General features: G+C 45.1%; 1 non-coding gene and 1 pseudogene across 1 annotated transcript; one reads left to right on the top strand and one right to left on the bottom strand.

The window, feature by feature from the left end:
* Positions 1–12938: 12938 nt before the first annotated feature.
* On the bottom strand, positions 12939–17567 carry LOC120676853 (annotated as a pseudogene).
* A 48256-nt stretch (positions 17568–65823) lies between these two features.
* Positions 65824–65932, top strand: LOC120677149. The gene has a single exon (XR_005676210.1). It is a non-coding gene; the product is annotated as a small nucleolar RNA R71 (small nucleolar RNA).
* The last annotated feature ends 1606 nt before the right edge of the window (positions 65933–67538 follow it).

The raw sequence follows: 67538 nt of genomic DNA, 5'->3' as shown, positions 1-67538 counted from the left end.
AAGTTCTTTTCCTTTTTACATTGATACTGATCAGTACATGCTTATTTGTCGGCTTTTTGCAGAAGTCGGATGATCAGCATGAGAAAAGTTGTGGTATGGCATTAAAGTAGTATGTAACATTCATTCTTGGCTTCATACAGATATAACATGTTTCTAATATATATCTTATCCCTTAACTAATCTAAACGAGAATTGTTCTTCTCCTACAGTGAGCATGGATGGAGCCCAATGAGTGCTATAACGTTTTATAGCTTTAGTTTTTCTCTTGTATATACATTTTTGATAATGGGATCAACAAAGTCCTTCCAGGATAAAAAACACAAAACTGAAAAGTAATGTATATATATATGAACAGATGAAAGGAGTTCTGACACAAAATTCCATGCTTAATATGTTCAGATGGGCAAGATGATAATGCCACTTTCAGAAAATATATGTATACTTAGATGATCTGAAATTTCATGTCATTATTATGTTAGAAAAATAATTTAAGTTACTATACTTCAAAAACATTTGAAGGTGCAAATCAGTCAGCCGAAGGAAATAGTGATGCAAGTGCTGGTCAATCTGCTGAACGAAAAGATGCTGCAGGTGGGTGCTGCTTTCAGTTTAATCAATTTTTTTCCTAGAGGAATGTCATTTACTAGTTAAATAAACGTGCAGGTATGAATCAATCCGCTGAAGGAAAGAGTGCTGTAGGTGCTAGTTATTCAGCCAAAGGAAAGAGTGCTACCTACTAGAATTTTCAAAATCATGTTTCCGCATGATTCGAGGGAAAGAGCCTTGCTAGACTGGTAAAAAATTCACAATCAAGTTGCACAGATTGTGATCTGGAGTAGTATTTGTTGCGACATATGTCAAATAAGTTTCCTTTCAGAGGATGGGAGCGTCAATAATTAAACTCTGTTACAACTGTTATGTGCTCTCTGCCGAGGTAGCTTTAAGAATAAGTATGATTTATTATGCTCTGTGTATGGTATATAAATATACCAGTATCAATGTTGTTGTTCATAATGCACAATGGCAACTTTTTGAATGGTGATATCAAAGAAAAGGTTTCTTATATCTCGATTAATTACTGAACTTATTTGTGCTTCGTGCTTTTGTGTAAACTTATTTGTGTTTTGCTTTTGCGGTGCACTTGACAGTTACTGCAGCGGTCTGAATATGCACACTTTGGATGAAAGAAAACTATTTATATAGTATGGCTGCCATTTCCTTCTGATATACTGGAAGTCAAATTGTTTTCTTTTTTATATCTCTTGTACTCCTCAATTTTTTCGAAAAGGGAATTTTTTTTCTTAAACTCAATTATAGTTACATCCAAATTATATGGCACTACTTGAAAAAATATCGAAGCCTCTACAAAAAAGACACACAATCTTAAAATGGGAGAAAGCAAGTACACTAATGACTATCAATCCGTAGACTACACCCTCCACCCATATGCCTGGGTAAAAAAAATCCTCAACCATTTGTGTTAATCGCTTAGATAACGCTGCAACTGAACCATGCGTAGTAGCCTTTTGGAGGATAGCCCATATGCGAAGCCAATGCGAAATTGTGAAAGATAACCTGCAAAAAAGATGTTTGTTTATACTAAAAAGTTAGACTATTTTTCCTCCACAGAGACCAACATGTCGCTGTTGATTCATGTAACACTAGATATTTAAAAATGGCGCTAATCCCCCTCTGCCAAATCCCAAGCATGTGTGGCATACTTTGTGGCTGTGGAAGCCCAAAAGTAGCATGCATACTTGCCCATACCATAGGAGCTAGACGCCACTCATAAATGTTGAATAGTCTCATATCCTTATAGCAAAATCAATACTGTTCACTACCATGTTAGTTCCGCTTAATTACATTGTCTTTCACTAAGATTACCCCTCTCCGAAGGTACCAAATAAATATTTTTACTTTTAGTGGGGCCTTTATTATCCAAAGTTGTTTGTTAATCTTTGGTTCACATTATGGATTAGAGCTAGGTCGTTCTATTTCACCGAGAATCCATTCACGAGTTCCAAGTATTTTATATAGGATTCACTAGTAGAAAACAAGCCAAAGGTCCACTCTAAAAGTACCGGTATGAAAATGAACCGGTACCTATGCTAGCATAGGTACCGGTTCATCTTCATACCAGTACTTTTGGGGTTGATGGAATCTATGAATGAGCCTTAGGTACCGGTTGGTAACACCAACCGGTACCTAAGGCTCACCACAGGTACCGGGTGGTAACTTTTACATTAGTACCGGGTGGTACCATCAACCAGTACCTATGGATGAGCCTTAGGTACCGGTTGGTAACACCAACCGGTACCTTAAGAGCCTTAGGTAGCGGTTGGTGTTACCAACCGGTACCTAAGGCTCATCAAAGGGTTACTTCAAAAGGAAAATATCTCTCTTCTCATCACAAGTGATGTGTAGGTGAGATGGTAAGAAATGTGCACGTGATGCAAGAAGTCACAAGTTCGAATCCTAGCCACCACCGCATGCATATTTTTGACAAAAATGAATGCCATTGGTACCGGTTGTGTTACCCGGTGCTAAAGCCAAGAGCCTTTGGTCTCGGTTGCGGGGTACCGGTTGGAAAAACCGGTACCTAAGGCCCTATTCAACCGGTGCCTAAGGGCCTTTTTCCAGTAGTGATTCTTGTGTCCCAAATGATGTTCAGGAATTTTCATTTTGGATTTTTTAGATATATTCATCATGGTCTAAAAGATGCGTCTAGACTTTTCTAGATTTATTTTAAAGCCTGAAAATATATTCTGGATGAATGAAATCCTTTCTTTATTAATCCGGGACTGGTTTCAACTCATTTTGCCCCCATCAAATTCCCTGTTATCTAACCTTTCCCCCCGACCAAGTCATGCCTGAAACAGAGTTATAGCATGTAGCACGCCGCGCTGATTAACCCGGTTATGCGCTTGTATCACCAGAAATATGGCATCGGCTTCACTTTATGACCTTCTTCGTTGTTATATATACGCGCAACTCTAAGATCCCTTTCATGTTTAATCAGTAGTCCAGCCTACTTTGGCATGACAAACTGACGTGTATCATTGAAACTGCTATGCGTGCGTGCCGGCCGGTGAACTTGTGCAAGGCCCTAAATTAAACTAAGAAATAAAGTCAACCACAGTGACGTATGTGCAAGGCCCTAAACTAAGAACTTGTGCAAAAATGATGCGGCAGCATGCGGGCTGCCGCGTCACCCCGCAAAAGCAATTGCGGCTTGTGCGGACACGGGGTGGGCAGCCGCTACCCGCCCCGCTTGCAACCCTAGTTATGCGGGCTTTTTAGTTTTGTCTTTTGTTTCCCATACTCCGGCCTGATGAGATACACGATGCTGGCTGCTGAGCAATCGTCACAGGGTTTACAAGAGACAAGCCTTTTAATTTCCATCCGAGAGCCTAGTGCCTGAAAATCAACCATATGTAAGAATTCTTGACACTGAACAAATACCGGTTTCCCTCTGGTGTTAAATTAGTCCAATCAAAGCTTATTGACGTGCTGAACAAAATAAAAACTGCTCGGAATGGAGTATGACAATTCGCACGTGTCCTGTTTTCGTCTTGAGGCGATTGTTTCTTTTTCTCTAGGCTAATCAATTAGACCACGTTAGTTTCATCTCCCCAGTGGCAACCAGGAGCATTCCTAGGCCAGGCGGTTGCCATCAAAATTGAATGCCAACCTTGGCTGGCAAGTAGTTGGTGCCTGGTCTAGTATTGACTGCCAAAGCATCTTCCGATCCTTCCCTTGTGCTGAGCCCGTGTCCTAAACCTGCTGGCGACGCATGTACCTAGCGAGTAAAAATATCTGTGCATAATGTACAGATCATGATCGCTGACCAGGCTTTCTGTAGTCTAAAGACAGTGACCTCCAGGCTCGACACACTAACTTCATTTTTGTGGTTTCTACCTTGGTCAGCAAGGAAGCTGTGACAGTGTGCAATCCACGGTTACAGTTGCTATATAAAGTCTGGAAACGGAACAGCCAGAACAACTTACTCAATCATAAGCACAAAGAACTCAGAGCAACGCAGACGAACTCCTTATTAGTCGACTACGATATAGCAGGGTTGCTGATCATAAGCTGATGGGGAAGAAGAAGAAGACCAAGTCCACTTCTGGTATATGGTAGGCCGTGGCGTCGTGGTTCGTCTGCTTCGGCTCGGCTAATAAGGCGGCCGACTCTGGGAGCCCTGGGTATGACCCGGCGGCCGAAATGGTAGCAGCTGCTAAGCATTTCTCCAGTGTGCACAATGTGAAATTTGGTTGACCAGTGTGGCTCGGTGAAAATTTGTACATAGTATGGTTATAGATTGGTTCTAGCGGTGTCAATTGGTGACCTTTAGGTACATCTCTAACTTTTTTTAGTTTAAAATTTTGTACTACTATAAAGGTAAAGGGTTTGATCAAAAAATTATAAAGAATGTAGATCACTAGGTCTATCGGCCTTCAGGATCCTGCAAGAAAGTATTATTAGACAATAGCCAATAGGTTGTTAATCAACGTTTGATGGACTCTTTTTGACGTCAACAGTATCAAAGGTAAAATAGAAAATATTTATTGGTTTGATGGACTCTTTTTCTGAAAGAAATGAACACCAACCCAAAAAAAACTTTCTCAAGTTTATGATAAATTTCTTTATGCGAGGTTCAGCTGGGAATCATACAAGAGCAGGTAACTACGGGCTGATCACAAAATTTTATTTTCATGATAGTGCATAATGCATCTTGGAAGATATTTAAGACCTGGCTACTTGATATTATTAAGGTAATTATTATACAAATAACTTTTACACGGTGGTCTCTAGGCCGCGTGGTGTAATCACATTGGTGGTATGTATCCTGGGAAGTTAGAGTAAACTTTTGGGAAAGTGACTAATGGAGTTATAGGATGAAAAGGTTTGGTTGGCCGCCACGAAACACTACTACTTCAGTTCAAAATTTTACCGCCCCTATTTATTTAGTCAAACATCTCTTTTTTATATTCTCTCATTTTCCTCGCAACTTTTTTCTCTCTATCTTCTCTAGGGCGCCCTTTAGTACTGGGCATTGCCATCAGTACTAAATGTACCTAGCGGGAAACCGGTACTAATCTGCGGTTCCCGTCCAGTACTAATATTCAATTCTCTAGCTGTGGGCTCTCTTTGCTCCCCTTAGATCCGAGCTGGCCTCAGGTCACTCTCTTTCTCCTTCCCATCAGATCCAAACTGAGCTTAGAGGGGAGCAAGGGTGCTATTTCATGGTGAATAACGCGATATCAACAGTCGACAGCTGTTGCGGCTCCACTACAAGAAATCTGTTGATCCATGACGACTAAATTTCGTCACAGATCACTAAAAGAACGTCATAAAACAGTATCTATGACAATCTCAAATTTTGTCATGTATTGAACATCACAGATTACACCACGTGACGTTTTGAAACCGTCATAAAATGTCCCCGGGCCCCCGAAGCCCAACCCAAACCAATTTTTTATGACGATAATAAACGTCACGGATTCAATTGCCAGATCACACATTATCCACACAGGCGATGACATGGCTACTTAGTGGCACTGATGTGGCAGATAAAGTGACGCTGACATGGCCGATGACATGACGCTGCTGATGTGGTCAATGACATCAGATGACATCACGTAGCTCATTTGTGGATGTGCCAATTCAGACTAGACTACTAAAATGGACCAAACATTTCTCAGCCCACCATTTATTACTAGTTATACACAGCCCATATAAAGTTCAGCCCACCACTTGACCATAAATGAAAACAACAATTCCAGCCCAGAAATCATAGTATATATTTAGAGCCAATATCTCAAGTTACATCATGTCAAAAATATATATCTCAGGTTAAAAATTAAGAAGCACATTGAATAGCTAGGTATCACACTCAATGTTTTCATCTTTGCATCCAATAGACCTTCTCATGCATAATCTGCAACCAAAATAAAAATATGCATCAGCACAGATATATTCTCGTTCGTAATCTGCAACCAAACTAACAATATACACCAGCACAAATATATATAGTACTCTAGGCAGTCCTGTCTCTAACGAAAATAAGAGCATGAAAATGTTGTTACCAACCACCAAGAATTACTAACCAGACACCTAAAGCCTGCTTTGGTAATAAGAATCAGCTGCTGATCATGAGGCAAATAAACCTGACCCTGAAATTCACAAGTCCAAGGGTGAGAAGAGAACTGGACACAGCCAAATGAGTTTTGATATAAGAATGCAAAGTTCATGATGCAACAAAACATGGTCAAGGCCACGTAACAGACATGGTAACATCTATGTAGCAATGCAATTAATATATCATTAGTAGCTCATTCTGCATATAGCAATATAGACCTGCAGGTGAACAGTGGTACCACAACTTGCACATTTAAGATTGCACTCTATTAACCTAGTATCATTCTTACCCGCAAAAAAAAAACTAGTATCATTCTTAAACAGTAACAATCAGGGAACAAATTTGAGATGAACTTTACCTGACCCTAGGTCTTAACGACCAAATGCCCTTGCCACACCAGAAAATTAATTTGGACAAGATACATGAGACAATACAAGATACAAGATACTTGTGGATAAATAAAGTAACACCAGTGATCGCAACAAATCAAGGTGACAAGGTGTAGCTTAAGGGGTAAGGTCTGCGGGTCTTAGGTTGGAGATCAGGGTTCAATACTTCGATCTCCTTTCACCTCATATTTCTTTTTATTTTTCCAAATTAAGGCAAAAATATTACTATATAAACCACTATACCAAAGACGCTGGTTCGAATGCGTAATGGTATGGTGCGGCAGTTTGGTCTTAGAGACCATAGTTTGAATGCTCCATACCCTCTTTTTTCCAATTTTTTTATCCTTTTTTTTGTGAGGGGCTATTTGGTTTTTATCTTTTTTTGTCAAGGGCTATTTGTTTTTTTTATCGCCAATTTTTCTCCCAATCAGAGATTCACATGCATACTATGGGGAGGCTGCAGGAGGATTTTTTTCTTCCATCACACGCACACAATACAAATACAATTTATTTTTTTCTTATTTCCTACCTTGCACAACACCCATGTTTTTTAAGAAAAAGAAGTAATACATCTTATTTTCTTTAAAGTAAGGGATGTATTTTGTCAAATTTGTGGTTGAGTATAGCATCAAATTCGTGACGATTTTAATATTCAAACCATGACGGTTATCATTGGTTCGTCATAGAATCCAGCCCCCAATTGGAGCCCAAATGGGCCATTTGCAAATCTGTGACAAATATTCTTGAATCGTCATAGATGTTGACAGTCTATGAAGTTTTATATATAAATGTCACGCAAAATTTGTCATGGATTAAGAGATTTCTTGTAGTGCTCCAGCAAGCTAACGTTGTCGTTCTAGGTAGCGGAGCAGTGGGTTCAAGTGCATGGTCGGCTTAGAGCCCATGCGGCGGAGGTGACCGCCGGGGGCTCACGGGGGGTGGGGGGGGTGGGGAGGGGGAGCGACATCTAATATGTACAGGTTGGCCTGCTGCCAGCAGAAGACTAGACCTGAACAAATGTATTGTCTATTGTGCTTGCACTTTCCGGTCCCTTTCTGAATTTGTATAGCACGTGAATATCGCCCATTGTTGTCCATTTTCTCGAGATTTAATCGCCAAGATCTGTAGAGTCTGCAGTGCTGCATGACCTGTAGTGACTTTGGCGATCATTGCTTTGTTCGCAAGTGCTCAAGGGAAATTTGCAGTTGAACATAGCACATTATCATTTGAAGCAAAAAAAATCAAACATTTTAATTGGAGCTGGAGCAAGTTAAAGAAACGTACTTGTATTCTGAGTAAAGAACAAACATTTTAAAGTAATGTGGAGTGTCAAAATCCGAGAGAAATTTAGTAAGATGAGTAATAGCCAGCTATTACTAGCACATCTAAAAAATAATTCAGTTTATTGTTTCTTACAGCACCTCCTGCAGCAGATCCTCATTTCGACATTCTTTTGGAAATAGAATAGAGTAATTTAATTTGTTGCTTCGCAGAGCCAAAGCCCACCCGTACCAGCCCGCGGGATTGAACCAGGCCCAATCCGATCTTGGTCCTTCTGGATTGGGCCGAAATGCTGAGGTGCAATGGAAAAGAAGAGTAGCATATATAAATCATTAAGCACCCCCTAAGAAAAAGAACAAGTAGCATAAGCTGCAGGTTTTCCAGCATTTTCAGCAACAATTGTGTCTCCAGCACGCTAAGTATCAATTATTATCTTGCTTTATGTACGTGTCTACTTCCTCTTTTCTCCTTTCCTATGTTTGAGATGGCACTTTTGGGCAGAAGTGGATGCAAAAAGCTATATATGCTCCACATCTTGGAGATGGCACTTTGTGCAGCCAGTAGGGACTAGGGATGATACGCGACATTGAGGATTAGCGTACGCGCAAAAGATGCCAAAAGAACCACACCGGTATCTTACGAACATGACAGCAACACGGCTCGAGCACGTGGTGATCTGGCTGTGAGCGAGTGCTGTGGCAGCTCTGTTAGCTAGTCTCTTTCTTCTTCCAAGAAACCCCCAGGAAAGGCCACCTTCTCGGGTTAACGCAATAACGCCTGCAAAGGTGCGCCTGAGCTGTGCAATCTGCATACAGCAGGTAACCAACGGGACAAAGATTATTGTTCATGGTGACGGTGCCGTGGAAGCTATGTTCTCTCATGCTTTGCCAGCGCTGGCCTTTTCTTGCTGTCATTATTTTCTTTCCCAAAAACTGTGACAGTTTCTGTTTTGGTACTCTGATTCCTTTGGAATTAAGGGAATGGACAAACATCGCTCGCTCCATCCGTTATGAAGACTTTCCAATTGTGCGTAGGGTTTCAATTGCATGTCTACTCCAATAATTTTGTTCTTTCTTATTCATTTATTTTGTGAATGTCATGTTCCAAAGGGATCCTGAATGCAATGGTGATTTGGGTTTTGGGGGCTTACTGCCAAGTTGTAGAGCAAGCTTAGGAAAGGCTTGCTGGCCAGCAGTGGAGGTGGTGGGATCTGCGTTATAGGATGGTTGGTGGCTGTGGGCCTGGTTTGGCCGAACCCTTGGACCCACTGACTTGACTCCTGCAAAGTGGGAATTGCCTCCTAAGGTCGGTAGAAGTCTGTCCAAGACGGTTGCTGGCTGTGGAGGTCAAGTTGGGTTCGGCCGAACTTGACCCAGCCCATTGGAGTCATCTGATGCGCCACTTTTGCTGGCTTGTGAGTGATACTTCCTCAGTTGTGTATGGAGGTCAACTTGGTCATTTTGGTTAATTACTTGGTTGATCCATGGATCCAAGGCTTGTTCATGGGAGCTCACGGATGAAACCGCCGTCAAAGAAACATATAGAATTTGTTTCAAGTGTATTACAACGTTAGAGCGGAGGCTATGTGAGGCCACGAGTGGTGTGGGTGGGGGGGGGGGGCGGTGGGGAAGCGTCCAATTGGATGTTGTGTGGCCCGGCGTCCGTGTTATGAACCGTCTAGGTGCAGCGATGAATGCAAAGATTTGACGACGCATGGCAGAGAGAGGGGGAGAGAGTAGTGATGAGTGCAGAAGCCTAGAGAGAGTAAAGTGCTTCATGGTCTATTATGCACAGAAAACAATACAAGTACAGGACGTCTTGGGACGTGTAAAAGTTGAGAAGAGCTATTATGAGCATTGCTTTAGTCACTGTAGACTACACTAAAGATATGTTTTGTTCCCAACCCATCGGTGTGTGCTCACTGGCAAGCATGTGTGAGCAACTGTATTTATTTAAAATATGTAGATATTTTTTTGAACTTAAAAATATGTAGATCGACACACCTTATTTCTAAACAACAAAGTCGATTTCAAAAATGCTGAATAAATACATGTGCATATCAAAGTTAATTCAAAAAACGCTGAATAAATGCATGTACATATTTTTGTATACATTACAAAGTAATGTATGTTAGATGCACTAATTTTGGGTGTGATCAAAAGAATGTGAGAATGTTCTTCACGGCATCATGATGCACCTATTTTCATGCAAAGAACAAATCAAATACTGCTGCATGGTGTTGGTGTAGAGGAAAAGTAACATATCCCGATGCGCATTTTATAAGCACATGAAAATGTAAAACATATGTGAATGATAATTGATAGATGCATTTATTTTTTTGCACAGAAATCATAAAAAATACCATAACAAATGCACACTCTTTTTTGCGCATATAAATTATTCTATTGATTTGCATTTCTTATGCATAATAAACACAAAAATATTTGCATGATAGATGCATATATTTGTTTTGCTTAACCAAATTGAAATATTGACAAAATATATGCACTTCTTTTGTTAACTGATAAATTAAAGCAATACCCATATTGTTTTTGCATGGATGAACAGTTAAAACTGCTTAAAGTATGACAGATGCACTCATCGATTGTGTGATATTTATATCCCTGTGCATGTAGTATTGTGCATGATGTTGCAATTCTTTTACACATATTTTTTTACACACATCAATTGTTGAAATAATATTTCATCAAACTTCTCGCTGCTCAAGAGAAAAAGACTAAAATGTAATACGTTTATTTAAAAGGACAAATAATTAATATTACAAAATAAACACTAACACTGATGTGTTACACATGTCACAGATATTTAATGTCGACCAAAATAAAAATTATCTTATGATGCACATACTTTTGTGCATGCACATATACATCTGTTTATGCTTAATTTTTTTAGTGGAACAAATACACATCAAAATGATATATCATCAAACTTCTTGTTGCTCAAGAGGAAAAGACTAAAATTCATATGCTTATTTAAAAGAATAAATCATTAATATTACCAAATAAACACTAACCCTGCCGTGTTATTCATGTCACAGATATTTAGCATGAATAATGATCAAAATACAAATTATGTTATGATGCACATACTTTTGTGCATGGCAGAAAAATCGTATTAATTATTTGCATGTGAGGATGCGCACATAATGTTATTATCCATGTGAAAAGTTCTTATTCATGTTGCAGCAGCACACATCATTTACGAATGATTTTATAAATATACGGGTGCGCACATATGTGTATCTTTATTTATGAATGATTTTTATAAATATATAAAAGTGGAGAGTGGAGGATGATAGAAGACAGTCAATGGAAGATGAAGAGACGCTTGTAGAAATAAATTCACTCTTCTCATCCGGTCATCCCATCATCCCTCTCCCTTTTGACACGCATCGCACATCCCACCATTCCTCTCCCTTCTGACACCTGCATGCATGTTGTAGGCTTGTCAGCTTATTTTTGTCTGATCCGTTCGGCAGCCATCCAATGGCGGCTGAGACCGGCGCCAGGGCACACAAGCTCCACGATAAGACTGACTCCAACAAGAGAAAGCCTTTTGACACGCATCGCACATCCCACCATTCCTCTCCCTTTTGACACCTGCATGCATGTTGTAGGCTTGTCAGCTTATTTTTGTCTGATCCATTCGGCAGCCATCCAACAGCGGCTGAGACCAGTGCCGGGGCACACCAGCTCCACAATAAGACTGACTCCAACAAGAGAAAGCAAAATAAGAGAGGCATTCGGGAGTTTGCGTAGCCCATAGTGTTTGCCTCGCGCACGCAAAAAAATCGAGTCACCAACAACGCGGACGCAAAAAATCAACCCCCTCCCACAGCTATCGCCGGCGGCGCCCCCTCCCCTCCCTCCCGCCTGTGGTCGCGGGCCGCGGCCGCACGGCCGACGCGGAGGCAGCGGCGCCACCCCCTCCCCTCCTCCCGGCGCCAGTGCACCTCCCCTCCACTCAGCTCTCGCCGCAAGTGCACCACCCCTTCCCTCCCCTCCAGCTACCGCCGGCGACGCCACCTCCCCTCTAGCTAGGCCAGCGGCGCCCCCTCCCCTCCCTCCCACCAGTGGCCGCGGGCCGTGGCCGCACGGCCGACGCGGAGGTGGCAGCAGCGCCCCCTCCCCTCCTCCCGCTGGTGGCCGCGGCTGGGATCGAAGCTCACGTCCTCGTGCGGGCTGCCATAAGGAGCTCCGCGACGGTCGATTCAAGCTCCGCTGGCGCCGATTTGAGCTTCGCAGGAAGCGCCGCCGCCATTCCGCCCCGCCGCGCATGCGCCGTCGTGGCTCCGGCCCGCCGCCGGCTACGTCCCGCCGCCACTGCCCCGCCGCGCGGGGAGGAGGTCACCCGCGCTCGCTTGCGCTGCTAGCCCCACCGCTCGCCTCCGGATTTGTGTATGAGGAGAGAGGGAATCCATTTTTAGCTCACATCTCTCCTCACGATGCAAACTGCATGCTGCGATGCCTCATCTGTTGGAGATGGATTTCGTGCGGCACAGTGTCCGCCGAGATGCAAAAATGGCTTTGCATTCCTTTGTTAGAGTCAGTCTAAATTAGGGGGGTGGGGGCATCTTGCCCTCATGAGGTTTTAAAATAACGTTAGGTTCTATAGGATGACAATGGGGTTGCTGGAATTTGGGGTTTCTATTTTTTTTTTGCTGTAGTGTTTCAACCGGTGATATGCGATGTTGTAGGTACTTGTTCACTGTAAATATTGTAGAAGACCAATCAATCGTTTTAGTAGTACTGTATATATATATCTTTAACTAAAATGTTGCACCAAACATCCATCTATGTCGAGAAGCTAATTCTACAATCGCGCGCTACAAACCCTCCTAATGCGCGCGCTCTGATTAGCTGGTCCCCATCTATGTTGCGGTGGGTTTTTTTCCATGTGCTAGAAGAGCATTTTGTTCTTTGAATGTTGCATGTAACATGGACATATGTGCCGGTAGAAATTTTGATAGTCAATAGTCATCAACAGTCCAACGCTAGTACCCGGAATCAGACGTCCGGACCCTAGCATCTATGATTTTTCAACCAATATCAACAGCATAGTAACTCAGCATAAAATTAATTATGGTAACATCCAGTTTTGTCCAGATCAACGAAGTGGAAATAAACTAATAAACTAAAAGAGAAAATAGATAGAGACCTGTATCTACAATTTGACGTATCGGCCCAAATTAAACCACATACATACAAGGAAGAGAATGGAAACTGATGATTAGACTGAGATACCAGTGCTCTCTGGCCGCTTAACAATGCCGGCGTGACCAAGCAATGCCCAAAGCACGGTTATGAACTCGCCACCGCTGCGGAGCGACTTGGCGTGTGCCATCGCGTTCTCTGACGGCGCAAGGTAGAGGATGAGCTCCGCCCAGAATTCGGCAAGCACCTTCCACATCAGCTCCTCGTCGGCGAGCTCCTCCACAAGCTACCGCCCGAGCTTGGACGCCGTCTTGAGCGTCGCGTTCATGCTCCCGGCGAGGCACATCGCCACGCGCTCGTACAGCACCACCAGCCCGGCGCAGCGCGCGAGCACCCGCGTCACCTCCTCCACCACGCCCTCGTAGAGCTCCTCCGTCCATACGCGGTGGTCCGGCAGGAGACCCGGCTTCAGCGCCACCAGGTAGGCGCAGTAACGTGACAGCCGCGTCGCAACGACCACCCGTTCGCTCTCCTCATCACCATCATTGTCACCGTCGACTCTGCCATGCGCACCCTGGGAGCGCTTCAGCACGGCAAGCTTGGTAGCGACATGGCACACGAGGATCTGCTCGGATAGGCTGCCCAGTGTTGACAGCCAAATTTGGCACCTGCCGAGGCTGATCGGTCTGACCGGTCGGGTTTAACATTAGAAGACCGATGCAAATGATAGCCGAGTTGCAGTTTCTGGACAAACTGGTCAAACCGGTTGACGCGAACGGTCTAACCGCCCCGACCGGTCTGCCCGGTCCGGAGACTGGTCTAACCGATCAGACAGCAGAAAACACTGATTCGGCTATGAAAAAACCGAAGATCAGGATTGGAGAGTTACTATAATTCTCCTATCTTAAAGATCCTGGTCGTGGTGCAGAGAGAAATATTCGGCGTGCGGCGTTCAAGTATATTTTAATTGATGATGAGCTTTATCGTCGAACCGCCGAAGATTTGCTTCTCAAATGTTTGGATTTGGATCAGGCCAAGGTTGCTATGGGAGAAGTTCATGAAGGCATCTGTGGTACTCATCAATCAGCTCCTAAAATGAAGTGGTTGGTTAGGAGAGCCGGTTTTTATTGGCCTTCCATGATTTTGGATTGTTTCAAGTATTATAAGGGATGTGAAGAATGTCAACGGTTTGGGGATTTGCAATTGGTACCTGCTGCATCGTTACATCCTATCATTGAACCATGGCTATTCCGAGGTTGGGGGTTGGATTTTATTGGACAAATTAATCCTCCATCTTCAAAGGGGCATCGCTTCGTGTTGGTTGCTACGGATTATTTTACTAAGTGGACCGAAGCGGTTCCTTTGAAGAATATGATACATAGAGAGGTGATTGAGTTTATAATTGAGCATATTATTCATAGATTTGATATTCCTCAAACTTTGACTACGGATCAAGGCTCTTCATTTATATCAAAGGAGGTACGCGCATTTATCGAGTCTTACAAGATCAAGTTGCTCAATTCACCTCCATATTATGCTCAGGTCAATGGACAGGACGAGTCAAGTGACAAGATTTTGATCAAGCTTATTAAGAAGAAAATAGAAGAAAATCCTAAGAGGTGGCATGAAGTGTTATCCGAAGCATTGTGGGCTCATTGTATATCTCGTCATGGTGCTACCAAGGTTACTCCTTTTGAGCTTGTGTATGGTCAAGAGGCTGTTTTACCCATTGAGGTAAATCTGGATGCTTATAGATTGGCTAAGCAAAATGATCTTTCTGCTGTTGATTATTATAATTCAATGATGGATAATATTGATGAGGTGACCGACAAGCGTATGAAAGCTTTAAAGGAGATTGAAAAGGACAAACTTCGGGTTGCTAGAGCTTACAATAAAAAAGTAAAAGATAAATCTTTTCAGGTTGGGGATTTAGTTTGGAAGACAATATTACCTCTTGGGATGAAAAGTAATAAGTTTGGTAATGGTCGCCAAGTTGGGAGGGTCCATATAGAGTTGTTAAAGTTATCTTCGGGAATTCCTACATGATGGAGACGCTGCAAGGAGATCGACTACCTAGAGCTATCAATGGGAAGTACTTGAAGAAATTCTACCCAAGCGTGTGGCAAGATGCAAGAAGAAAGATGGACAGTTTATGAGAATCGTCCTTAGCAGTATTTTTTAGGCCCTAGTATTGTATAGAATACTTTTTTTTGCTTTTTAGTTTGCAAACTCACTAAAAAGCAAGGGGCATACGTTGACAGCCAAATTTGGCACCTGCCGAGACCGACCGGTCTGACCGGTCGGGTCGACCGGTTAGACCGTTCTGGTCTGTACAGTCTGAGTAGAATTAGGTTTTTTTTTGTAAAGAGTCCTCATGTAATCCTACTCGTGAAGGGATACATCTTCCCCGGCCTATAAATATAAAGGCTAAGGCCGATTGATGTGATTCCCAATCGAATAAATACAAAAATCGCATTACTTTTTATCTCTCAAACCCTAGTCTTTTCCAACCCTAGTTTGTTCTTCCTTCATCTCGACGGCGTTTGAAGACGTTCTGAGTGGCCTGCCGACCTCAGAGCAACCCTACGTTCACGAGCTCCGATGGGGCCCCTCCCAAGCTCGCTGTTCTAGGTCTTCGCGAGCTCCCTGCTTGCACCGGTCAGACCGGTCGGCGAAACCGGTCAGACCGGTCCGCTCAAGGTTTTTGCTGTGTTGATCATTTTGACGATTGTTGCGCATTCTAGCGCATTCGAGTGTGTTGGCGCGATTCTGTGTCAACACTCAGCACCAGCTCCACATTGTCGTCGCCGGTGGCGCTAATGCGGCAAGCCCAGATGAGCTTGTCGGCGACGCCGTTGCGTTGCAAGGACAACTCGCCATTCACGAGCCTACCCTGGTTTGTTCTTAGCGTCTCCACGATGGCAGACTTCACCGCCGCCGGCACGACGACAGTTTCCTTGGCGATCCAGTCGACCTGTCGGGAGACGCAGCCGCAGTAGCAGAACAGGAGCTGCAGGATGGACATTTGGCAGAAGCGGTCATCCCATTGTTGCATGGCCCGGAGGCGGAGCACGCGGCCGAGCTTCCGACGTGCCCACGGCGACTTGCGCCATGACGGGCGTCGAGCGTACTGACAGATGGTGGACACCTTGATCCAGTCGGAGCAGAAGTAGCTGGCGATCTCCCACCCCTCGGTGAACACGATGACAGTGATGAAGGGGACAGAGACGAGGACGTCGAGGCCGACGATGATGTGGAACACGGTGTCATGGTCTTGCAGGTAGCTCCTAAGTTGCAAGTAGTCCATGGCGAGCGTCATGCCGCGGTTCGTCATGTCGTGCACGATGGCGCCACCGGCGGCGAGGCAGCTGATCCACGTGGCCAGCACGAGGATCACATTTAGTGCCGGGAAGCACCAGCCGCTCGCGTAGAAGACGGAGAGCTTGGAGTAGACGAAGTTGGCAAGGACGGACAGCTCGGTCTGGACCACCTGAAACACCCGCTCGGGGCTCCCGCTAAGGAGCCCGTCCTGCACGAACGCCATGGCACGGTGACAGCCGGCCTCTGCGAGTGGGCACCCGATGAACCGCCGGAGCTGCAGCTTGAATAGGGCGAAAGAGAGGCAGAGATCCTTGAGGTGCGAGAAAGAGGCGAGGAGCGGGTCGCCGGATGAGGAAAGCCGCCATATCCTATCCATGGTGACGAGATGTCCATGTCCATACCCGCCGTCAATGGACAAGGATGGCGAAGATGCCCGGTCAATGCGGTACCCTTGCGGTCTCGCCTCAATGTGGAGTTGGTTCTCACCCATCACAAAGTAAGGAGGCCCCTTAACCTCGTCGTGGCCGCCTTCGCCTGCTTGAGCTGGCCCGTGGATTTGCTTCATATAGTCGACGACGAGGTATGCGTTGAGGCCGACGGCGATGGAGTTCTTGGCGAGCTCGGCAGCGACGAGCCTGTAGATGAGCTTGAGGAGGCTGAGCACCCACAGCCAAAGGAGGACGCCGGTGAGCTGCGGGCTCCCGGCGGTGCCGCCGCTGCTGATGATAAGGAACGCCACCCACCCCATCCTTGCAAGCTGCTCGACCGAGGGCCGAACCTTGCTCCCGGTGGAGCCACCGTTGCCGATGGCCGAGGTGGAGGAGCGGGCGGTGTCAATGGTGTTGCACAGGATCCGGAGGAAGACGGTCCATGAGAGAAGGAGCGGCACCCGCGCGGCGTCCCACTTTGCCGCAGCAGAGACGGCGTAGCACACGAGCGGGAAGAAGAGGGTGGAGGCGGCCCAGACGAAGAGGCAGAGTGCCAGGTGGCCGGAGCGGCGGTGGTAGGAGCTGAGCACGACGAGGATGGCGAGGAGGACAATGCTCACGATGGCCGCCACCTCCATGAGGAGCAGATTGACGAGGCTGGAAGCCATGGCTATGCTTCCGGTCCACCGTGCAGTGGTAGCAAATAGCAATCAATGAGCAAATGGAGAGAGTAGAGGTCCTCAATCTGCAAATTAAGCTATTGGCGCGCAAGATGATGGCTTTGTTTCCTCCATGTGACATGTGATCTGTGTTTAAGTTGCATGACGGTCAGGTGGATCACTGGATGTCTGGATCATGTCAGGTGAAGGTTGGAGTACAAGTCAAGTTAAAGACACGATTCTCTGTACTGGCGGCTTCCATAGTCTAATTAAGTCCGTTCGGAAGGAACGCCATCACTTTTGTAAATGAAACGGGGAATACATCCAGGTTGCATTGCATAGGCTGTTTATAACCATACGTACTACAAGGTAATGGACGCCTTAATTAGAAGGGAAAATTCGATTCATGCCACCACAACTCCGTGAAATTGGGTGTCACGTTCAAAATCATGCCACCCTCTGGCCACGTCATGATATTTACAAGCTTTACAATCAAAAGATTGATTACATCTCGAACATGATACTATTCAATCATTCGATCGATCTCTAATCTGTTATTATATCTATAGCATGTATTCCAATTTCAAGCAGCCCCCTCAATCACCGTATGACAAGTTTGTTAGTTGTGTCACTACTAGAAAAGAGGCATTCATCCACTTCCAATTAGTACCGGTTGCTTTAAAACCAGTGCTGATGTCAATTTAGTACCGGTTATATAACACAGTGCTCCCAGAAGCCATTTAGTATCGGGTTATAACACCGTCTGGTACTAAATGCCACTATTTAGTACCGGTTGGTGTTATAACTCGGTACTAAATGGCTCCCAGGGCCCCTAGTACCGGACCATAACACCACCCGGTACTAAATGCCATGATTTAGTACCGGGTGGTGTTAAAAACCGGTACTAAATGGTCATGGCCCAGTACTAAATGGTCTACTCGGGTTACTTCAAAAGGATAGCATCTTCTATATACTCACATGTGTTGTGTGAGTGAGATGGTAGAGGAGACTACACACGAGGTCATAGGTCACAAGATTGAACCACGGCGCAAGCGCATTTATTCGAACTCATTTTTCCTAAGTGGTAGTGCATTTAGTACCGGGCGCTGCGACCGGTACTAATTAGAGGTTCATTTAGTACCGGCTAGCCGGTACTGGCTACGGCAGCTGATACTAACGGCTCCAGCTGCCCGGTACAAATGCTACTTTTTGTAGCACTGTCTGTCGAAAGGACTGATTCCTCTGCCTCCTCACATGCCCTGATAGGAGGCATGTCCGCCGTTCATTGGTTTTGTAGGCTCCCTCTTGTGTAGCGCTATATAAAGACAAAGAGAGCCGTCAGGACACACGGTCCAAAGATCATTGTCCCACAATGCCCCACAAAACCCTACACTCGAGCCGATCTTAGAGAGGCGCTGAAGCGAGAGGATTTGCTCACAGCACCGTCGTCGTCGACTCCACCACAGCCACTGCAACATCTTCCCTGTCATACTCTGACCTCCATGGCGGTGCCATGGCAGGCGGCAACAGCTACTAGCATGGTATTTCTCCACGGTTAAGAACCACAGCCACTCGACCTACGTTGATATCAATTAGCCGATCTAGCAAAGTAGATCGAGTTGGGGGAAGAAAAGAAGAAGACAGAAAGAAAGGATTCCGATCTCACCCTAACCCTAACAGCCAAGAAACTCGCCTCTGTACCCACCGATCCGCCATGACGGCACCCCGGTGAAGCTCCTTGATGGTGCCGCACGCAACTCGGTGGCACACGTTGCCGGCAAGAAGGCCCGCAAGGGCGCCGGTATCACCGGTCCGGTGCAGCATCAACTCGAGTTAGGGCAAGCAGAGAGAAAGAAGAAAGGAAAGAGACTAGGAATCAAGGCTCGGGGGTCATGCGGCCATGGTGCAGCCATGGCGTGGTGACCGGATGGTGTGGCACAACGATGTGAGGCCGGCGGCGGTTCCCACCCGAGCCCGCACGAGAGAGAGAGAGAGAGAGAGAGAGAGAGAGAGAGAGGCTCATGCGCAGTGGCGCTCTGTGTTGCCGGGTGGTTGGACCTGGTGGCGCGCCGGCGAGAGATCTGAGAGGAGGATGAAATGGTTGGGGTTTTGATCGGAGGACTAGGGATGGAAATTCCACACGCGGGTGCGGGTCCAAAATCCCGCCCGCGGGTGCACCCGCACCGAACCCACATTTTGTGGGTGTGGATGCAGGTCCAGAATCCCACCCGCGGGTGCACCCGCACCCGCCCGAAAATATGAAAACTCAGCCCAACCGAGATGGCCCAGCCCAATATCAAACCCTAACCTAACCTCACTCGCTCATGCCACGCCTCACCCATCCCCCACTCGGCCACTCCCACCAGCCGGCCGCCGCCGCCCTGCCCGACTCCCGGCCTCGACGCCGCGCCTCACCCCAGACCTCCCTGCGGCGCACCGTCTCCGCGCGCCTGCGCCCCGAGGCCCCACCCTGAGCCCCCTACCTCCCTACGACGACCGACGTCCCGGTGCCGCGATGTGCCCCGCCCGGCCTCCTGGCGCCGCGACGCGCTCTGCCCTGACCTCACGGAGCTGCACCGCGCCCAGCTCCGGCTCCCGGCCTCCAGCGACCCACCCCCCGACCTCCCGGCCTCCCGGCACTGCGCCGCGCCCCACCCCGGCTTCCCTTTTCCATCGGTAATCAATTTTCTTTGAGTTGCGGTACTAGTTGATTGATTGTGATTATGTGGATTGTTGTTAGCTTATTGCATCTCGCCAATGGATGACGGCCGACTCGCTGTTTCGTTTGGGCGAGAATTACGCCGGACCGTCGGATCTGGATCGATTGCCAGGAGCAGCGGGCCAGCGCTAGGCCACCTTTCGACCCAGGCGGGGCACCAAGCCGAGTTAAGTGAGCCAAAGTGGGCTGAGCTAATGGGCTGTTGAGCCACCACGCAAGCATAGTGCGTAGCCGATGTTTTTCTTTGGCCGATGTCGTGCTGCTGGCCCGTTCACAAGCAAAGGGACATTTTGAATTAAGTTTCAATCTTTTCAAAAGCAGTATTTTGAGTTTTTTTAGTCTAGATTTCATCTCTATTCATTTTGAACCAACTGGATAAATGTTCTAGAGAGTAGACAAGCAAAGTAGTTAGTAAATGGAATTATTTTCCGCTATGATGTTTTGTCTGTCAATTAAATTGGATCCAATGGGATATTTGATTGGAAGAGTATTCTTTTTTCTTGTAGCTATCTATGTTATTGCTATTTTTCTAACTAACACTGATGATAGCAATATTATAAGTTTTATTGATGAGTTTTCCATGAATTAGTTCTATTTCTGCTCAATGGTAATGTAGAATTAATGTAGATGAGGATGTTGTATGCTTTATTTTTTGGCTAATGTCAAATTAAGGCATATGACTTTGCCCAAGAGGAAAAGAAAGACAACTGTTGATTTCCATCAACACATGAGATTACTCGGCTGCAGCAAACAGGTTGCTTTTACTAGGGAAAGAGCCTTGGGCCAAAATAAGTTTAGTACTTTAGTGATTCTCTTACTAAAAGCTTCTGCTATTGTTAGTATTCTAATTTTTTAATTAAATTAGAACCAACGGGGAGATTTAATCATAGAACGAAGTAAAGTGAGTGGTTTTGGTCATTATGACTAAATTTTGTTGCAAGAAGTCAGCTGCATGTTTAATTTGATCAACGTTGAATTAAACATGTGTGTTACAGAGCATTCAGAATTGTTTTCTGAAACTAATGTAAACACTTTCTGTTCATGAGAGCAGTTCCAGTATTTATGTCACTCATAGGGAATTGTTCCGCATGGCAGGGGAAGTTTGGCATAGTACTTATGCTACCCATATCCTGCATGGCAGGAGAATTTTGTGATGACTCATGTGTTGTTTGTGTATCCCCCACATCGAAACTAGTTCGGGGAAGCCCTTATGCTATCCTAGAATCGATCATGCGATTTTATAGTGTCACGGTCATTAAGCACACAATGAGTTGTGGCCATAAGGGGAGCAATCCCATATACCACCATTGTTAAATCTTGAGAAAGGTGGAGAGTTAGTTAACTGACTCTTCACATACATATGCTCACACTCAAATTCAGTAGCTTGCTGCCGAGTAATCTAATGATGGAATGCACATTTTTTAATGTGCAATATGGCAACTAAAATGGAGTCATCCGACAGGGATTGAAAGGAAAGGGGAATAATTAAGGCTGTACAGGTCGAACCTATCAACCGAGCTGAGCACATCAATAAGAAAATGAATTTTTGAATAATAATTCAAACCATTCCTCGTAGTATCATGTTGACCTGAAGTGAGTTTCAGGATAGAAGGAAGTGTTATACAAAACAAAAGATAAGAAAATATGCAAGCATGACTTGCAGAAGTATCACTAATAAAGGACTTTGTTAAGTTCTTGAAGTGGAACAAGGAAAGTGTACCCCCGTATTAGCTATGAAACAACTTCATGTGAATGAAGTAATAGATGTCTTCTGGTTCACTAGAATTCAGAATAGTTTCGAAATTATTGTAGAAAGGTTATGCCATATTTCGATGGGGGGATTGTGAAATCAGTTAAAGAAAGATACTCTCCAATCAAATGCAATGCATAGTATGCATTGAGGGCTAGAATGATCTAGTAACTATTACCATGACCGTTAGGGGAGTACAGCGGTCATGATATCGATAACTCTATATAAAGAAATAGTTATATTCATGGATGAGCCTCAGCAAATGGAGTAGCTGAAAGACGCAATCGTACTCTAATTGGTATGGTGAAAAGTATGATAATTTACTCCATTTTAACGATAAGTTTGTAGACGAAGGCATTACAAACCCTTGTTCTTAATCGTAGTTTAACCCAAACATTGGGTCAGTTGCCATTTTATTGGCTATTCACATAAGTCGAAAGGGTATCATTTCTATTGTCCACAGACAGATGAAGTTCGTAGAAACAAGACATGATGTCTTATTTGAGGAAAAGATGGTCAGGGGGAGCATGGTACCCCGAGAAATTGGCTTTGAGGAGAAGAATGTATAAGTTCCCACTCCGAATGATTCAGGAGCCCTTTTATCTCGATACCTGTTGCTGCCGCACCGACAGTGCAGGATGTTGACAGCTCTTAAGTACAAATTTTAGGCCGTCAAATCCTGCATAAATACATAAAAGGTGAGCACCAACCTAGTGGTAGGGATTTATTACTAATCATTTCCACAAGTGTTGGTAAATATTTGCATGCAGGTGAAATAAGACAGAAAACACACCTCATGAGCAAGGAAAAAAACACTCCTCAATCCAAGGCAAAGGGTGTCGACCAATCAGAGTGCAACACATGGCGTCACATGGATTAATGGGCTCACCAGAGTAAGAAAATCGACATAACAAAGGCTTAGTCATGTGCCAATGCAAAGAGGGCCTACTTGGAAGCTTCCTGGCCAAAGGGGAAGCCGGTTGGGCCTGACCCAAGGTCGGCCGACCATAGGTCGTCGCCACCGACCTTCCCCTTCGACGTGCAGCTTGTTGGATGCTTCCCTAAGGCGGTTCTAGGTGCCTCCCATGCTGAAACTTGGCCGAGAAGCCCCCTTGCTCCTCCCTATAAGTATGAGAGGGGAGGTAAGAATAGGACACATCCATCAAGTGATCAACTCTCTCAAGAGAGGCCTGATCTGGAATAGGGAGAGGGTAGAGGTACTCCGTAGGGGCGCTAGTCTTTGGTGCTCTTCTCCAAATTGTACCTCTACGAGAGGGAGAGAGTAGTTTGGGAGACATGCCGGGGTGTCGGCACTCTACTTCCAGCTTGTACCTCTATAGATGCTACTATATTCTTCTGGTTTTAATAAGTATTCATGGTTCCTATCTCTAGTATTTTACTTGGTATAGTATATGCTAGTAGTACTTGTAGTTGAGTGAGATCAGTTCTCTTACTCACGGGTTCGTTGCTCCGTATTTATATGGAGTGCTATAGTTTGCTGCGGGACATCAGACGTAGTTAGACTGCAGTAGTAATCAATAGCGTAGACGTGGTGTCTCAATAGCCACCACACATTAGGGTTTGGGTTTTGTTTTGTGCTAGTTTTCCCTTGAGAAACAGTCATGTTCATTGTAACTATGATGTCGAGTCCTTTTGTTGTGAATCAGGGCCCCTGTTCTTGTTCTTCACCACTGTAGCAATTAGTACTTTTGTGATTAGAGCTTGAACCCCATCTCGCTATTCACTTCATATACATCTGCAATTTCAGATTATGAGTTTACCTTTTCCTGCTTGTGTTCTTCGATTCGCTTGCAAGGTCAATCAAGTTGTGTTTGGTTGATAACCAAGGGAGCAACAGTGTAATAGCTGTAGGATTTCGAATCGTGTCTGATTAGAAGCCTAGATCGTCAATGTCGAGTCTCCACCAATGGAAACTACCATATCTATCGGAAGATCGGGCTAGTACTACATCATATGTAGCTAGTCTTTTGGAAATGCTTTTATTTTAGGGTTAGTTGGATCCGTGCCATACAATTTCTCAAGTTCACCGATTTTCCATTGCATTTCACCTATTTGGAGATATGCCATTACAATTCGTTCTTTGCTTGAGATGTGCCATTTTGTACATACTCGATGCTCTTGGGTCCACTTGCAGACCTCCAGATTTTCGTATGGTCCAAACCGTACCCACTGCCTTTCTTCTCTCCACTTGTTGACATGTGGGCCTCACATCATCTTCTTCCTCCTTCCTTTCTTCTCCAACCTCTGTTTCTCTCCCAATCCCACCGGCGGCGCCCTCTCTCCGGCGTACATCTCCTTCACCCAGCGCCTCCCTCGCTATGCGTGGTGTGGAGCCGACGCGGCTCGGGCACGCACGCGTGCTAATGCTGTGCAAGAGCGAGCCAAGGTGCGGTGCGGCGTGGCAGGGCTGCACGTAGTGTGCAGGAGGAGGAGCGGGAGCGACGCAGGAGTGGCCTGGCCGTCGTTGCGGATCCTTAAGCAGGCAGGTGAGCAAGTTGCACTTATGTATGGTCGCGTTGAAGTCAAGGAGGCTCACCCACTGGCTACAAGGTTCTTCCCCCTCCTCCACCCGGACAAGTGTCCAGCGAGAGGCAGGGAAGGGCGCTTCTAGCGGCGCCATGTTTGATGCTTGAGTAGGTGGCCGACAACCGGTGGCTGGCGAGGGAGGCGGCGTCGTCGGTGATGGGGTTGTGGGGCTGGCCTTGGGGCCGGTTGGAGAAGAAAGGAAGAAGGAAGAAGATGGCGTGGGGCCCACATGTCAACAAGTGGAGAACAGAGAGGCAACAAGGGCAGTTTGGACTATATGAAAATACGGATGCCTGCAGTGAACCCAGGAGCATCTAATATGTATAAAATGGCACATCTTAAGCAAAGAACGAATAGTAATGGCATATCTCCAAATAGATGAATTGTGATGACAGATCGGTCAACTTGAGAAATTATAATGATATGGATCCAATTAACTTTTTTTCTTTTAAGGATGGAATGCTTTTACACTAGGCAACCAAACGGACCAATGATCGCACCCCGGTGGGGATGAAAATGGACGAGAACGAACAGGAAAACCCTTCAACGGTTTTCATTTCCATATTTTATTACGGGAAACGGGAGCGGGAACAGAATAATCGGGAATAGGAGCGAAAATGCGATATACCGGTTACAGAAATGAGCAGGAACCAAAAAATTTATTGGAAGGCATTATTGTTTAATCTCCATTCACCTTATATTAATATAACACTACACACTCCTTTATGCAAACTATTTCTTCAAAAAATATGATTAAAACTTTATGTTTCCTATGTTTACACGTAAAGTGCACCGATTGATGTTATGGAAAAAAATAGGATATATGGTGTGCCAAATAAATTTTTCTAAAATTTTAAAAATATAAATTAATAGAATATGCCCGATTAAAAATGATACCGCGTATAGCGGGATACAGTCCTTCTGTTTCCTGTCCATTTTCGTTAAGGCTGGTCGCACCGGCATCCTGTAAAGCAACCCGGAAGATTCAAATAACGGAAGAAGGGGCTGCAGCGGGGTACTGTAAAGCATACGGTACCCTCGCACCCCTCCCCTTTCCTCCAAATGTAGAGAGATAGCTGAAAGGCCCTTGTTTGGTTTTGGTAATTGAGTGACAACTTAGGTGGACTAATAAGTATTTATGTTGAGATACACAGGTGATTAGTCCACACAAAGACACTAGTATGATTAACATGTGCGATGGAGGAGAAATGACTAAGTGTTGATGCTATGTTCATATAGTGTGATGAAAGAACTCATTGCATATGAGACATGACTTGGAGTCATGTGAACAAAGTGGAGAAGATCAAGACAAGGTTTGGCTCGATGAACCGGTCGCAATGGTGAAGAGCAAGTCAAGGCTTTGAAACAATGGACCGCGAGGCGGTGAAGCTTGGGAAAGACTTGGCGCCGATGGACCAAGGCAACAGTGAAGAGCGAGTAAGGTCAAGATCGATGGACCAAATAGTTCATATGATGATATGGAGTGGATCATATCACTCATGATAATGATCAAAAGGCTTGATGGAGATTGGTGCTTGTGTGGCGTCAACATTTGGGAAGATGAAATGGAATGCGCAAGGCAAATGTTTGACTTGTAGGGCATTTCATTTCACCGGTCAAAGGTTGAGTAGAGAAGTGCATGACCGGATTTAGGATAGATGGCCATACTATCAAGAGGGGTAAACTTGTTTGCATATCGGTCATCTAGTGCCACTTGAGCGATCCAACATTGTGATGTTGCTAGGATCAAGTGGCGTGGTGAGATCAAGTGAAAATCCTTTGAAAATGATTGTGAAAAAGCTAACACACAAGCACATGGTGTTGTTCACTTGGTGTTGTTGGCACATTTGCAAAGGAGAAGGTGTTGGAGTTGATGTTGATCGACTTGGGGAAGCAAGAAAGGCTTTTCGGTGTTCTTTGGAAACTAGGTTGGCTCTTGGAGTGGAATATTGCTTTGATCCATTTTGTTTTGGATCAAATATTCAATTGCGTTGTGTAGTCCTCTGAATAAGCTTTCCATAGAGTCCAAGATCACCTAATTTGGACATTGGAGCTAAGAGTTATGGCCGTTTTACCGAGGTTCATTTCTGCTGGAAATGTACCTACAGACGGTCCGCTTCTGGGGGGCGGACGGTCCGCCGTTGTCTCATTTGAGCTCGAATAGTACCATTTTTGGCTCTGGATGATGGTCCAAAATGAACTGCGGACCGTCCGCCATTTGTGAGGTGGACCGTCCGCCCGGGCTGTAACGGTCAACTCTGAGAAGCATTTATTGAGAATATGGACGTTGGATTTGAAATGGAGGACCGTCCGGGCCCTATGGGGCGGACTGTCCGCGAAAACTCTATTTTCACAGGATTTGAGTGTAACGGCTAGTTTGGGGCTTCCCTCTATAAATAGAGGTGGTGGCTGGCCATTTGAGAGGTTGAGCACCTTGGGGACTTGGTGTCCTTGTGTGAGAGTGCTTGAGAGCCCTCCAACTCACTTGTGTTTAGAGCAAATCATATTCGCTAAGTGAGAGCAATTCTAGTGCGTTGCATTGAGAGATTGCAAGAGTTTGGCACTAGATGATCGAGTTGCAAGCTTGTGGTGCTTGTTACTCTTGGAGGTTGCCACCTCCTAGATGGCTTGGTGGTGTGTCTCTGTCGTGAAGCCCACAAGAAGATTGTGCGGTGCTCCGGAGAACTTGTTACTCTAGTTGAACGAGACGTGAAGAGCAACAAGTGGTTCGGTCGGGTCAAGTGCTAGAGCTTGTGAGAGCACTCCATGTGGGAGAGTGTGACTTGAGAGTCACCACTAGCAAGAGGACCGGCGGCAACCTTGGAGCTTGTCTCAAGGGGACTAGCTTGGTGGCAACCAAGTGAACCTCAAGATAAAATCTTGTGTCTCCCCGCTGGTTTTTCTTTATGCATAAATTACATTTGTGATGAAGTTGCTTGATATTGTGGTGCTTGTGTTTTGAGTGCAGGAACTTGGAGATATATTCGAGGAAGTCAATTCAATCATAATCTCTAAGTTTGGCTTGATTCGGAGCTCTCTAGCCTCATCTTGAGCAGCCTTTGTCTTGAGCACTACTAGTTGTGCTTAGGCTTTGTGCGCTTTGCATACTAGTATGAGTAGGAGTTCCCTCTTTGCTTGAGTACTAGTGCCTAGGTTTGCGTGACCTTGCAAACTAGTTTTTCTTAGGTGAGCTCTACCTAGTGATGAGGACATGACCAATACGCATATGACCAAGGCCCAAGTGAAGATAGAGTTCAAAGCCCAATCCACATTGAAGTCCGATTTATTCGCGAGTCCGGTTCGGACTGCAGGAGCAGGCCTCACGAAAACAGACGCCCAGGCCACATACGGGCTCCGTTTTGGGCGTTCTATATATCGTTGGAAAGCTAAGGAGATAAGCTTTCCAACCCAACTAATCCCATATCAAAATACGCTCGGAGTCGATGGGAATCGTCGAAACAACATGACGACCAGAATCTGCCTGGATGCAGCGACACCAGTTTTTGGGCCCGAAGGCCTTGTACTCCCTAGGGTTGCCCGGCCACTCCCTTGGCCGCCCCCCTAGCCTCTCTCTTCTATATACACAGCAGCCGCCATTAGGTTAGTTGGGTTTTGCTTAGATTATTCTGTTGAGAACAGTTTCGCCGCCGTGTCGGTTTGTGAGACCCCAACTTTGAGATTAATCTTTCATCTGCAGAGTCACTTCAATTGAGCTGCGTTCTTTCGAGTTCTTGCTTGTGTTCTTCGTTGCGCTTGCAGGGATTAGCTTTCTTGGCGAGGTCAACCGAGTTGTGACACAGTTGATAACCAGAGGAGTTGTGGTGCTAAGATTGCTGGATTCGGGTCTTAGGATCTGAAGCCGGATCGGTGTGTCTCGCTCCGCCTACAATGAGAGTTATCCAGAACCTGACGGAAGATCGGGAACCCACGTCCCCATTACCTAGCCCAACACCTTAGTTGCTCCATTAAGATCTTTTTGTAAGGTGCAAGTTAAAGATAGAGGGGTGTAGTCTTGGCTAGACCGATTAGTTTAATTCCGCATTTGTTTCGGTTAGCCGGCAACGTTTTAAGTTTTAGAAAGAACTATTCACCCCCCTCTAGTCTGCCATCTCAACCCTACAAGTGGTATCAGAGCCGAGGTCTCTCATTTGTGGTTCTTACCAACCCGAGAGAATGGCGACTTATGGTTTAGATGTTGAGTGTCCACACATTTTTGATGGCACACACTTTGCACGGTGGAAAAATTGGATGATGTGCAATTTTAAGTTTATTTGCCCTCAAATGTGGTGGACAGTAGATGTAGGTTTTTCTCATATGTTGGATGAAGGAAATCTAACTCAAACATAAGAGAAATGCCTGGATCTAGACATCCAAGCTACTAACATCTTGTTTAGATCTTTGCATGACTGCATTCTTGGTGAGATAATGGATATGTAAACCTCCCATGAGATTTGGAGTTATCTCAATGAGAAATATGGGGCGGCCTCCGTTGATCATGATGATTTGGCCAAGGAGAAAGTACATGAGGGTGATGAGCACATCTATAACATGGTGATTGTAGAAGATTGCTCCACCTCATGGTCAAGTGATGATGATGATCAATCTACAACATGCTCACTTGACAAGATTGATGATGATAATTCAAGTGTTGCAAATGATGATTCTACTCCAAGCACACTTGATGATCAAGTTGGTTCATGCATGGATGATATTGCTACTTCAAGTTCATCTCCATCACCATATTGCTTCATGTCACAAGGTGACACAAAGGTATTAAATTGCAATGTGATTGATCTTGATTCATATGAGGAGCTATTGAGTAGATATGCTAGCATGACCAAACTATTTGAGAAAGTGTTAGCTAAAACAATCAAATTGGAAAAAGAAAACTCCTTTCTCAAAGACGCATGTGAACAACAAAAGCATCTACTTTATGTCATGAGTTGTTCACATGAGGAGCTAAAATTGACTCATGAGGAGCTTAGTGTTGCTCATGAGAACTTGGTACTAGATCATGCTTTACTCACTAACAAGCTTTCTAATAAAGGAATTAAAACTAGTGAGAGCTCATCACATGAGTCAAAGGATCAATTGCAAAATGTTGCTAACCCTTGTGATGTAGGCAAGAAGTATGTATCCACCTCTTGTGATAGTTTATTGTCTATGCCATGTTCTTCACAATTAGATGCTTGTTCTACTTCTATGTCTTATGAGACTAACCTTTTGAAGGAGAACAATGAGCTTAAAAATAAAGTGAAGTATTTGAGGAACAAGATAGATAGGTGGACAAAATCAAAAGTCACCCTTGAAAGCATAATAAAAAATCAAAGAAGCTTTGGTGACATGAGTGGCATTGATTCCAACAAGAGCAAAGTCAAAGGCAAGAAATGGGGCAAGAAGAAATATAATAGGAAGATGAAGAAGCAAGAAGAAATGAAGCTCACTCATTTTATGTGCTTTCAATGCCATGAGATGGGACATCTTGCAAATGGTTGCCCCAATAAAGAAAAGCTCAAGTTGAAAAACGAAGAAGAGAAGCTTAAACATGTCAAATGCTTCAAGTGCCACACTTGCGGTCACCTCACCTCAATGTGCCCAACCAAGCAATTGGTGAAGCAACAAGAGAAGACTAAACTAAAGCCACAAGTTGAGCAAAAGAAGACACCCCAAGATCAAGTCAAGATCAATCATGAATATCAAGTTGATGACTTAAAGATGAAGAAGAAGATAACAAGAAGGGGTTGAAAAAGAGCAAGGCATCCAATGCATATCCAAGATGCCAAGATAATGAGCAAAAACAAGATTCAAGAGAAGATGAAGGAGGTTGCTCACATCAAGTGCCATAGTTGTGCAACATTGGGCCACCTAGCTTCGGGTTGCCCAAACAAGCTTGAGAAGAAGGCTCAAGCAAACAATAAGAAGCAAGGCAATGAGAAGGATCAAATGAACAAGGAAGAAATGTCTCAACAAAAGAGAAGATGCTACTTATGCCGGGAAAGGGGACACATGGCTTATTCATGTCCCTTAGGTAAAACTTCTAAGCCTATTCAATTGATGATAATTATATGCTTAGAAAGGATGACAATGGTACCTCTATGATTGGTATTATAAAACATCCCACTATTCATTCTAAGGTGTTGCCTAAGTATGTTGCTCCTTACTTGAGAGGATCCAACCTAGTTTGGGTACTATCAAAACATGGATGAATATATGTAGGTACCGAAGGCATTGGAGACTTGATTCAAATGAAATTCATATTGTTGATCTCATGGTTGAATCAAGAAATTGAAACTTATTGCATCCACCAAACTCCAATGCCATGACAAGTAAATGAAGTCAAAAGTGCTTTCAACATACAAGTGCAATTATCTAGTTGTGGGGAATTCATTGGACATATTTGATGACTTGCAAACATTTGAGTTGATTCTTGTTTTTGGATGATCATGAGCTATCAAAGTATGATAATGTGTTGGTCAATCTCATTTGGGTGTATATGAGTTGATTGAATTGGAAATATACACATATTGCTTGGTATGAGATGTTTGAATGGATTAAATGTTTAAGTAATCAAGTTTGGATTGATTTGTGTTGGATAAATTCATGAGACAACTTTTAGTAAGTGGTTTGAATGGATATATGCCTTGTGAGAGTGTTCTTACAAATTGAGTTCAAGTTTGGTTCAATTCAAGGAAGGATGGCTCAAATATGAAAATCTGTACAAATATTGAAAATCTGTGTTGAACTGCCATGATAGCCATGTTTGAGTGATCAAAACCAATGTATTGGCCTGAAATTTGGTATTCATGCTCTGCACTTATGATACTAGCTGCTGTAGAAATTTGATGACCATTGAATAAAGAATGCTCCAGTTTTGGAGAGAATCTTGGCAACTATAGTGCAGCAGTTTTCAGCATGTAGCACTGTGGAAGATTTAATTGCTGGCAGTTCATGTGAAGTCGAATGAATCTCAAATTTTACAAGTTGCTGGAAGACTTACTAAAGCACATTGCCACCAAATTTCATGGTCACTGGATCTGTACTTTGGGAGTTATGGAATTTATATTCAGAAGTTCAGAATCTGCCAGAAATGTGACAAAGACTAGAATTTTGAGGAGTCACTATGATTGAAAGGCTCTCAAGTTGGAAATATGTTTACAACTGGTTGAGAGTCATAAGATTGGTTTTGAATTGAGAAATAAGCATGACATGAAGGGGTACAAGGTCATTTGATTGTGAAGTATTTTTGGCAGACATTTTGGTACTCCAAGTAGAAGATCAAGATCAAACTCAAAGATAAATGTTTGAGTCCAAAAGATAATTAGAGATCATTTGGTAGAAACAAAGGGACTTAAACAAGTAGAAGGAAAAGGACTTAAAAAGAATTCAAGGTTTTCATACTGGTTTGGAAATAAATTATGAGCTATGATCTCAACTTCAAAATTCAAATTGAGGATTTTCACTAGTTTTCTGGAGAGTCTGGACAGTTCAGAGCGGACAGTCCGCGGGTATGAGGCGGACGGTCCGCAAGAGGTTTGAAATTCCCGTCAGAGGCTCTACAGAGAATGTTCATGTAAGGCGGACGGTCCGCCCAGAAGCAGCGGACAGCTCGCTCGGGCATCGGATAAACAGGTACACAGCCATCGGTGCAATGGTTGAACCGAGAACAGGGCATCAGCGGACAGTCCACAAAGGACATGCGGACGGTCTGCCTGTGATAAGTTGAATCTACCCAGAGACAAACTCTGCTCTGTCCAAATCAGAATATAAACGACAGACAGTCCACCCAGTGGACGCGGAAGGTCCGCATTGCGTCGGTTAAACCGATCGGTCTCGGTTACACCGATGCAGAACAAAAGGTGCCAGCAGGGCACTCGCGGACGGTCTGCTACGGGATCGCGGACGGTCCGCACGAGTGGGATTTAAGTGGATCCAAGCAGCCAATGGTTTTTATGCATGTGTTCATTTCTCCTTCCTCACACAACGAAAGTGGTTATCTAAAGGACGTCAAGGAGTATCTAAGTAGAAGCTAATCAAAAGGATGGATGAAACTAGAGCAAGCAACGATCCAAAATAGAGGCAAGCATTGGAGAAGAATTTCATATTGGCATCTTAATTGTTCTCCAACAAGTTGAATGAATGGAAGAAGCAAGCCAACCACAACAAGAAAATGCACTTGATCATAAGTGGTATTTATTTCACATGGGTGAAGCATGGAATTCATATTGGTATACTTTGGTCTTCACCAAGCTATTAATTTGGTATTGGATTTCACATTGCGATTGGAGTAATGAGTTGGAATCAAATGACAATCCTCTACTCCAAGATAGCAAAGGTGAAATTGATTGGCATATGCATACATACATTTCTAAGGACATGATTAGTGCATATAGTCATATATAGTGATCATTCATGGAAAATAAAATGATTTCAAATGTTTATATGGTGCCACTATTGCTTCTATGCTTGATATGATCTAGTGGTAACATATGACATGTTCATGAGCTAGTAAACCCAAGTAGTTGATCTAAAAAGTGAGCTTTTAAGTGTCTAACTCAACATTGTCAAGATAACCCTTAGAATGAGGCGTGAAAAGCTTGTCATTGGTTCAAACCAAGTTAGATCATTTGGGGCAAGTAATCTAGATCAAGTCAAAGATAAAGAAGCTCATGGAAACAATCTAGTCCAAGAATTGATTGTCAATGTCAAAATCAACAAGTGACATCAACTTTGCAAGACATGGCTAGATTATCATTCTCTTTCACATGGTGTCATTCCTACACGTGGTATTTCATTTAAGTGGTATCTAGTCTATCAAATGGTGGTTCCACAAGTGATTCTCAACTTTAAGTGATCAATTTAAATCAAGAAAGCTACCCTCACCAACAAAAGCTCAAGTTTCAAGTGGATTGACATATGCTTTGACATAGGGGGAGGAGCCCCACTACAAGGTATCTAGGTCAAGGATCCTACTAGTGACCTACATGTGGCATTTCAAGGCGGTCTTCATGCTTCCACATGTGGTAGTTACAAGTGGTGTCAATTCCAATCAATTGGTAGTGTCCATCAAAAATGAAAGTTCAAAATTCAACCATATACCCTAGTCCAACTTTTTGTATCAAGCCACAAGGGATTTTCATGATACAATCCTTAAGTGGTATTCATCGATCTTCACATGGCACAAATTTTATATGGTGTCGGGCCTTTTATGGTCATTGATGACAAAGGGGGATAAATTTGGACAAAGATATAAAATGTTTGGACAAAGATATAAGGGAGATGAGAGTGCAAGCATGGACATGACACGGATCAAGAGGGAGCAATATTGAGGAGGATCAACATTCTTGGAAGAGGAGCACACAAGTAGGGGGAGCAAGCTCATGAACTTGGTTGTTTGTATTTGATATGTGCATATTCATGTGCTTGCTCGCATTTGCATAAGTTTTAAAATTTGTATATGCAATGCTTGTGTATGATGTATGCTAGTCATAGAACTTGATTGATGATTTGATAACTAGCATGCATAGTTTGTAGCTAGACATGTTATTTTTACAAGTGAATCAAGAGCCTTGCTAATAATGTTGATCTCATGAGGTATCTTGAGTTTTTGATGCATGTCTAGTTACTCATTGATGCTAAGGAAGGAACTTCAAAGATGCAACTCCGATTGGTATCACGCTTCAAAGGTTTATCCTATCTACCTTAGCATCACTTAGTAGTGATAACAATCCCACAAATTTCATATTTATGCATGTGTGTGAGTTTAAAACCAAATCTCTTGAGCACACATGTAAGGGGAGTTATCACTACCAACTCGGATTTTAGGGTGCTTATCCAATCTTTCACAAGTAGTCTTAATGATGGATAGGCAACATAAAATCCAAACCAAGTTAGCTATTTACACGTGTGTGAAGTGCTAGCTAGAAATCTACTTAATTTTCATATCTTTGTAGAAGTTGTCATCAATTACCAAAAAGGGGAGATTGAAAAGCCCTTGTTTGGTTTTCGTAATTGAGTGACAACTTAAGTGGACTAATAAGTATTTATGTTGAGATACACAGGTGATTAGTCCCCACAAAGACACTAGTATGAACAACATGTGCCATGGAGGAGAAATGACTAAGTGTTGATGCTATACTCATATAGTGTGATGAAGGAACTCATTGCATATGAGACATGACATGGAGTCTTGTGATCAAAGTGGAGAAGATCAAGACAAGGCTTGCTCGATGGACCGGTTGCAATGGTGAAGGGCAAGTCAAGGCTTTGAAGCGATGGACCGCGAGGCGGTGAAGCTTGGGCAAGACTTGGCGCCAATGGACCAAGGCAACGGTGAAGAGCGAGTAAGGTCAAGATTGATGGACCAAAGAGGTTGTATGATGATATGGAGTGGATCATATCATTCAAGGAAGATCAAGCCAAGTGTTGACTCATGATAATGATCAAAAGGCTTGATGGAGATTGGTGCTTGTGTGGCGTCAACATTTGGGAAGATGAAATGGAATGCGCAAGGCAAAGGTATGACTTGTAGGGTATTTCATTTCACCGGTCAAAGGTTGAGTAGATAAGTGCATGTCCGGATTTAGGATAGATGGCCGTACTATCAAGAGGGGCAAACTTGTTTGCATATCGGTCATCTGGTGCCACTTGAGCGATCTAACATTGCGATGTTGCTAGGATCGAGTGGCGTGGTGAGATCAAGTGAAAATCCTTTGAAAATGATTGTGAAAATACTAACACACATGCACATGGTGTTGTTAACTTGGTGTTGTTGGCACATTTGCAAAGGAGAAGGTGTTTGAGTTGATGTTGATCAACTTGGGGAAGAAAGAAAGGCTTTTCGGTGTTCTCCGGAAACTAGGTTGGATGTTGGAGTGGAATACTGATTTGATCCATTGTGTTTTGAATAAAATATGTAGTCCTCTGAATAAGCTTTCCATAGAGTCCAAGATCACCTAATTTGGACATCGGAGCTAAGAGTTATGGCCGTTTAACCAAGGTTCGTTTCTGCTGGAAATGTACCTGCGGACGGTCCGCTTCTGGGGGGCCGACGGTCCGCCGTTGTCTCGTTTGAGCTCGAACAGAACCATTTTTGGTTCTAGATGGTGGTCCAAAATGAACTGTGGACCGTCCTTTCCTTGGGGTGGACGGTCCGCCTTTAAAAACTGAAACGGGCGCAGAAACTTGGTCTTTCTGTTTTAGGTGTCCAAATGAACTGCGGACCGACCGTCCGCCATTTGTGAGGCAGACCATCTGCCTGGGCTGTAACGGTCGATTCCGAGAAGCATTTATTGAGAATATAGCCATTGGATTTGAAATGGTGGACCGTCCGGGCCCTGTGGGGCGGACTGTCCGCAAAAACTCTATTTTCACGGGATTTGAGTGTAACGGCTTGTTTGGGGCTTCCCTATATAAATAGAGGTGGTGGCCGGCCATTTTAGAGGTTGAGCACCTTGGGGACTTGGTGTCCTTGTATGAGAGTACTTGAGAGCCCTCCAACTCACTTGTGTTTAGAGCAAATCATATTCGCTAAGTGAGAGAGCGATTCTAGTGCGTTGCATTGAGAGATTGCAAGAGTTTGGCACTAGGTGATCGAGTTGCAAGCTTGTGGTGCTTGCTACTCTTGGAGGTTGCCACCTCCAAGATGGCTTGGTGGTGTGTCTCCAGCATGAAGCCCGCAAGAAGATTGTGCGGTGCTCCAGAGAAGTGATTGTGAGGGGTATTGTGCTCACCCCGCGGGAGTCGCTAAGAGCAACTCTAGTTGAGCGAGACATGAAGAGCAACAAGTGGTTCGGTCGGGTCAAGTGCTAGAGCTTGTGAGAGAACTCCATGTGGGAGAGTATGACTTGAGAGTCACCACTAGCAAGAGGACCGGCGGCAACCTTGGAGCTTGTCTCAACGGGGACTAGCTTGGTGGCAACCAAGTGAACCTCGGGATAAAATCTTGTGTCTCCCCGCTGGTTTGATTTTCTTTATGCATAAATTACATTTGTGATGAAGTTGCTCGATATTGTGGTGCTTGTGTTTTGAGTGCAGGAACTTGGAGATATATTCGAGGAAGTCAATTCAATCATCATCTCCAAGTTTGGCTTGATTCGGAGCTCTCTAGCCTCATTCTTCAGTTTGGGAGTTCATTGCTCGGGCAAAACCGGTGTCACCGGATTTGCAAAATCGGTGGCACCAGATTTGGAAAATCAGTGGTACCAGGTTTTCTAGACATTCACAAGATTGTATTTACTTGCTCTTTTACTTGTGCTAGTTTGTTGTATTTGCTCTTGTGTAACTAGTGTGCTTGTGTAGTTAGCTAGTTTTTCTTTCTTGTGCTAGTTTGCTTGTGTAGCACAGTAGTAGCTCTCTTGTGTGACTAATTGGCTTGAGTAGCCTTGTTAGTCACTTTGCTTAGTTTGTGTAACTAAGTAATTTTGAGCTTTCTAGTTTGGCTTGTGCAGCCTTTGTCTTGAGCACTACTAGTTGTGCTTAGGCTTTGTGCGCTTTGCATACTAGTATGAGTAGGAGTTCGCTCTTTGCTTGAGTACTAGTGCCTAGGTTTGCGTGACCTTGCAAACTAGTTTTTCTTAGGTGAGCTCTACCTAGCCCAACAACTTAGTTGCTTGTTGGCGTTTCTTATGCCCGATTAGAATAGATATTCTGCAAGTGCATAGAATCACTGCTGTAGCACTTCACCTTGGAGTATTCTAGGGTATTGTATTTTTCCTCAGGGAAGCACTATGGTAAAGAGTATCGTAAACCGAATGATAACCATACTAGCTTGATCTACCGACTGACTCGACGGGGGTAAGCCAGATAGGTAAGTGAGATAAATGGACAGCCAATGACCGAGTGACAGACGGAGATTATAATCCTTAGAGAGGTAGCAGCTGAGAGGACAACGAGAAAGATAAGACACCTGATACACTTATGAACTATCGAGCTAGCCTCTCTAGATCAGACTAAACACCTAACTAGTTCTCGGGAAAGCAGAGCTTACTTCGGCGGCTGGAAGAGGAAGGACTTCAGAAAGGGATGAGAGGGGAGTCCAATGGCAACCTGCACTACTGCTATGAAAACTCCGGAACGTGGGGGACTACAAAGGACGGATAGGGCTGTCACCACCTACCAACTATCACAACGGTTCTGTGGGGTGGAACACACTTTCTAGCTAACACTAAGGTCAGACACCACGTCTGCACTCGGTGTTAGTATTTCTCTCGAGGCCTTCAATAGAAATCCCCCTCAACCTAGAGCACTAACTGGAGATACTCTAGTCCGGGCGAGAAAACCCGTAAGATAAGTTCCCGAATACTAAGAGAGATGACTTAGCCTAAGCTAAATGACAACATCCGTGCTCAAGCTAGACCTCAGACTTGAGTAAATGAAAGACTATGGAAAGTAAAGCTGACTCTGAAAAGTAAAGAATATAACTTATATTGATATTGTCAAAAGAAAGATACAAGAGCTATACCAGACTTCCGACGACTCCGGAATCCCGAGCTAGCTCGACTCTACTCTAACTCCCATGCTACTAACCTACTTTAGAAAGTACAAGTGGAAGAGAAGAGCTCCAATGGTGTGTGTCTTGAAGTGATGGATGGTGCTTCTATTTATAGCCCTCCCAAGGCCGGTTCTGGCGGTTACTGCAGGTAGCATCGGTTGAAAGCAGGTAATACAGTTGTGCTTAGCTTCCACGCCAAACCTAAGCCTGAGAGGCTTCCAAGTGGGGCCGGCCGGCTTACCCTATGCCGGCCGGCCTGGGGATCCCACCACATGGCCACCGAGCTTCAGACAGTGGCTCTGATCTTCTCATGGAGACGGTTGGTAGTTGCTTTGGTTCCACGCTTGCCAGTGCTAGGCCGGCCGGCCTGGGGGAGGCCGGCCGGCCTCCCTCTGGCAGATCTTGGCCTCCTATTTTGCCGAGGCTTCACTCTACTTTTGTACGGTCTCCAGGGGAGTGGGTTGCTGAAATACTTTTGGTCTTGGGCTGTCTTGTGGGTCTTTGGATAGATGTTAAATTCTTTCAGTGTATCCATTTGAACCGAGGCCCAACCCTTGACTCAGAGCCTCATGACTGTGTGTTGGCGCTCCTTAAGTATCCATTTTATCCCCTGTTTAACTTTGATAATGGCATGAATTTAATATCAAAATCACTAACCATCCTAACCTCGACCCAATTATTTGTTGTTTTCGCGTATGCACATATATTTTGGAGGTACTTCGTTTTTGCAGGTTTTTGACCAATTTTGGAGCATGACATGGCGAGGCCCACGATCACGCGATGACATGAAGAAAGACAAAGGCCAAAGCCCGAACAAAGGATCGAAGGCCATGATAATTAGAGGCCCGTTCATGCACATCCACCCTCCAATGGAGCCCAAAAGATAAAGCCCACAAGATAAGATCAAGATACTTTGGGGCTAAGCAAAGCAAAGAGATATTTAAGGAAGGATTTTCCATCCTATCCTTCTCCTCGAAGAAATATCGAAGATAACGACGTCTAAAGGGGTGCAATCGTGAAAGACTTAAACTCTAGAAGATTCTAGGAGACTTGGGGAGAAAGATGAGCACGAGCCGGCGAAGGAAAGTGCCAGGCTGGCCGGCCCAGCCCTTTTTTAGGTCGGTTCGACCTCCCCTTTGACCGAGGGTTCCCTGAGCCTATTTAAAGACCCCTCCCCAAGGTTCACGCAGAGATCAATTCGGGAGACGACGCCAAGGAGCAGAGAAGATAGAGGGACACCTCTCGGAGAGCCGAGGGTCATGCTAGTTGTCTAGGGTTCGCCCTAGCCGACGTGGGAACCCTGCAAGGAAGACCACGTCGGAGTTCTGGAGCTAGGATCATCAAGATCAAGGTAGGGCCCCGGTTGTGATCTTGTGATGTATTATCATTCATGGTGAAGTTATTTCTGATTCCGAATGTTTAGCGACCATGTTCTCTCTTTCAATTTCGTGCTTTTCTTTGGGTTCGCTTCATCCTAGATCTATTATCGAGATAGATCGCTTAGCATGATCTTGTAGTCATGGTGGCTAGAGGTTCATGACAGAACTACCAAAGGGGGTTTGACTTGCTTCAGGGTATTTCGTTCAAAAGGGGGGCGTCGTGACAGGCCGTCTCCATAGAGTAGGCGGAGTATCGAGGGATCGGATTGGAGATTTTGGGTTTAAAGAGGCTTTTCATTGAGATTCACATCTACCTTACTTCACTTTATCTAGCTAGAACTACAACATATGCATGATCTAGGTGATCTATATTGGTTATCTCTAACTTTCTCTTGCTACCTTCGGTGTTTGTCGTGTTTTTAGTAGATAAGATTCATTTTTCACCATCTCAACACAAAGGAATCTCTATGCTAGTAGATTGTTTCTTGTCTCTTTGGTTCCTTTGTGTGAGATAGTGAAAACGAATCTAATCTACTAAAAACACGACAAACACCGAAGGTAGCAAGAGAAAGTTAGAGATAACCAATCTAGATCACCTAGATCATGCATATGTTGTAGTTCCAGCTAGATGAAGTGAAGTAAGGTAGATGTGAATCTCAATGAAAAGCATCTTTAAACTCAAAATCTCCATTCCGATCCCTCGATACCCCACCTACTTAGTGGCAACGGCCTGTCACGACGCCACCCCTTTCAACAAGATACCCTGAAGCAAGTCGAACCCCCTTTGGTAGTTCCGCCATGAACCTCTAGCCACCATGACTACAAGATCATGCTAAGCGATCTATCTCGATAATAGATCTAGGATGAAGCGAATCCAAAGAAAAGAACGAAATCGAAAGACAGAATATGGTCGCTAAACATTCGGAATCACAAATAACTTCACCATGAATGATAGTACATCACAAGATCACAGCCGGGGCCCTACCTTGATCTTGATGATCCTAGCTCCAGAACTCCGACGTGGTCTTCCTTGCAAGGTTCCCACGTCGGCTAGAGCAAACCCTAGACAACTAGCACGACCCTCGTCTCTCCGAGAGGTGTCCCTCTATCTTCTCTGCTCCTTGGCGTCGTCTCCCGAATTGATCTCTGCGTGAACCTTGGGGAGGGGTCTTTAAATAGCCTCAGGGAACCCTCGGTCAAAGGGGAGGTCGAACCGACCTAAGAAAGGGCTAGGCCGGCCGGCCCAATGAGCCTAGGCCGGCCGGCCTGGGTCTTTCCTTCACCGGCTCGAGTTCATCTTTCTGCCCAAGTCTCCTGGAATCTTCTAGAGTTTATGTCTTTCACGATTGCACCCCTTTAGACGTCGTTATCTTCGAGATTTCTTCGAGGAGAAGGATAGGATGGAAAATCCTTACTTAAATATCTCTTTGCTTTGCTTAGCCCCGAAGTATCTTGATCTTATCTTGTGGGCTTTGTCTTTTGGACTTCATTGGAGGGTGGATGTGCATGAACGGGCCTCTAATCATCATGGCCTTTGATCCTTTGTTCGGGCTTTGGCCTTCGTCTTTCTTCATGTCATCGCGTGATCGTGGGCCTCACCATTTCATGCTCCAAAATTGGTCAAAAACCTGCAAAAACGAAGTACCTCCAAAATATATGTGCAAACGTGAAAACGATTAATAATTGGGCCGAGGTTTGGATGGTTAGTGATTTTGATATTAAATTCATGCCATTATCAAAGTTAAACAGGGGATAAAATGGATACTTAAGGAGCGCCAACATACCTTCGGTGTTTGTCGTGTTTTTAGTAGATTAGATTCGTTTTTCACCATCTCAACACAAAGGAATCTCTATGCTAGTAGATTGTTTCTTGTCTCTTTGGTTCCGTGGATTGATAAACCTTGGGGGAATACTCTAAGGGATAAGCTACACGAAACCGTGCGCTTGCGGTATATAAATCGGGGGCGCTAAGGAGCGTCAACAAGCTTTTCTGGCGCCGTTGCCGGGGAACCATCGATTTAAGATCCAATCTTACTTGCATTCATAAATATTTCTTTTTCTTGATTTTTCTTTTTGACCTTTTTAGACCTCTTATTTTTCTGAGCTAACTAAAAAAACAGATCTATTCCACAAAAACCAATCTAATCTAGAGTTTTTTTTATTTTGCTTTATTTTTCTTTTATGTTTTAGATCTTGTATATTCATCTTTTAGATCTCGTATATATTTTTTTTTCTTTTTCGCTAACCCCTAACAGGAGATGGATGGGAGCCTCTCCAACAAACCCGAAAATTTTGTGGATGATCCAGAAAAAAATTTACAAGCAAAGGAGTCGAGAAGCACGATCAAGGAAGCCGGAACTAGTAGATCCAAAAGTTGAAGCCGACGGTTCATCGTCTTCACCTCAAGCAACTCCACCAACAAGTCCAAAGGAGGCACCACTTCACCAAGGGATGGCGCTACCGGAGCAGGAGCGTACGATCGGAGAGCTATGCACTCCGGATATTCGGGACTTGCTGATCCAAAATCTCGACAACATCAGAGTTCCGTTCGAGATCAAGACTTCAATCATAAGGATGGCGCAAAGCTCGCCCTTCATTGGAAAAGAAGACGCTAATCTACATCTTCAAGCATTCCTCCAACTATGCCGCACCTTCGACATGCAAGGGATGACTCAAGATCAAATAAGAGCGAGGCTCTTTCCGTTCTCTCTACTTGGGAGAGCGCTGCAATGGTTTCATTCTCTACCACCGCACACGGTGCAAAATTGGGAGTCCTTGATGAAAGAATTCATGACGGAGTTCTACTCGCCGGGCAAGACCCAGATTCTGCGCAACAAGATTACAACATTCGCGCAAGCCCCGACGGAGACTATTGCAGAAGCCTATGAGCACTTCAACGACTACATCCGCGTCGTACCTCATCACAAGTTCTCAAGGGAGGATGTGGTCCACAAGTTCTATCAAGGCCTCACTACTGCATCAAGGGGGATCATTAACGCATTAGCCGGAGGTTCTATCATTGAGCTCACACCTACTCAAGTTTTCAAGCTATTCAAGAAGGTGGCGGACAATGACACATGGGCATCATCGGGGCGCCTACAACCACTCCAAGCCGTGGGCGCCGCGAAGAGTGTATTACAAGTGGAACGCAAAGAAGTGCTAGAAGGGAAGATCGACTCGCTCATGAGAAGGTTAGAGAAGATGGAAGTGGAAAAGAGAGAAGCCCAAGCTATTGATTTAAAGGCGGCCGAAGCAAGGTCTACATGTGAAGAATGTGGAGAGTACGGCCATGTACAAAAGAATTGCCCGGAGGAAGCCAAGATGCTCGACTACATGAAGAAGGGGAGAATGGATTCCGCCGACCAACTTCCGCTAAGGGCAAGGTAGACCCCAATTTAATGCAAGCTCTTCCATTCAAAACTCGGTGCCTCTTCGTATACAATTGAAGGAGTTCATGGAGGAGCAAGGCAAGATCAACAAGGACACCGTCACCAAGTTCAAGGCTATGGACAACATCTTGGAGAACATTGATGGCAAGGTAACGGAGGTCGGGAGCTCTAACCTTCAAGTACTCAACATGATGAAGATGCTAGAAACACAAGTAGCCCAGCTCGCCGGACGCTTATCTAGCAACGAAGGAAAATTGCCCGGGCAACCTCAAAGTCCGGAGACGGCAAAGGCAATTCAAACTCGCTTGGGAAAGGAGACCGAAGAACTTGAACATGCGGCGGGAGCAAGGAAGCCTAAGCCAAGAGTTGAAGTGGAGACCATCATCAAGGAGAAGGCACCTACTCCTATGCCAGAGATAGTCACCGAAGAGCCGGAGTTTGAGCTAGATGATATAGACACCAAGATTCTTCCGCCAAGGCCACGATACCGCAAGGGTAAACATGAAGATGAGCAATTCAACAAATTTGTTGACATGGTACGCAGGTTGAGCATCAATATGCCGCTCTTGGACGCTCTACAAGTTCCAACGTATTCTCGCTACTTCAAAGACATCATGGGAAACAAGCGCGAGATACCGCCAAGCACTGTCAAGCTAACCGAGGAATGTAGTGCGGCAATCGCTAATGAAGCTCCTGAAAAGAAGAGGGACCCCGGATGTCCTACCATCCCGTGTTCCATTGGATCTCTTATGTTCGAAAGAGCACTTTGTGATCTCGGTGCAAGTGTGAGTGTCATGCCAAAGAATGTGTTCGAGAAGCTATGCTTACCGGAGCCGGAGCCCACCGCCATGTGCCTAGAGTTAGCGGACAATTCTATTCGCTATCCTTTGGGAATCGCCGAAGACGTGCCCGTGAAGATTGGAGAACATTTAGTCCCCATTGACTTTGTGATTCTCGATATGGGAGAAGGGAGCAAGGCGCCTCTCATACTTGGGAGGCCTTTCCTCAAGACCGCAAGGGAAAAACATCGACGTTGGCAAGGGGGAGATAAAGTTCGACATCAATGGCACCACAAGCGAATTCAAGGTTTCGTCCACGCCTCGAGGTATGCAACATGATCAATGTCAAATATGTTCCGCCTTACCGCCAGTGTCATAGAGGAGAAGCCAAAGAAAGAAGAGGAGCCGAACAAGAAGGAAGCGAAGAAGGAGATAGAAGTCGTCGTGTCCATCGCGACAAAGAAGATCGCTGCAGCCGTCAAGAAGAAAGCTAAAAGCCCGCCTGTGAAGACCAAAAAGAAGACTAACGTAGAAGACAAACCCGCACCACGGATTGTGCGGAAGTGGGTACCCAAGACTGCAGCGCCATCACCGAGCGTTGGTCCGAAGTGAAGAAGAAGAAAGTCTAGCTATAGACTATAAACGAAGCGCTTTGCGGGAGGCAACCCGTTCGTCGAGTCAAGAATAAAGCTGCCGGGAGTTCAACCCGTTTGTCGAGTCAAGAATAAGCTGCCGGGAGGACAACCCGCGAAAGGTTTAGGTAAGTGAGTCGAGAATTTTGCTACGCAAGAACATGATATACTTTTGAACAATTGGTAGTTCGGTCAAACAATTCGACTTGGATTTTATTCGCTCAGTCATTCCGATGTTATCTCTTATTCTAAACCAATGACATGAGCCATCCTATGATTTATTTGCCTCTTCTTGAGAAAGCCACATCCAAAATTCCATACCCATTTTTGACGACCGTCCTGTCCATGACGGCCAGACCAAGTTGGGATAAAACACATGAGTAGAGTCGCGCTATATTTATATTACTTAAATTCTTGATGCGTAGGTTCGCACAAACATAGAGAGAATTTTCAGTTTCATTACCATAGGACTAGAATTTTCCTAACCTTAATTATTCTCTTTTTCAAAATTCTCTCTCTCATTTTGGCAAAAATTAGAACCTAAACCCAAGACCCACAGTTGAATTCGAGATCTTCGCTATCAATTCATGAAAGTGAACGGTTCAGGTGCAACCAAAATTAATGTAGTCGGGAAATATTTTTCGACTTACAAATGTAAAGATGTTTCAATTCCCCTCTAATTATTCATTTAAACTCATTGCATGCTTTGAGTCAATTCTGAAATTTCGAAGTTAGAGGAGGATTAAACATCTAAGCATGATTTGGAAAGGGTTTATGTGCTTGATTAACACCCATTGATCAAAGTGAGTTCACGGGAAAGAGTAGTACTCTCTACCTACCACCACATGCAAATAATTCAAAGGAGGGAGCAGCCATGCATGGGAAGGACATGTGATTTTCAGCAAAGATGGCACCATGTGATGAATGATTAAGCATGGGACAAGGTGAATGACACAAAGTGGAGAAATAATGTTGCAAGTGGACATCAAAGGCAAAGAAGGAGTGGTTCACGGGATTTGGACTGGTGCAAAGCATGCAAGATGTACTGGACAGAAGCGAATAATTGCACCAGGAAGCCACTAGAGAAAATTGAAGTGGAGAGGAGCCAGAAATCCCCTAGGCCGGCCGGCTTGGCCCCTATTTAAGCCCTCTGGTGCTCCCCTTTGGCAGGTATACTCCTCACTCAATTCCTTGCTTATGTTCTTCAAGTTCTTTGCCCAGAAACATCAGTTAGAGCCCTGAAAAATTCATCCACCAAAATCTACTCCAAAAATCTCAAAAATTCACCACAATTCCTACTTTGTTCCACTCTTCGATATATTGTTCTCCCGCCGGCAAGAAACCCCGGTGTGTTTGTTTTTGAGTGTGTGCAGCAAGGAGTCACCATGAGTGGCCTCATGAAGTTCATCGCCGGGAGGAGAAGGACGCGTTCATGAACATCCGACGCATGAGCAAGTTCTTCGCGGAGGCACTCGGTCTCCAAGTCTCCGCGGAGCATGGAGGAAGACAACCCCGCACCAAGGAGTGACATGCTGCTCCTTGGTGGGATGAGAGACCCGAGAAGCTCCTCCATGAGATTCACCGAAGGGATGCCACCTCCTCCACGGCGTTCGACAAGGTCATCCGCACCACCACCATACAAGCCCAAGAATTCAGAATATGGGTTTATTATCTTGTCGAAGGAAGAAGAAGAAAGGCTCAAGTTCATGAAGGGAAGACTGCGAGCAAATTTTGATTTTGATGATGAAGCATTGGTGAAGCTGGGATTTCATCATGACATCTATGAGCTCTTGGAGAACATCGGTTGGAAGTTATTTTCCGACGGTGTCACGGTTGATATGCAAGAAGAAGTGGCTCTTGAGATGTTCATGACATGAGAAAAATCAACGGAAGTGGTGGATGATGAAGAAGTTCCATGTCTGAAATTTCGGCTCAAGAATGAAGAGAAAGTAATCACCTATGGAGAAATAGGAAGCTTGCTCGGATTCAAAAGTAATGCATATGAAATGGTGCAAGTTGAAGATGGAGAGCTTGACGAATTTGGAGAAAGATAGCAAAAGATGTCAACCGCCAAAGGAAAAATATAAGTAATGTGACCCTCCAAATATTCTACTCTTGGTTGAGCAAGAGAATTCTCGGGAGGATAAGAGAATCGAAGGTCACCGACCAAGAATTAAATTGGATGTATGCTGCATTAGTGAAGAAACAAGTGATTGATCCCACCTACATCATGGTTGAAAGGTGGATTTGTGAAGCATCATCCGGCACGGGAGAAGTTGGTTCGGGATGTTATCTCACAATGATAGCCCGAGCCATGAATCCGAGGTTATGAGTGATCCAAAAATTTTATGTCCCGAGAAGAGATATTGTGATTGAACATTTGAGGCAAGGCCATTATATCGGAGGGGATGAAAAGAAGGGATTCACTATTTCTGAGATGGATATTTCCCTCCCCGATCAAAGGCTGAAATTATTTGCAAGAGGGAGGACTGATTGGCGAGTTGAAAATATTGGGAAAAAAGGTGAAGAAATCAAAAAGAGGAAGGTTAATTGAAGGAACATCGGCATCGGCACAACAAGAAGACTTGGAAGTAAACCTTCCACCGCCAAGTTCCACTTATTGGAGGAATGAATTTCAAGGTGCATCAAGTGGACAAGGATACCCGCAAGGATGGACGAGTCAATGGGAAGGAAGCCAAGAACAAGCATAGGGGCACGCTGCGGCGGCACCCCCACCATTTAGCAACTACGGCTACCCACCCTCGTCATTTGGAGCACAATATTTTGACCTCCCTCAACCAGAACAATGAATGAGAATTATGGATGCTTATGCGAGAAGAAACATGGAAGATATAGACGCCATCCGGAGGCATACAACCCAACTAGAAGATGGAACTACGGGAATCGCATATCAAATGAGACTTCTAGGCCTGGCGCCACCGGAACAATTTAATGGAGGAGCATTTCAGCAGTATTATGACCAAGGATACAACGCAAGAGCCAATCAAGAAGAGTGATCGACAACAAGACAATGATTAAAATGCTCGCACGTGTGGTTTGGATTTTCTATTTCTTTTCATTTATTTTCAGCATGTGTGCAAGCTTGTGTGTGCGTAGCAATTTTCTGTTTTTATTTATTTCAGCATGTGTGCAATTTGCTTTCTTTTGTTTTCAACACCATGATAAATAAATGCATCACCTACGATTTAATGTTATGGTTAGTAATGATGATAGAAATGCCATGTTAAAATATGATGATCGTTGCCGCTTTGTCTACTTTCTTGTGCTTGGTTTATGCATGATTAAACTAATGCTCTCTCTAACATGATCTGAAAATTAATTAAATGCTGGCTAATTCAATTGTGGAGGTTATGATAAATTAAGACCCATATCTTTTACTTTTGCTCTCTTACTTAAGCTTGTCAAGGAAAATTTAATTTGGATTTAATTCTGAGCTAACCTTGTCAATGATACCTTTTGCAATTGCTCTACCCTTCTACAATCCTAAATGATATATCATAACAAACCATAGAGCAAGAATTATTTTCAAGTGAATTAATTCAGGATTTATCTTCTTTGGTACGAGACTAAGAAGCTGACCATTCCGTATTTTTGTGTACCTCTCTTTTGCTAGCCATTCTATCCATGCATTGTGAGTTTCTATACCGGGAACATCGCAAACCTCGCTGGATATCCACCCTTAACCAAAAACATCTTTTTGTGAAACACCTCCTTGACCACAACCTATATATTGAGTATATATTTATTTCGACGGCAAAACAGTGGAATCAAGAGCAAAATTCAGCAAAACATAAGCTTAGGAAGCATCAAAGAGTTCGCAGAAGAAAAATCCGATGAAGCGGAGGCCTACAGGCAGTAGGCCGGCCGTCCCAACACCCCTAGGCCGGCCGGCCTGCCCCTTTTCCTCCTCTGTTGGCTTCAATCTTTCACGAGGAGATGCTCCATTAAATTCCAAAGTTGAGTCCAGAGAATTGATAAAGGTTTTATGCACTCACTCCATCAAGTTATCATCACTTCATTGCTTGAGGACAAGCAAACGTTCAAGCATGGGGGGAGGTGGAGTAAGTGCATTGTGTTGCCAATGGTTCTGAGGAGCAAAAAGAAAGGAAGAAAAAAAAGAGGAAGAGAAAAAAATGAATGATGATGAAAAGCTCCTCGGTTCCTTTAGCTTCATTAAACTCCAGGTACTTTGAAGATTTTCTATACTCAATTATTCCAACCATGTGCAATCCGATAACAAGGACTTTAGTTGTGCCTTGGGATCAACCGTTGCCATTTGCACATGTCCACCATCCAAAGTGTGTGTTCCATTCTCTCCCTCTCCACAAAGAAATTATTTTCCAATGGTCTTTTTGACGAGTCTCGGTGTATCTTTGGATAGATGTTAAATCCTTTCGGTGTATCCATTTGAACCGAGGCCCAACCCTTGACTCAGAGCCTCATGACTGTGTGTTGGCGCTCCTTAAGTATCAAAATCACAAACCATCCAAACGTCGGCCCAATTATTGGTCGTTTTCGCGTATGCACATATATTTTGGAGGTACTTCATTTTTGCAGGTTTTTGACCAATTTTGGAGCATGAAATGGCGAGGCCCACAATCACGCGATGACATGAAGAAAGACGAAGGCCAAAGCCCGAACAAAGGATCGAAGGCCATGATAATTAGAGGCCCGTTCATGCACATCCACCTCCAATGAAGCCCAAAAGATAAAGCCCACAAGATAAGATCAAGATACTTCGGGGCTAAGCAAGCAAAGAGATATTTAAGGAAGGATTTTCCATCCTATCCTTCTCCTCGAAGAAATCTCGAAGATAACGACGTCTAAAGGGGTGCAATCGTGAAAGACATAAACTCTAGAAGATTCCAGGAGACTTGGGGAGAAAGATGAGCACGAGCCGGCGAAGGAAAGTGCCAGGCCGGCCGGCCTAGGCTCATTGGGCCAGCCGGCCCAGCCCTTTTTTAGGTCGGTTCGACCTCCCCTTTGACCAAGGGTTCCCTGAGGCTATTTAAAGACCCCTCCCCAAGGTTCACGCAGAGATCAATTCGGGAGACGACGCCAAGGAGCAGAGAAGATAGAGGGACACCTCTCGGAGAGCCGAGGGTCGTGCTAGTTGTCTAGGGTTCGCCCTAGCCGACGTGGGAACCTTGCAAGGAAGACCATGTCGGAGTTCTGGAGCTAGGATCATCAAGATCAAGGTAGGGCCCCGGTTGTGATCTTGTGATGTACTATCATTCATGGTAAAGTTATTTGTGATTCCGAATGTTTAGCGACCATGTTGTCTCTTTCGATTTCGTGCTTTTCTTTGGGTTCGCTTCATCCTAGATCTATTATCGAGATAGATCGCTTAGCATGATCTTGTAGTCATGGTGGCTAGAGGTTCATGACGGAACTACCAAAGTGGGTTCGACTTGCTCAGGGTATTTCGTTCAAAAGGGGGGCGTCATGATAGGGCCGTCTCCACAGAGTAGGAGGAGTATCGAGGGATCGGATTGGAGATTTTGGTTTAAAGAGGCTTTTCATTGAGATTCACATCTACCTTACTTCACTTTATCTATCTAGAACTACAACATATGCATGATCTAGGTGATCTAGATTGGGTATCTCTAACTTTCTCTTGCTACCTTCGGTGTTTGTCGTGTTTTTAGTACATAAGATTCGTTTTTCACCATCTCAACACAAAGGAATCTCTATGCTAGTAGATTGTTTCTTGTCTCTTTGGTTCCGTGGATTGATAAACCTTGGGGAATACTCTAAGGGAAAAGCTACACGAAACCGTGCGCTTGCGGTATATAAATCGGGGGCGCTAAGGAGCGTCAACACTGTGTCTCATGGCCACTGCATCGAAGCCGGGGCATTGATTTCGAAGGTGCTAGGCCGGCCGGCGTAGGAGAGGCCGGTCGGCTTGGGTTTCTGCCCAATTCTGCTCATTTTTGGTACACCTGCTCCTGCAATCAAAAATCATCCAAAACTTGTGGAACTCATTAAAATTAAACAAAATATAAATGGAACATAGTGTAAAGCTCATTTTTATTCCCAAGAAGTTGACGGCTAGAATGTGAAATTATGGCCGTCAACACCCCCCCAAGCTTAAACTTTTACTCGTCCTCGAGAAAAGCTTAAACTGAGGCTCGGTGGATCGGGAGTTGCATCAATGTTTACTCCCTTGCAGGTACCTTGTGCACAACATATTACTCTTCCCGTCTATACTTATGAAAAGTTGGCTCATACCTATGGTTCTGGAAGATGGGGCGTATTCGTTTTTCATCCCTCGGTCTTGGGCGGTTGTTGGACTGAGCAACCTTCACCGGAATGTTCCCTGCTACCTATTCAGGTTCCCGACACGGATTTTTGCAAGAATTTTTCAAAAGAGGTTCTGGTTTCCCAATGGTACTCTCAAGTCGCTCAAAGTGTATGACCCTCACCTATGGTCAAGATATCTGACCATATTCTTCCTATCTCTACAGCTGATATGTGGAGTTTATGGGTAGGAAGATGTATTCATACCTTGGTTACCTGTATTGCTCAGCCGAAGGGTGATCCAAGCCGGGGTCGGCACTTAGCCAAATTCAGGTCTCATGGAACATGGGGTATTTGGAGGGTATGAAGTGGATGGAGTGGATGGCTTCCCATTTGAATTTATTTGAACTCCATTATTTGCAACTTGAAATGGAGAGTGGGCTTCTCTTTTTCTTTTCTCTCTCTTTTTTTAAGGAAGATAACTCCACTCTCCTTTGCTGGAATATCTTGAATTCTTTGGAGTTTTGAATGGGAGGCTTTTGTGGAATGAACTGTGGTTTTGAGATGGTGATTGCAGGGGAGCATAGCTGGTAAATGTGGATGTCAATACCCGGGGTGAGTGACTGACAGGCCAGCTATGTTTGGGCTAGAAAATGGTGGATTTATGTGGGATAAAGACCTATAGATGACAATTACCATTCTCGAAGTGGATGCACCATTCGACAAAACTCAAAGTAACTTCAGATAGCTCAAACGGTTTATGCAAAATAAGGCTCTAGATGGGTCATTTTAACCATGGGAAACCTTCACCAAAATTTTAGTTTTAAAAGAATTTTGAGGGGTTCCCTACTAGAGTAAGCAGTTTAAATTCCGGTTTGGGCTATCTCGAATCCCGCAACAACTTAGACTTTAGAAATTAAACTCATGCCTCCACACAACTAGATTTTCAGTGGAACTACTATGTTCCAACTAATTCAGGTACTAGAAGAGTAAAAAGCTGTAAACGAGGCACATACAGAGTTTAAACAGAGCAACTATTCATCATTTCCAAAGTAAGAGCTTACACGGATTTCCACTCATATACAATTTATTCAAAGCATGTAAATATTTTTGGGGTTTTTGTTAAGAGATTGTTTATTTATTACTACTATTATTATTATTATTCTTATTTTGTTTTTTTGGCATGGCTACTGAATAGAAAGAACGAGTGCGATGACTTATCTGGCGGTGTGACTCCCCCAAGCTTCGATGAAGCTCAATCCTCCTCATCGGAGTCCTGCTCTCCCTCATCGGGGTCCTCCTCATCATCATCCTTGTCCTCCTCGTTGCTGTTGTTCTCCTCATCATCGTCGTTGTTCTGTTCGGGCAGCTGGTACTGCTGGTATGGCTGGTACGGCTGGGACTGCTGATAGTCCAGCCCAAGGTGGATGAAGACGTTCGAGACGTCGTACTACAAAGTAGAGGTTAACCTCCAGCACTCCTGAGTGAGCTGGGTGTTGTGTGCCATCGTGTCCTGCATCTGCTGCTGCTATGTACCAAGTATGCTGATGCGGTTCGAAAGGTCCGTGATGCTCCGAAGGATCGGGTCCTCATAGTTGAAGCGTGCTGACGATGAGGGACCCACCTATGGACCATAAGGCGAATGCATACCTGTGGGGTAGTACGGTCCTTGCCCACCGGCGAATCCGCTGCTGCCGGCCTAGTACGGGTTATGTAATGCCCATACGGCTCCTCGAAGCTCATGTTCTCCGTGGACGGCCCCGGTTGTGCCGAAGCATGAACCGAGGCCGCCCGTCGTGATGGACCAGCTTCGTCCTGCCCGCGCTGGGTTCTACTCCTCGTCTGTGGACCTGCAACACTCCATCGTGCGGGTTCTCTTTTCTCCATCTGCAATGTTAGACTTTTCACCGAGTAGAGAGAGAGTCTCGAGCATGGAAGCTCGATCTCCCTATCGTACCCGGGGTAACACATAAACAGAGAATTTCCTGGCCCTTCCCGCATCATGTGCCCTTGCACAAAATGCTCAAGTCCGACCTTGTATCTATACACCTCCATCTCGGGCAAGAAGGTGACTTCGGCGCCATCCATCGCTTTGACATACCTCACCACACGGGTGACCAGTGGGGTTATGTCGATGGGGCTTTTACCCGTAATCATCTTTTGCCAATGAGCAAGCATGCTCCAGATGGGCGAGAAGCGAATCTTGTTCACCATAGCATACACACACTGCAGCTCAGGCAAGCTACAGAGGCGAAGGTCTGTGCGAGAATGCACAATCATGGCGAGCCACTTGGCGAGAAACCTTAGAGTAGGATTATGAATTGAAACTATGCTGTTCTTACTACTCACGAGTTCATTAGAAATTTCACTGCACCAAGAGCTACGATCATACTGATAACGCTCAACAAGTGTGTTGGGGTCTAAGATGCATCTTGTATTAAAACCCAAAGCAACACTAAATTGTTGGAAGAGTCATTTCAAATTGTTCGTTAAAGAACCGAAAGTAAACTTTAGTTTCAGTGCTGGTTTCTTCAACGGTAAGAGACATAAGAAACTCCATGGTCAAGAGATGTGAACCTGGGTCGACGATGTCGGCAAAGTCCCGTCTTGATGAGGAAGCGGGTTTTGAACCTCTTGGCATGGGCATAAGTTTGCCTCTTCAGTAGCTCGAGTGCTTGCCGCTAGTAGTCGTTCTTGTAGACAATCTGCTCGACCATCGTCAAGATCCTGATGCGGAAGCGGCTTCTTGGGACTGTGGGAATTTCTTCTTCTTCCCGGGTTGCATGTGAGCGATGACCAGAGTCGACCGACATGTTATCCCAAGAAGACGAAGAACTCCGCGAGCTTCTCGACCTTCTCGAGAATGCCTTCTTGACCTTCTCCTTGGCACGAGTTATCATGGTGCCTGCAAAAGGTCAGTACAAACAATACCCGAAGGAAACAAGAAGTTAAGAGGAGGGTTAGCGTTAGTCGTTAGTTGTTAGTTGTTAGTCGTTCTTGCGGGGCGTTAAACCACCACAAACGTTCGACGTTCAGCGAGCCATGAATTTATTTAGAAGGGAAATATTTTTGTGTTTTCTGGTTTATGAACTTCACTAATTACTACTCAAAATTTGTTTTTAGGCGAGCTAGCACTTGAGTTCTTCTCCTAATCAACTCAAAAGAGCTTAATTAGGCAAAGAAACTCAAGGAAGAGAGAAGAGATTAAAGAGCTCGGGCTAAAGCATGTGTACCTGAGCTTCTGGTGCACCGAGAGACGTCGGGCTCGCTGGCTATTATAGCCAGGCGCCAGGGCCAGGCCGGCCGGCCTGGGGAAGGCCGGGCGGCTCCTGCGCGGTGGCCGTTGAGCCACGTCTTCGGTCTATGCCCCTAGATGCAGGTGATGATGCCTCCCGTCGGTGGTGATGGGACTCGAGTGGACAGCAGAGGCCGGCCGGCCCTGATGAGGCCGCTCGGCGTGCCTCTGCACGTTCCCGTGCTCCCCCCTTTGTCCCTTGCTTATTCTTTACTCCATGATCCCACTCTCGGTTGTCCCCTGCGAGAGGAGAAAAAGTGGGGCCGGCCGGCCGGCCGGCAACTCGGCCAAAATTTTAAACATGGGTTGGTTGAAACTCAAACATGATTATGCAAGATGGCAAGAAAATTATGCAAGGAAAAATTTAAACTATCCTATATGCAATGCAAATGATGGATAAGTGCCACGTACCTCATGGCGAGGACTCGAGTTTTGAGTCCGGAGCCGGACTCTCCATTCCTTTAGTTTGATTGTCATCGCCGGATGGAGTCTTGGGTGATGACACTTTCTTCCACCACACTTTCTTGGGTGTTGGTTGTGTTTCGACCTTTGCTTCCTGTGATTCCAGAAATTTCTTACACTGGATCCGTCATTTGGCATTCCTCTGGTTGTGAAGCTTGATTTGCTTTGCTTCCTCATGAATTCGTAGCTCCTCCTGAATCCGCAGATTTTCCACGAATGCGATGAGGGCTTCAATATTTGGAACCGACGGTTTCTTCGTCGCTTTTTCAGGTTTCTTCTTCTGACGGACCTCTTTGACTTGTGAGCATTGTTCGACCTTCGGTTTGAAGGCGAACTTCTCCTGCTGGACATTAATGTTGAGCTGGATCTCTCCAGCTCCGACATTAATATGGGTGTTTGCTGTGCTCAAGAACGGCCTGCCCAGGATGAGCAGCGTTTTGGCGTCGACTTCCATGTCGAGTACGACGAAGTCGACGGGAATGAAGAAATTCCGAATTTTCACCGGGATATTTTCTGCTATTCCCGCGGGATAGAGGACCATTTGGTCCGCTAGCTGCAAACACATGGCAGTAGGGGCAAGTGCATGATGGTTAAGTTTGTCATAAACTACTTTGGGCATGACACTGACGCTGGCTCCCAAGTCGCAGAGGGCGTTCAAAAATTGTTGAGCCCCGATCGAGCAAGTGATGGTGGGGCAGCCTGGGTCTTTCTTCTTCACCAGGAGAGGATCAAGTATACCAGCGCTACACTCTTCCGTTAACTGCACGACCTCAGTGGTGGGCAGTGTCCGCTTGTTTCCAAGAATATCCTTGATATACTTGGCGTACGTGGGTACCTGCATAGCATCAAGAAGTGGTATATTCACATATAATTTCTTGATTACCTTGACGAATTTGACGAATTGTTCGTCGGCTACTGGCTTTCTTATCCGCTCCGGAAACGGTAAGGCAGTTGTGTCGTGATAATCCTGTGAAGTTCTCGCGGGTTCCACGGGGTCTTCCTGGGTAGCGGGTGTGTTGGAGTCAACAGCCTCCTTCTGCTCTTTGTCTTTAACTTCGGTATGGCTAGCGGTTACGGTCTTCCGCTACTTTCCTGCATCCTGTGGGAAAGGTGGCTCTTGCGTGGTCTTACCACCACGCGTGATCACCGCACTAACATTCTCTTTCGAGGGTACTTCCGGTTGCCTGGGTAGCTTCCCCGCATTAACGTTAGGACATAAGGATGCAAGCTGAGGTACTTGAGTTTCTATCATTTTATTGAAGTTCAGTTGGTTCTTAATAATAGAATTGTATCCCTCTACTTGTGCAGCTATAGATTCTAGGATCTTGTCATTAGCAAGGAATTTTCTACTAATGTTATCATTGATTTGTTTTTGGCCGTACACTAGGTCTTTTAATGTGGGCTGAAAACTGTTATTAAAATTCGTACCTTGTTATTGAGCGAAGGGGAGGTTGGGCTTTGAGTTCCAACCCTGCTGAGGACGAAATCCTGAGTTGGGATTGTTGTTGCTCCCAATGAAATTCGCGCCCTCTTGAGTTAATGGGCACGAGGTGCCCGAGTGCCCAGTCTCGCCACATGTCTCACATGTCATACGAGACTCCGAAACCTGGTTAACCTCCTGGTGCGGAGAATCCAGCATCTTCATCAGAAGTTCCAACTTGGCAGCTAACATGTCGACCGTGTCGATTTGATGCACGCCCCTGGGACGGGTTGGCTGCCTTTCTCCTTTCCAACTTTGGTTGGAAGCTATCTTGTCAATCAGCGCCTTTGCTCCCGCAATATCGAGAGAAAGGAAGGAACCACCCGTAGCTGCATCAACGTGGTCCTGGGCTTGCTGATTCAGGCCATGGAAGAAGTTCTTAATGATCAGCCACTCTTCTACGCCGTGGTGTGGGCATGCTTGTATGTACTCCTAGAGACATTCCCAGACTTCTGGGATGGTCTCATCCGGTAATTGCTGAATTCCGGTGATCCTGTTCCGGAGGGCGTTCTTGGCTAGGAATGCATTTGAACCAGCTTCCCATGTAGTGAAAGCTTCCTTGTTGGAGTAGAACCATGTCTTGGCCTTCCCGAGCAGTGAGAACGGGAACAGGCGAAGACAGACGTCATCCAGAGTAGTTCCTTTGGGGTTGATGGTGTTACTTGCTTGGACCATGTTCACGAGTCCAGTCTTCAGCTCAAAGCCGTCATTTCGGCTTGGTTGACATTCAATCTAGTAGGAATGTGGCTACTGGACGGGGCAGAGAACTGACGAAGGGTCTTCTGAGCCATGGATGAGGACGCTGAAGTGGAGGGTGAACTGAAGGGCCAAGTGAGTCTTTTCTAAGGTGGGACGACGCGGCGTCTCAAAATTCTCCCAATTCTTTCTGGATTTGGGTGAAAGTTACTTGGTAGGTCGAAACCGATCATGCACTGCTCTGCATCGATCAAAAGATAGAGAGAGCAATGGTAAGCCCGCTAAGGTTAGCGGCGACAAACTAGTAGAGTTTATCAAACTATCTACGATATCTTTAGCCAATTGCTTCCCCGACATTGGCGCCAGAAATGCTTGTTGGCGTTTCTTATGCCCGATTAGAATAGATATTCTGCAAGTGCACAGAATCACCGCTGTAGCACTTCACCTTGGAGTATTCCAGGGTATCGTATTTTTCCTCAGGGAAGCACTTTGGTAAAGAGTATCGTAAACCGAATGATAACTGTACTAGCTTGATCGACAGACTAACTCGACGGGGGTAAGCCAGATAGGTAAGTGAGATAAATGGCCAGGCAATGACCGAGTGACACACGGAGATTCTAATGCTTAGAGAGGTAGCAGCTGGGAGGACAACGAGCGATAAGACACCTGATACACTTCTGAACTATTGAGCTAGCCTCTCTAGATCAGACTAAACACCTAACTAGTTCTCAGGAAAGCAAAGCTTACATTGGCGGCTAGAAGAGGAAGGACTTCAAAAAGGGATGAGAGGGGAGTCCAACGGCAACCTGCACTACTGCTATGAAAAAACCCGAACGTGGTGGACTACAAAGGACGGATAGGGTTGTCACCACCTACCGACTACCACAACGGTTCCGTGGGGTGGAACACACTTTCTAGCTAACACTAAGGTCAGACACCACGTCTGCACTCGGTGTTAGGATTTCTCTCGAGGCCTTTGAGAGAAATCCCCCTCAACCAAGAGCATTAACTTGAGATACTCTAGTCCGGGCGAGAAAACCCGTAAGATAAGTTCCTGAATACTAAGACAGATGACTTAGCCTAAGCTAAAGGACAACTTCCGTGCTCAAGCTGAACCTCAGACTTGAGTAAATGAAAGACTATGGAAAGTAAAGCTGACTCAGAAAAGTAAAGAAGATAACTTATATTGATAATGTCAAAAGAAAGATACAAGAGCTATACCAGACTTTCAACGACTCCGGAATCCCGAGCTAGCTTGACTCGACTCTAACTCCCAAGCTACTAACCTACTCTAGAAAGTACAAGTGGAAGAGAAGAGCTCCAATGGTGTGTGTCTTGAAGTGATGGATGGTACTTCTATTTATAGCCCTCCCAAGGCCGGTTCTGGTGGTTACTGCAGATAGCGTCGGTTGAAAGCAGGTAATACAGTTGTGCTTAGCTTCCACGCCAAACCTTAGCCTGAGAGGCTTCCAAGTGGGGCCGGCCGGCCACCCCTAGGCCGGCCAGCCTGGGGATCCCGCCACATGGCCACCGACCTTCAGACAGTGGCTCTGATCTTCTCCTGGAGATGGTTGGTAGTTGCTTTGGTTCCACTCTTGCCAGTGCTAGGTCGGCCGCCCTCCCTCTAGCCCATTTTGGCCTCCTGTTTTGCCGAGGCTTCACTCTGCTTTTGTATGTTCTCCAGGGGAGTGGGTTGCTGAAATACTTTATGTCTTGGGCTGTCTTGTGGGTCTTTGGATAGATGTTAAATCCTTTCGGTGTATCCATTTGAACCACGGCCCAACCCTTGACTCAGAGCCTCATGACTGTGTCTCATGCCCAATTCTGGTCATTTTTGGTACACCTGCCCCTGCAATCAAAACTCATCCAAAACTTGTGGTACTCATTAGAATTAAACAAAATATGAATGGAACATAGTGTAAAGCTCATGTTTATTCCCGAGAAGTTGACGGCTAGAATGTGAAATTACGGCAGTCAACATTGCTCCATTAAGATCTTTTTGTAAGGTGCAAGTTAAAGATAGTGGGGTGTAGTCTTGGCTAGTCCAATTAGTTTAATTCTGCATTTGTTTCGGTTAGCCGGCAACGTTTTAAGTTTTAGAAATGACTATTCACCCCCCCCCTCTAGTCCGTCATCTCGACCCTACAATATCGGACCTCCGCTACAAGCGCGAGCGGGGCTTGGGACCGCACGAATGCGCTCCTCCCAACTGCCCAGCGCTGCGTGGGAGGTAACGCAGGCCGAGGATGGAGGTGGCACTGCCGCCGTAGGTACTTGGCCCGACGGTACCGCCGCCGCAGCTTGTCGCCCCCGCCGCTGTAGGGTCAAGATGGCGGACTAGAGGGGGTGAATAGTCCTTTCGAAAATTTGAAATGTTGATGGCTAACATAAATAAATGCGGAATTAAACTAATCGGTCTAGCCAAGACTACACCCCCTCTATCTATAGTTTGCACCTTACAAAAAGATCTCGATTGACCAACTAAGATGTCGAGCTAGGTAGAGCTCACCTACACAATTCTAGTTTGCAAGGTCACACAAACTCATGCACTAGTACTTAAGCAACAAAGAGGGAGCTCCGAATCATACTAGTATGCAAAAGCGCACAAAGCGTAAGAACAATTAGAGGAACTCAACTAGCAAAGCTACACAAGCTAAACCAGAGAGCTTACCCTGCTTAGATACACAAACTAAGCAAGACTATTTAGCTACACAAGCTAACTAGCGCAATAGATAAAAACAAGCAAACTACACAAGTAAACTAGTTACTGTTGACATTTCTAAGCGCAATTACTAGGAACGGGGTTGTTAAGCTTGTCCCCGGCAACGGCGCCAGAAATGCTTGTTGACATTTCTAAATGCAATTACAAGGAATGGGGTTGTTAAGCTCGTCCCCAGCAACGGAGCCATAAATGCTTGTTGGCATTTCTTAGCGTCGCCACTAGGAGGGGTTAGTTCCTAGCAACGCCGCCAAGGGAATGCCGTGTTGGAATGTCTTAACATTTACAGAAGGATCCGCAAGCGCACGGATATACCATTATAGCATTTTACCCGGAAGTATTCAAGGTATCGTTATTTATATTTTCCCAAGGGATGGCTAGGTTGTGTAAAGTTTATTTACAAGTTTCATAACCATGACACGTATGATGTAAGATGGAGACCACTAACTATACAGGGGTAAGTGATAAATAATAGATAATCAGGGGTAATGTGACACACACAGAATAGTCAACTCTCACGAATAAAGAATAAACAAGCAATCCTAAGGTTAGTGGGAGCATAGGCACAGATTCCTAGTATACAATTCATGTTAGCAGATAAGCTACGTTAGCCACATGCTTAGAACTACTAGTGCTGGGAAATTAGGGACATCGAGGAGAATGGCACGCACTGGAGAACATCCAGTCCCGTTTCATCTCTACATGAACTCCTACACAATACCCGAACGTCGGGGAGTACGCTAACCGAGAAGTAGCTTCCCGGCGGACCGACAGGGTTGTCACCGCCTGCGGTCTACCCTAGTCACACCGTGGAGCACCGTCATATCCGAAGGATCCCGCATACCCGGGCACCATGCCCGCGTATGAGGCCACTACCCTAGCACCCCTGGGTCCCCCACCCTTCGAATGGACAGGTAAGATGCTAAAGCAAGCCCGAAAGCACAACGAACCGATATCCTTACCCAGATCATCTGTTCTAAGCAAGCAACTAGTATAACTTGATGAAGCACAGATCAAGGCTAAGCAAGCTACGAACATAGCAAGATAACCAAGAATGAACTCAGAATGAATAGCATAACGAAAGTCGGAATACAAAGCCATACTAGAGGCCGAGGATTGCTCGACGACCCCGAGGACGACTGGATTCGCTAAGGAGATGAAGTACTAGCCTAGCTCCACTATCCTAAGGAGTACAAGTCCCAAGAGAGTGAGAGAGAGAGGCCTTCAAGTGGTGTGTGTGTGGTGAGAGTGGTGGGAGGCCCCTTATATAGTGCTTGAGGTCGGTTCCCGCCAACTCTTTACATGGAAACATCCCTAACCAACCTCTAGAGAATAAGATCAGGCTTCCCGCCAAAAATCAGCAGGAAAACCTTACAGGTGGGGTCGGTCGACCCCCCCCCCCTTTGCCGCCTCTGGCCACCGTCATTCTCTGGTACACTGCCTGGTGGGTCCTGATGTCAGATGGTCGGTGCCGAGACTTGGTTGGTCGGTTTGGTCTGGTTTGTGGGCCTCCTTTTGTATGTGTTACACCGGACGCAATTGTTTGTGACTTTGTCTGCGTATTCGTTTTCTTCTTATTCTGGACTTGTACTCTTGAAAACATAGATCTTCGAAAACAACTGTGGAGCTAGGTTAGTGATATAAATATGTGAGTAAGAAGTATAGTTTTCCTTCTTTTATGAGTATAGTTGACGATCATATTTCACACTTAACGACCGTCAACAACACCCCCAAGCTAGCCTTTTGCTCGTCCCTGAGCAAAACAAGGTGCTCGTTGTTGATCAGGAGTTGCTACAATATTGAATTTCCAACTCATACTTAGGCACAACCGAATGCTTCTTACCTTAATTTTGAATAAGTTGGCTTTTGTTCTTACCTCTTACCTTACTCCTGTGGAGCTTATAGCTTCACCTTATCTTTGGCGGTTGAGAGTCAGAACGGTATCATAGAGTGCTCATATTTCTGTCAATACGGAGGTTTTGTAAAGTTTTCAAAAGAAATTTATAAAGTTCCTCGGATGATCTCTCGGATCGCTCAATGTGTATAATTCCTCACCAAGGCTTTTTATTGTGCCTTTCTTCCTCAACCTATCTCTAATGGCTGTTTTTGTGGAGCTGTAGGTATGGAGGATTTGAAGGCATACCTGCTTCTCATATTTTGCTAAGTCAAAGACCGAATCCAAAGGAGAAACAAGTCATAAACCTTGATCAAGATGTGCAAGTGTGTGGATATTTTTGGCGGATGGTGTATGAACTCCTTTGTATGCACCATCTCTTTTTTTCTTTCTTTTTGGATAAGGGGCTATCTCTTTTTTTTTACATGCCTAAGCATGTGGCATACCTTCTTTGGGTATGCATCTTTTATTTTCCTTTTTTTTTGACATGCCGAAGCATGTGGCATACTTTCTTTGGGTATGCATCTTTTATTTTCTCATAGCCCCATATCCTTGACATATTTTTGAGAGAGGTGTCATACATGGACTTGGAGTTTTATTTTGTGGATGGATGAAATTTTTGCTCACTTCTAGTGTAGAAGCATAGCATGTGGTGGAAATGTGTACGTGATCTTGATCATGGGAGTATGAAATGAATCTCACTAAGGGTCACAACAATTTGACAAAGCTCAATGAGATAGCAAGTTACATATGTGGGAGGATTTGCAAAGAAAACAACATATGGCTTTGCATAGGAATTTTCATATTATCGAGGAACTTTGTTATATTTTTGTGTTTTCAAAAATTAAATACTCCGGATGTCAAGTATCACATAAGAGAAGATCATAGCTACTCTACTTAACCATATCATAGCTCACAACAACTTAGATTTGGATCATGCTTTTTGCTACCCACAAGTTTCATGTTTAAGGTTTTGAACTTTTAAGCCAACAAACCCAAAACTAGGTAGAGCATAAAGTTGAAACTAAGCATATGAAGGAAATTAACAGAGCAACTATTCATCATCTCAACAAGGAAAACTTACACCATGCTTACTACACATATTAAATGAAATATTTTTTGGTGTTTTCTAAGTTTTGCAAATTTTTATTTGTTTTTAGTTATGCAAATTTTTATGGATTTTCTGATTTTGCAAATTTTTATGGGTTTCATGCAAGGCTATGAAAGCAGTAAAGATAAATAATACAAGTTACCTCTCGTGGGGGTCCTCCCCCAAGCTAGCTTCAAGCTCACTACGGCTGATCGGAGTTGAAACCCGTCCAGCGGCAGTATGCCCTCCACTCCTCCTGTCGCTGCAACTGCAACTGCTCCATATCGTGGATTCTCTCGCCAGTGTGATGCTGCCATGCTTGGGTAGTATTGATGTGTTGGTTCAGCGTCTCTTGTATGTTGTCGCCCTGCACCCGCAACTCACATAGCTGCTGGGTGATGGCACCGAAACCTCGGGACGAGGACGTCCATCTGATGAGGTTCGGGGCTCCACTGGAGCTGGAACTAGTGGATCGGTGGCCTGGTGCCTGCTGTGTCCACTCCTCAGTGCTGGCACTGTGCCATGACGAACCACCGGCCTCATGCTGATGTGAGTGATGTGGCTGCTGGGGCGGTGGTGTCGGCTCTGCCTCTCTTCTGGTCCTGCTCCTTGTCATCCTGCTAGGCAAACCAGAAGATCGATGCTTACGACCCCCTTCTCGTGGAACGAGAGGGATGGTTAGCGAATGGCAATTATACAAATGGAACTCCGCATTGGACAGCGGAATCTCATTTGTAAAGCCCAAGTAGAAGAAAATCAAAGAGTCATTCGGGCCTTTCTTGAGTGTGTGACCTTGAATCAAATAAGCCTCGTCGATATACGCACGGTCACCCTCAATGAAAGGAATAGAATTCCCCTCTAAGGCACCGATACGTGTAGCGATACGAGTAATCAAAGAAGTGCACTCAATAGGGCCCGTCATCTTGAAATTCAAAAGCCATTGCTTAACCAAAGCTTGCGCGGCGGAGATTTTGATCTTGTTGACAATGGCATAAAGAATGAGTAACTCATCGTTGCGCACGGGACGGACATCATCTCTTGGGAAGAGAGTGATGGTTAACCACTTGTGCATCAACTGAAGAGTTGGATTATGAATATCGCCGCACCAAGGTGCGAACTTGCCATGGACAACTTGACTTGAAATCTAGCCCCAAAATTCATGACGATTAAAACTGCGGCAAGCTTGATCGAGAGAAATCGGCCAGCGTTTGTTTAAATCAAGGTGGCCGGCAAAAGTTTTCCAAGAAAGCAAATACTCTTCCCCGAAAGGTCAAAAATAGATCATGTTTTCCACCTCCCGAAGAGTGCAAAGAAATTGGATGGTGAGGAGTCGAGAACCATACTCCTCAATGGGAACAAAGTTATCCCATCCAATTGCATGCCAAACGTTAGAGAAGTCTTTGTACATACCTGTTTTGATGAGGAGGTCCGGATCGAATGCTCTGGTGTGGATGAAGCTTCGGTTCTTGAGGATGGCGCAGCCTTGTCATTCACTATCATCTCGTAAGTCGAGGTACGGTGCATCTTCTGCATCAATCTCTATGACCTCGGCTTGCGGTTCGGCTTGCATCTTTTCATATTGTTCTTCTTCCACATAGTCCATCGTGCTTGGTGTAGGTGTAGATTCGGGTGTATACGAGCTTGAGTCACCCCGAGAACTGGATGAACTTCCACCCATCATCTTCTTGAATGCGTCGGGAACCTTCCGCCCTAAGCCGTTCATGATGGAACAACAAAAAAAAACGCATGCAACTCGAAACGGTTTACGTTAATGAAACCGGAATGAATGTTCTTACCCGTGAGTTGCTCCTTCTTTCTTGCAGCAAAGCAATGAGAGAGAGAGGTCTCTTGAATTCAAATCATGAGAAAAAATCCAATGAAACCCCGAGAGCAAAGTTTGAGAGAGTTTGAGAGGGAGTGAGTGAATGAGAGTTGAGTGTGAGACTCAACACCCACTTCTAAGCCTCTATTTAAAGAGAGAATGTCTGGGCACAACGGCTAGGATTTTGAACACAATGATCACTAGCCGTTGGAAAAAGGTGGCAGGGAGCCGTTGCCAGGTGGGGTCGGCTGACCCTAGGGTTCGGCCGCCCCCTTGTGGGCCCACTGGCTGACAGCCAGGGCCCAGGGGCTCCCTAACGGCTATAAGTTTTGAAATTTTGGGTGCCCGGCCAAACTTTGTTTTGAAAGATATTCAAAATTATTTTTCAAAGGATTTTCATGCTCGAAAATATTTTTTTGGATTTTTTTTAAATAAAGAAAAAGTTCTAGAAAAAATTTCTAGCATAAAATGATGTTTTGAAAATTCAAATATGCAGTGGGAAAAATTGAAAAAGTCGAGAATAGCAAAATGGTGGAAAGTGAATATGAGATACGTACCGATTTACCTTCGGCAAGGACTCGTCGTATAGAGTCTGACGAGCGGGACCTTTCTCCTGCTGTATTTACCACTGCTCAGCTTGTCCTGGAGAATTGGATGAGGACGAGCTTGCGACCTTACGCCACACCTTCTTTGCACGTCTTCTCTTTGATCGCGTGGTCATAGGTCTTGATGGTGGGGGTTCTAGTGCATTCCAAAGTGCCTGCCCTTCATCATCCTGTTGGTTCAGGATACGCTGCTCTTCCCTTTGTTTGAATCTGAAGAACATGTCCTCCTTTCCAACACGGAAGCGGATTTCTCCTCTTCCTATGTCGATCCTTAATCTGGCAGCCCTCAGGAATGGTCGCCCAAGGATGAGCTCGATTCCGAGGTCGCCTTCTATATCCATGACTACAAAGTTTGCAAGGATGAAGGAGTCTCGCACGCGGACCAGGACATTCTTGGCTGTCCCCTCGGGATACCGGATTGTAGAGTCTGCGAGCTGCACACACATATATGTTGGGGAGAGAGCAGGGTATAGGAGTTTCTCGTATATTACCATGGGTATAATGTTGACACTGGCCCCCAGGTCGCAGAGTGCGTGCTCATAGTATTGATCAAAAATTGAGCAGCTGATCATGGGGACCTCTGGATCTTCTTGAATTGCTGCTACAAGGCCATCCCAAGTGTCATTCTTCGGGGGATTGTACCTGCCTGCATGGTAAGTGCGGGAAGTCTGCCGGGGAAGGTTGCCCCTCCCGGTAAACACCATATTTGCAGTTTCAATGGGAGATTCGGGTTGCCCCAGAAACTTCCCGGACTCAGAGACAGGAACAGCAGCAGCGATTTGCGCAAGTTGTGTTTCTATCATTTTGTTGAAACTTAGTTGACTTTTAAGAGCAGAAGAAAGAGTTTCAACTTTTGCATTTATTCCTTCTAAAATTTTATCATTGGCAGCAAGGTTTTTGTTTAAAGATTCATTTATTTTAGCTTGGCCAAAGACAAGGTCTCTCAAGGAGGGTTGGTTCGAATTGAAATTTGAATTGAAATTTGAGTTGAAATTGTTACCTCCACCTTGGAATGGTGGGCGTGCCTGACCCCATCCCTGGCCTCTTTGTGGACGGAACCCGGTGTTGTTGTTGTTGATGTAGGCTGCGACTTCATGGGTCTCGGGGCAGTCATTCCCCGAGTGTCCACCGTCACCACAAACCTCGCACGTAAAGTACGAGTTCATGGCATGGACGGGAACATGCATCTGTTGCCGGTTCCCTTCGTCGAGTTTCTTCAGTAGGAGATCCAGCTTGGCGGTGAACATGTCCGTCTCTTTGACGGTATGCATTCCGCCCTTGGTTCTGGGATAGGAACGTTCCTCGTTCCAGCCTTGGCAATTGTGAGGTCCAGATAGGCTCCTCCAGCAGCAGCATCGAGATGGGCTCTGGATGTTGTCGTTAGCCCATTGTAGAAGCTTTGAAGCATGATCCACTCGTCCATCCCATGATGAGGACAGGCGAGTATGTATTCTTGGAGTCTCTCCCAAGCTTCTGGGATGGATTCCATCCCTGTCTGCTGGAAACTTGAAATTCTTCCACGTATGGCATTTGTTTTGCCCAACAGGAAGAATTTGGCGAGGAACGGGGTTGTTAAGCTCATCCCCGGCAACAGCGCCAGAAATGCTTGTTGGCATTTCTTAGCGTCGCCACTAGGAGGGGTTAGTTCCTAGCAACGCCGCCAAGGGAATGCCGTGTTGGTATGTCTTAACATTTATAGAAGGATCCGCAAGCATGACATGTATGAAGTAAGATGAAGACCACTGACTATACAGGGGTAAGTGATAAATAATAGATAATCAGGGGTAATGTGACACACACAGAACAACCAACTATCATGAATAAAGAATAAGCAAGCAATCCTAAGGTTAGTGGGAGTATAGGCACATATTCCTAGTATACTATTCATGTTAGCAGATAAGCTACGTTAGCCACATGCTTAAAACTATAGGTGCGAGGAAATTAGGGACATCGGGGAGAATGACCCGCACTGGAGAACATCCAGTCCCGTTTCATCTTTGCATGAACTCCTACACAATACCCGAACGTCGGGGAGTACGCTAACCGAGAAGCAGCTTCCCGGTGGACCGACAGGGCTGTCACCACTTGCGGTCTACCACAATCACACCGTGGAGCATCGTCATATCCGAAGGATCCCGCATACCCGGGAACCATGCCCGCGTATGAGGTCACTACCCTAGCACCCCGGGTCCCCCACCCTTCGTGATGCAGGGACTTTCCCAATCTTCCCGTGTAGGATCTGGTGATAACTTGACCCGTGCAACCTGACGAACCGATGGCACCAACAGCTGCTCGAACAGCCACTTGTGACAAATGATTTCGCCCAACCACACGATTTGGTCGATGCCTAACCTGAACCATGCAAGGTAGAGGCAATGCTCTTGCAAATCACAAGGAAACACAAGAACAAATGATAGAGAAAACTCTCAATCCTCAAGGGGGCAACTATGACACAACCCTAAGGACAAGAGCACTTGGCTTCTCTATTTTTCTGAGTTCAATTCGTGGTTAGGGTTTCCACCAGGTGCACAAGTGATATTTATACTAGGATCATCCCTCCTAGCTGGGCCAGAGGCCTTAGAAACAGGACCAATCCAAAAATACATGAGTTGGAACATCTCACGGGCTGGTCAGATCAGACCAGTCCGAACTACCTCGCTCAGATCGGACCAGTCCGAACTACATTGTTCCCGAACAGTCTTCACAAAAATGGGTATAACTCCCTCCATACAACTTCAATCGATGTGCCGTTTGTTGCATATGAAAGTAGACTTGATAAGCTTTCCATCCATAAATAATAAATGGTGTAGAACCTAATAGAATGATACAGAATTCACCGTAAATTGGAAGTCAGATCGGACCGGTCTGAACTATGTGGCTCTGGAACAGTCTTCACCAAAATAGGCATAACTCTCTGCAAACAGCTTCAATGGATGTGTGGGTTGTTGCATATGAAAGTAGACTTCAAGATGCTTCCAACGGTATAGGATACTCATGGTGAAACCTTCGAAATTTGTACAGTTCTTGCCTTGAACTTCTGTTTCAAAATCTGGTGCCATCACAGGGACAGATTTCCCATGGCCTCCTCTTGGAACCTAAGGACAAGAAATGCACTTCCATTAGGCAGTAAATAATT

The sequence above is a fragment of the Panicum virgatum genome, chromosome 5N (genome assembly GCF_016808335.1).
Source record: "Panicum virgatum strain AP13 chromosome 5N, P.virgatum_v5, whole genome shotgun sequence".
Lineage (NCBI taxonomy): Eukaryota > Viridiplantae > Streptophyta > Magnoliopsida > Poales > Poaceae > Panicum > Panicum virgatum.
Note: the sequence above shows the minus strand (reverse complement) of the source record. Positions and strands in the feature narration are given on the sequence as shown.